At 41.0% G+C, this 72089-nt stretch overlaps 1 long non-coding RNA gene and 1 other non-coding gene across 2 annotated transcripts; one reads left to right on the forward strand and one right to left on the reverse strand.

Annotated features, from left to right (window-relative positions):
• Window positions 1-15725: 15725 nt before the first annotated feature.
• On the forward strand, window positions 15726-15798 carry TRNAM-CAU (transfer RNA methionine (anticodon CAU)). The gene has a single exon. It is a non-coding gene; the product is annotated as a tRNA-Met (tRNA).
• A 20900-nt stretch (window positions 15799-36698) lies between these two features.
• Window positions 36699-44707, reverse strand: LOC148776346 (uncharacterized). Its single transcript, XR_016038500.1, has 3 exons — window positions 44548-44707; window positions 38105-38259; window positions 36699-36822 (listed from the first exon to the last, which is right to left on the reverse strand). It is a non-coding gene; the product is annotated as an uncharacterized LOC148776346 (long non-coding RNA).
• Window positions 44708-72089: the final 27382 nt, after the last annotated feature.

The raw sequence follows: 72089 nt of genomic DNA on the forward strand, positions 1-72089 counted from the left end.
CTCCAGGTAAGGTAAGGATACTCCTTTACATTAACGTAAAAGAGAATGAATAGGCTACCAGAGCAAGGTCACTGTCACACCAACACTTGAGAACATCAGGCTGGGACAGGTCGTCACACTCTGCTCAGATTGGCCTCCGTCCCTTACTCCTTTCCTTTTTCTCCATGGCTCCTAGCCTCTTCCTTTGTGGTGATGTGAGTGGTGGCAAAAGCTCTTATTTGACACATTCCTCGTTTAGATGTGTTCATATTTTCAGTCAAGTTTTCTTCTTTCTGTTATAGTTCATTTTGGGTTATTAATAGCTTCCTAGTTTAAAAGGAGGGTGAGGGTCCTATCTTATTTCTGAATTATTGGGGATGGCACCTCACAGTTTGTCCTTGATGGGGGTTCAGGACATGTTGCCCCCAAGGATGGCACCTTGGCATGTTGAGCATCTTAAACGAGAGGAGTTAGAGAAAGCAGCAGATTGTTACTCTGACCTCTTCCCACTCACTTTTTATTTCCTGAATGAAGGGGCTAAAGCTCCCAGGTAAGGCACCCTTTCTGTACCTGGAGAAAAGGGACATTCTCATCACCAGAGAAGAGTGTAGGACTGAGAAAGGTGTATAAACAAAGCTAGTTACTTCTCCATTCACTCACTCCAGAGCAAACTCGTCTGTCTTCTCAGTTCACCAATGTATTGTTTCTTTGTCTGAAAGGTATAAAAGCTTCATCTGATCACTTCTTTGAGTCTTCATTCTTTTGTGAAAGCTCCCAGTTTTACATGTAAAAATTTCATCAAATGTGTATTTTTTTTTCTCCTGTTAATCTGTCTTTGTCAGTTTAACTTTCACACCCAGCCAGGAACTCTAAGAGGGTTGAGGAAAACTTTTTTTCTCTCCCACGCCCTAAAATGCAGCTAAAACTGTCTTTGCTTAATGTGAGTAAAAATGGATCAAATAATCCTAGTCAAAGAAATATAATGTTTGTTAAAGTTATAATTTGGCCTCACTGAGCCAACATAAAATACTGAAAATAACTTCTAAAAAAACTATCTTATATTTACTTAGTTATACGGTAGTTTGCTTATTGTGACTTGACTCTTTGCCAAACTGAGAGAAAAAAAAGTTATTTTCAGCCCTGTAGCTTTCTTTTTAAAAAATAGATGCTCAGACACACAGTCTTTTTAAAAAATGTTCAGAGAAGTTAATAAATGACTTTTGATTAACTTTCAAATCAAAGGTTTTCTTGACATGACATTGACATAATTTTCTGAATTTTCCAAATGAGGCATATCTGAAATCCCCAGGGTCATTTCTGCCCATGGAAAAGCTGGATAAGCCTGGACTTCCCGAGTGATGTCACAGCAAGACTTGAGCTTTGATAATCAGGAATTTCAAGACTAAGCCAACATTTCAAGAGATGGGCTAAGAAAACAAATGTGAGAAAATCTCTGTGAGAGATTCAGTTGAAATGATAGAGTCTTGTTTTCATTAAGTACCTATAACATCATATTCAAAATAAACTCGTCAAATATCCGGCTATACAATGCCCAAATATCTTGAAGGGTACATGTCAAAAACTATCTAGCAAGATATTCACACTACAATTTTTTTTTAACTTTAAATTTTTTATTTTGTATTCAGTTCAGTTCAGTTCATTTCAGTCGCTCAGTTGTGTCTGACTCTTTGCGACCCCATGAATCACGGCACGCCAGGCCTCCCTATCCATCACCAACTCCAGGAGTTCACTCAAACTCATGTCCATCAAGTCGGTGATGCCATCCAGCCATCTCATTCTCTGTCGTCCCCGTCTCCTCCCACCCCCAATCCCTCCTAGCATCAGAGTCTTTTCCAGTGAGTCAACTCTTTGCATGAGGTGGTGAAAGTATTGGAGTTTTAGGATATAGCAAACTAATAATGTGATAGTTTCAGGTGAACAGTGAAGGGACTCAGCCATACATATGCATATATCCCTTCTCCCCCAAACTCCCCTCCCATCCAGGGTGGCACATAACACTGAGTAAAATTCCCTGTACTATGCAATAGGTCCTTGTTGGTTATCCATTTTGAATATAGCAGTGTGCACATGACCTTCCCAACCTCCCTAACTATTCCTCCTCCCTGACAACTGCAAGTTCATTTTCTAAGTCTGTGAGTCTTTTTCTGTTTTGTAAGTTCACTTGTATCATTTCTTTTTAGCTTCCACATATACACACTACAATATTTTTAAGTGATGAAAACAAGTTACAAAACAATGTAGACACTATACTCTTATTTGTTGAAAAAAAATTAAAGGAAAAAAAAGAAAAAATATTACCTGGGAATGGTTGTGTGTGTGTGAAAAAAAGGAATTAAAAATATCTGGTTATCTGGAAGGAAATCTATCAAACTGCTAAATGTAGTTACCTCCTGAAATAGAGAGAGAGAAGAAAACTATGACCTTTGGTATCCTTTGGATTTGTTATGATTTGCATTACTATATTTGTAATTTAAGTTAGAAAAGGCTATCCAATTCTGAAATATCATGTCTCTCTTGACTCATAACTTCTTCAGGGTTTGCATATGGTTGACATTTAGCAGGAACATGGAGGTAAATTGCGCTTCCCTGGTGGCTCAGCTGGTAAAGAATCCACCTGCAATGTGGGAGACCTGGGTTCAATCCCTGGGTTGGGAAGATCCCCTGGAGAAGGGAATAGCTACCCACTCTAGTATTCTACCCTGGAGAATTCCGTGGACTGTATAGTCCATGGGGTCACAAAGAGTCAACATGACTGAACAAACAACTTTCACTGTCACAATGGTGGTAAATAGCTTTTCATTTCAATATCAGCAGGCTAGTAAAGCTCTTTCTTATACAGTAATATATAAAGGAATTGTACTGAATGTTACAACATTAGCATTAAATAATATATGATATGTGATAGGCAGTATATAATAATGAATACTGGAGTCTCTGAAATTGTTAAAGTATAATCAATTCACGAATGTATTCATTTATTCATTAAATGTTTAAGTACTGCCCACCCATGAGACTCTGAGCTAAATTTCAGGGCAGCAAACATGAAAAAGTCATGGTCCTTATTCCTGAAGAGCTTGTGCTCCCTTGGCATGGACCAGCACACAGAAAATAATTGATAAACCATGCAAAGCAGTTTGTACAATAGAAATAATTGCATCAAAGGGATGTAGGACGTTGTGAATGAAGTACAAGAGGGCCTTTGAGGAGCTCACTCCAGTCTGCACTTGAAGGATAGAAACTTTTCCAGGCAGAGAACATGGGTAAACACACTCCAGGTAGATTAAATAGTCTGAGTGAAAGAATAGAGACACCAAAATTTTTAGCCCAGAATGAGATTGATAAGCCTCTTGAGGGTATCGGATTAGCTTACATTGATTTCACTTCCTCTGGAAGATACTTCCAGATGGACTAACTTGGTCCCCTGGTAACCATGCTTATATTATATGATACCTCCCCATCCAGCCACATTAAATTAAAATGGGTGTATTCTCTTATAACAATAACCTTTTAAATATATACAGGTATGATCTTTATAGACTTGAGTGTAGGCAAAAATTAAAAACAACCAAAGTATTGTTGTATAAGTCAATGCATCTAGTTGATGGGCCAGCAATGCTTGTTGAATAATAAAATAACACATACATTTATAAGTTAATATGCATTTATTTCATAAAATATATATTTTTTCTTCTATTTTGTTCAAATGAATGATTATGTTGCTATGATTCACAGATTTTCACAAAATCTGCATTCTCTCAATGGTAGTGTGGGATGTTTCTTAAGTCATTAACATTCTCAGTTTTTATTAGTTTCAGTTTGGATCATCTTGGATCAGTTTGGATCATCACCTGAAACAGTAGCGACAGGAATGGTCAATAAAATTCTAAAAGCAATACTCAGAATGAAAAATGAAATTTACATATGATTCTTTAAACTTTTAAAAAATTGAGCTATAATTATCATGATGTTTACTCTTTTTAATGGAGCTTTCTGTAATAAATCACAGAATCTATTATAAACTCCTGTGATTTCATGTCACTGTCACTTAGACAACTTTTATGGTCTCTTGTGGCGATATCCATATAGTACTCAAGTTTTTCTTCTTTTGAAGTTTCAATGTTGCAACATTATTAAAAATGAAGGTAGCAATAATATATTGCTTAATTTATTCAAACCTCTCTTGATTCAAGAAAATATCTGAAGCTAAAATATGTTTAGAAAATAATCTCTGTAGAAAATGGTACAGAGATTATGGGTACATGAGTCTTCTTTATAGATAAACATTCTCTTTTCCTCTTTGTTTTGTGGTTTATTTTATATAGTTTCAATCAAAAAAGAACTTTTTCTCCAAATTAAAAAAATACATACTATTAATTTTTTAAAAGTCAGCCAAAAACACCTGTTTGAGTTCCCTTTAAGCTTTTGCCAACATAATTAGTAGCAAATAACAGTTCACATCAAATAACCAATAACAAGAGTAACTCATTATTTGTCAAAGAGTGATTTCCCTTTGAAATCTTCAGTTATTTTGCTTTCTTTTTCTAGGGTCCTTCAGTTATTTTACTTAAATGAAATAGAATTGCTGTAGCAACATTTAACATTCTCATTGTGTGTCTACATGAAGTTCAGTTCAGTTCAGTCGCTCAGTCGTGTCTGACTCTTTGCGACCCCATGAATCACAGCACGCCAGGCCTCCCTGTTCTTCTGGGCAGACCCAGAAAATACCTAATACAATCATTCATTTGTTCCATAGGATGTCTTCAGTACTGAGCTATTGACACAGTGGAGAACCTGTTTCAAGTGCACTGTGTGGTACAAAGAATGAGCATGACTTTGGGCTAAAATTTCAGTTTATGCACTTGTTCAAATCAACTATATTGATTCTGTTATCATAGATCTGCCTAGATAGTCTTTCAGATCAATGCCTAACACTGTGAGTTTTGTTTTTTTAAACAACAACAACAACAAAAAAATGTTATTTATTTAACTTTGGATCTGGAGTCCAAAACCAGTACTGCCTACTCAGAGAGCAAGGAAGTGCTATGGAACACAGTGTAGACAGAGGCAAAAAATTGTGTTTTTAAGTATTTTCACTTAAATCAAACCCACATAATTTCTGACGTATATAAAACAAATTAAATATTCTTTAATTTCAATTTTGCTGGGGGAGTAGTTCAAAAATTTGTATAATAAAAAGCAGTTTCGGCACAACTTTTATTTCTGATACAATGTAGCTGAAACTAGTATTATTAGGTTTTAATTTGGGAGATGATTAGTTTTTCTTCTTTTATCATACACATAAAATTTAAAAACCTTATTGTGAATTTTTCATTTTTCATTCAGCTTACATGTTCAACCACCATAGTACGAAATTTCTAAATAATTTCTAATAAACCTAGAAATTTGCCATTCAGTTCAGTTCAGTTCAGTCACTCATTCGTCCAACTCTTTGCAACCCCATGGATTGCAACACGCCAGGCTTCCCTGTCCATCACCAAATTCCAGGGCTTTCTTTCTGTAAATGTTGCACTGTTGATGCTTTGAAAATCTTGGGATAAATAGAGAATACATGATATTATTCTTTTAAACATATCATGTTAACATACTATGTCAGTGTTACTGTCTTTGCTAAATATTTTTTGCTGTTTAAACTTTCAAAAAGTCTTGTCCCTCACTTTAGGGGAAATGCTTTCAATTTTTCACCATTGAGGATAATGTTTGCTGTGGGTTTATCATATACGGCTTTTATTATGTTGAGGTATGTTCCTTCTATTCCTGCTTTCTGGATGGTTTTTATCATAAATGGAGATTGAATTTTGTCAAAGGCTTTCTCTGCATCTATTGAGATAATCATATGGTTTTTATCTTTCAATTTGTTAATGTGGTGTATCACATTGATTGATTTGTGAATATTAAAGAATCCTTGCTTCCCTGGGATAAAGCCCACTTGGTCATGATATATGATCTTTATAATATGTTGTTGGATTCTATTTGCTAGAGTTTTGTTAAGGATTTTTGTATCTATGTTCATCAGTGATATTGGCCTGTAGTTTTCTTTTTTGTGTGTGGCATCTTTGTCTGGTTTTGGTATTAGGGTGATGGTGATCTCATAAAATGAGTTTGGCAGTTTACCTTCCTCTGCAATTTTCTGGAAGAATTTGAGTAGGATAGGTGTTGGCTCTTCTCTAAATTTTTTGTAGAATTCAGCTGTGAAGCCGTCTGGTCCTGGGCTTTTTGTTTGCTGGAAGATTTCTGACTACAGTTTTGATTTCCGTGCTTGTCATGGGTCTGTTAAGATTTTCTATTTCTTCCTGATTCAGTTTTGGAAAGTTATACTTTTCTAAGAATTCTTCCATTTCTTCCAAGTTGTCCATTTTATCGGCATATAGTTGCTTATAGTAGTCTCTTAGAATCCTTTGTATTTCTGTATTGTCTGTTGTGATTTCTCCATTTTCATTTCTAATTTTATTGATTTGATTTTTCTCCCTTTTTTTCTTGATGAGTCTGGCTAATGGCTTGTCTATTTTTTTTTTTTTTTGGAGGTTAATCACTTTACAATATTGTGTTGGTTTTGCATACATTGACATGAATCCGCCACAGGTGTACACATATTCCCCATCCTGAACCCCCCTCCCACATCCCTCCCCATACCATCCCTCTGGGTCAGCCCAGTGCACCAGCCCTGAGCATCTTGTATCATGTATCAAACCTGGACTGGAGATTCGTTTCACATATGATAATATACATGTTTCAATGCCATTCTCCCAAATCATCCCACCCTTGCCCTCTCCCACAGAATCCAAAAGACTGTTCTATACATCTGTGTCTCTTTTGCTGTCTCCCATACAGGGTTATTGTTACCATCTTTCTAAATTCCATATATATGCGTTAGTATACTGTATTGGTGTTTTTCTTTCTGGCTTACTTCATTCTGTATAACAGGCTCCAGTTTCATCCACCTCATTAGAACTGATTCAAATGTATATTTTATTTATCTTCTCAAAGAATCAGCTTTTAGCTTTGTTGATTTTTTCTCCTTTGTTTCTTTTTCATTTATTTCTGCCTTAATTTTTATGATTTCTTTCCTTCTACTACCCCTGGGGTTCTTTATTTCTTCCTTTTCTAGTTTCTTTAGGTGTAGTAAACTTGTATTGCTATGAACCTTCCCCATACCATAGCACTGCTTTTACTGAGTCCCATAGGTTTTGGGTCGTTGTGTTTTCATTTTCATTCTTTTCTATGCATATTTTGATTTCTTTTTTGATTTATTCTGTGATTTGTTGGTTATTCAGAAGCATGTTGTTTAGCCTCCACATGTTTGTATTTTTAATAGTTTTTTTCCCTGTTCAGTTCAGTTGACTCACTGGAAAAGACTCTGATGCTGGGAACGATTGGGGGTAGGAGGAGACGGGGACGACAGAGAATGAGATGGCTGGATGGCATCACCGACTCAATGGACATGAGTTTGAGTGAACTCCGGGAGTTGGTGATGGACAGGGAGGCCTGGCGTGCTGTGGTTCATGGGGTCGCTAAGAGTCGGACACGACTGAGCATCCTTCCAATGAACACCCAGGATTGATCTCTAGAATGGACTGCTTGGATCTCCTTGCAGTCCAAGGGACTCTCAAGAGTCTTCTCCAGCACTACAGTTCAAAAGCATCAATTCTTAGGCAATCAGCCTTCTTCACAGTCCAACTCTCACATCCATACATGACCACGGGAAAAACCATAGCCTTGACTAGACGGACCTTGGTTGGCAAAGTAATGTCTCTGCTTTTTAATATGCTATCTAGGCTGGTCATAACTTTCCTTCCAAGGAGTAAGCATCTTTTAATTTCATGGCTGCAATCAGCATCCGCAGTGATTTTGGAGCCCCAAAAAATAAAGTCTGACACGGTTTCCCGCATTGTGATCATAAAAGATGCTTGGAATGATTTCAATTTTTTGAATTTACCAAAGCTAGGTTTATGGCCCAGGATGTGATCTATCCTGGAGAAGGTTCCATGTGCATTTGAGAAGAAGGTGAAATTCATTGTTTTGGGCTTATAGTAATTGCACATCTTGTTTTGTGTGTGTTTGTACACGTACGTACAATTGCTGTTTTGTGTTCTTTTGAGACACCAATTATTTTCAGCAACAAATACCTTCATTTTGCCTTCCCTCGTGGCTCAGGTGGTAAAGAATACACCTGGAGCATGGGAGACCCAGGTTCAATCCCTGGATTGGGAAGAACTCCTTGAGAAGAGAATGGCAATTCATCCAGTATTCTTGCCTGGGAAATTCCATGGACAGAGGAGCCTGGTGGGCTACAGTCCATGGGGTTGCAAAGAATTGGACACGACTGAGCAACTAACACTTTGATTTTGGTCTTTGTTTTGAAGCTAATCTTCAAGACTTGTTGTGAGGCATTTGACAGCAAAAACAGAATGTTTTACCTTTGAAATGAGAATATAAAAACCAGCTGTCACAATTTCTTTTTCCAATTGAATAAATCTTGATATGAAATAAAGTATTAGATTTTCTGTGATATAAGTTCAGTTCAGTTCAGTCGCTCAGTCATGTCCAACTCTTTGCGACCCCATGAATCACAGCACGCCAGGCCTCCCTGTCCATCACCAACCCCCAGAGTTCACTCAAACTCATGTCCATCAAGTCGGTGTGCCATCCAGCCATCTCATTCTCTGTCATCCCCTTCTCCTCCTGCCCCCAATCCCTCCCAGCATCAGAGTCTTTTCCAGTGAGTCAACTCTTCACACGAGGTGCCCAAAGTACCGGAGTTTCATCTTTAGCATCAGTCCTTCCAATGAACATCCAGGACTGTGATATAAAGGCAATGGAAAAGTTGCTTCTGAGTATGTTCTGCAAGAACATTCCCACGCTGTCAGAAAGCCACATGGGCCATTTTCCAAGATCATGATCTAATAAATGGTGAAGTCCCAGAGATTTCATCTTTTTCATCCAATTGGCAGATTCATGAATGCAATTTTTTCATCTTTTAAAGGGAAATACAGTTGCATTTGATGTTTCTGGATTGTGATGTTGATATGAAGGATTATCTTTGTAAATCTTCATTTAATATGGAATATTCATATTCTGCAATATGGCTTCTTGGATATTCTTCAGTTACAGGAGTTTCATATTGTGATGTATTTAAATTCAAGTTCTGAATTTGGAACAAAATACTTATTCAATTTTTTGATCAGTAATTAAAACTTCAATAAGTACCGAAATTGTAATATCCAATTTATAAGTTTTATGTGGATTATGTTCAAAATATATGTGCTCAATTTAAATGTGAGCTTTAAAATTTTAAGAAAACAGTTTCTTCTTAGAAGACTTTTATTTCTATTTTGAGATTACTGTTCCTATTTTCTATTTTGAGTGTATATTTTCGACATCTTTTATGATTTTGACTTGTAGTCATCCTTAGGAACATAAAGAATTAAATGTTTAAACATAATTTTAACATATTTTCATCCAGAATTGCAACAAAATATATTTAAAAATTAATTAAATGTAGAATACTTTAGAAGTATTCTTATAAAACCTATATAGCATGTTTTCCCCCAAAAGTTCTTTTTCTTCTAAAGTATCCTAAATCATCTATGAAACATAAAAAGCAAAATACAAACTGTACTTAATCTGGTGTCATAATTTTAATCAAAAATAAATCAAAATAAATTCAGCTATCTGTAACTTTAACGAAATTTTATTGTTTTATAAAAATAAAACTATTTGCAATTCAACCATTCAATGTCCCAACTAGTTGATAATAAAGAGTCCGTACTATGCTTAACCCATATCAGAAATCTACATATATACAAATTGAAAAGTAATCTGAATTGCTCAAACATTGTAAAATGTTTCTCACTTGCCATGTGCAACTACTGTGAATACTTCTCTAAAATCAAGAGTGCCTCTGGGACCACAAATGGTAACATGAAGCGAAGAAAATAAATCAGACAATAAACATTCAACACTACTGTGAAGCAATATTTCATTGTGGAGAAATCTATTTTATTTATGGTACCGAGGAAGGATTTTACTAGTCCTTTTTCTTTTCTGTGTTCAAGAGCTCCTCAAATCTTTCCTGCAGTCGAAAGCAGTGTTAACCTCAAAGGTCAACACCAGCACAATCCATACACACAGCCTCACATCTTTCAGATGTGGGTACCTTGTATGCAAGATCCTATAAGACACATATGAAAGTGTTTCTCTGAGGTTTTAGGGTTACAGCTTGTGTCACATCAAGAACTGCAAGTAGACCCCAATGATAAAAACACCTATATGTTCTCTGGTGGCTCAGTTGGTAAAGAGTCTGCCTGCGATGAGGGAGACCTGGGTTCGATCCTTGGGTTGGGAAGAGCCTGTGGAGAAGGGAATGGCAACCTACTCCAGTATTCTTGCCTGGAGAATTCCATGGACAGAGGAGCCTGGAGAATTCCATGTCACAAAGAGTTGGACACGACCGAGTGACTAACTTTAACTTTTATATGTTCTCTAGAAAAAAATTTTTTCCCAAGGTTTTGTGATCTGCAGGGTCCTCTGAACCTTGGAACCCAGATCAGAGGTCAATTTTGCCTGAGCCTAAGGGAAATACTGGCTGTGTCAGTTGAATTCTCCTCAAGATTTTGGAATTTAGAACTAAGGTTTGTTGGGAGCTAAGCCATAGTAATAAGCAGAGGGATGGAACTTCCCTTCATGGAAGTTCCTGGATCTTCCAGAGACTGGGGAATTTCCTTCTTCCTTGGATTCCATGTGATTCATTACTATCTTTTTAACAAATGCTGTCTTTGTGTAGACTAGCTTGTTTATTTTATGTAACGGAAGGAATATAATAATGCATTGGTCTACTTTGGGGAAGGAAGAGATGAAGCTGGAGTGTTGGTTACCATTTACCAGATGGTAAAATGACTCCAACATTGCCGTACAAGAGAAAAGGAAACAGCACAGAAAACATGCTGGGTTTTTTCTTCCATTGGTGGCTTTGAGGATGGGCTGTAATCATTAGGAACTATAAACTGTCTCCTTTCATTATACTATCTGGCTCTGTCAGCTTCTGGCTCTCTGAAATTAGAGGATGTCAGATGAGGAGGAAGGGGAGTCCAGATATCCATCTATACCTCACTTGTTCAAGTTTTTCTTGTTTCAGAGAGGTGGAGGCTGTCATGAATGATCTTTTTCACCTGTATCATTGCATCTACAAGGGTATTGATAAATTAACACAGGAAACACTGTTCAGTGTGCTTGATATTCATACCTGAGGCTGGAGAAGTTTCCCTGTCTTCTGTAGGTCCATACATTCCTACATATACATTACAAGCCATTTTTGTTTGTTTATAAAGGCTAACCCCTCTTGTCTTTTGTTCAATTTGTTGATGTAGATAATTTTAAAGTACTTAAAAAGCAAACTATGTTTTGATTATGAGTATAACGGTAAGTATTATGAGTATAATTTCTTCCCTCATGGCTCAGATGGTAAAGAATCCGCCTGCAATGCAGGAGACCTGGGTTCGATCCCTTGGTTAGGAAGATCCCCTGGAGGAGGGCATGGCCACCCACTCCAGTGTTCTTGCATGGAGAATTCCCATGGACAGAGGAGCCTGGAGGGCTACAGTCCATGGGGTCACAAAGAGTCGGACATAACTGAGCAACTAAGCACAGCATAACATAATGATTATATTTATTAGAAATAATGTGCAATGAGCACTAACTATAGGTCATTTCATTGAAGCCATATATTCCATTAGGAAGTATTTTATTTTACTACATTTAGTTATTACATGCATTTTTGAAATGTATATTGCAAAAAACTTTGTGAACTCTGAAGCATTAACAATATTAAAATTACATTCTTTTAAGCCATAAAGCTAGTTATGTTTTAAAATGGTTTATCAATTAAAAAGATCAATAGCCTTCATATACACAAAAAATAACTAGTTAGAATATGTTAGTTGATCAATTGTGTCTTTGTGACCTCATGGATTGTAGCCTGCCAGGCTCCTGTGTCCAGGAAATTCTCCAGGTAAGAATATTGGAGTCAGTTGTCATTCCCTTCTCTGGGAGATCTTCCTGACCCGGTGATCAAGCCCAGGTCTCCTGCATTGCAGGCAGATTCTTTACTGTCTGAGCCACCAGGGAAGCCTAGTTAGAAAGTATCATGAAAGAAAAAAAAATTTACTATAGCAATAAAAATGTCTAGGAATTAATAAGAAATGTTCTAAACCTACATAAAGAAAATTATAAACATTCCCAGAAGGTGCAAAAGTGGAGATGAATAAACAGAAAAACATTTTGGGTTCTTGGTTAGGATATTTCTGTTGTATTTAGACATTAGTTCTCCCTAAGACAATTTAAGACTTTAATGCAATTCCAATGAACAACAAGATTCCCACCTCCCCCCTACCCTGGAGCTAGGCAGGTTAATACTAAACTTCACAAGGAAAAATAAACATAATAGAAAAACACTGAAAAAATTAAGGCATAGGAGTGAGGGGAGCAGAGGAACTGACAGACTTGCCCTGCCAGATACTAAAACTTATGATAAGGTTTCTAGTTTGCAGACAGCATAGTACTGGGACAGGAACAGGTGGAATAAAACAGAAGGTCCGGAAGCAAATACAACATATATGGCAATTTAGAATATGATAAAGGTGGTATCTCAAATCTCTGGGGACACAGAGGAACTGTTTAGTAAAGTTACTGTGGTAACTGGATAGACAAACAGAGAAAAGGTAAGATTACATCCATTTCTCACAGAAGAATAAGTTCCAAATGGATTAAAGATCTAAATGTAAAAAATAAAAAAGGAAATATAGAAATACTAGAGGAAAACAAGAATGAATTGCTCTAAAATTTGAGTGTGGGTGATACTCAAAATCCAAAGGCAAGGGAAAGATTGTTTGATAAATTGACTACCAAAAATTTTCTTAAAAGCAAAAACTCTAAGCAGAGTTAAAAGAGAAATAACAAATTGCAAGAAAATTCTTGAGATATTTATCACAAATATAGAGTTCATATCCTGGATATAGTATAAAGAATTTTTAAATGAGCAAAAGATATTAAGAAAAGGTAGCAAGAATACACAGAAGAACAATAAAAAAAGATCTTCATGACCCAGATAATGATGATTGTAGATCACTTACCTAGAGCCAGACATCCTCAAATGCAAAGTCAAGTGGGCCTTAGGAAGCATCACTACGAACAAAGCTAATGGAGGTGATGGAATTCCAGTTAAGCTATTTCAAATCCTAAAAGATGATGCTGTGAAAGTGCTGCACTCAATAGGTCAGCAAATTTGGAAAACTCAACAGTGGCCACAGGACTGGAAAAAGTCAGTTTTCATTCCAATCCCAAAGGAAATGCCGAAGAATGCTCACACAATTGCACACATCTCACATGCTAGTAAAGTAATGCTAAAAATTCGGCAAGCCAGGCTTCAACAGTACGTGAACCATGAATTTCCAGATGTTCAAGCTGGATTTAGAAAAGGCAGAGGAACCAGAGATCAAATTGCCATCATCATTTGGATCATCAGAAAAGCAAGTGAGTTCCAGAAAAACATCTATTTCTGCTTTATTGACTATGTCAAAGCCTTGACTGTGTGGATCACAACAAACTGTGGGAAATTCTGAAAGAGATGGGAATACCAGATCACCTGACCTGCCCACTGAGAAATCTGTATGCAGATCAGGAAGCAACAGTTAGAACTGGACATGGAACAACAGACTGGTTCCAAATCGAGAAAGGAATATGTCAAGACTGTATATTGTCACCTTACTTATTCAGCTTATATAAGGAGTACATCATGAGAAACATTGGGCTAGATGAAGCACAAACTGGAATCAAGATTGCTGGGAGAAATAACAATAACCTCAGATATGCAGATGACACCACCCTTATGGCAGAAAGTGAAGAAGAACTAAAGAGCTTCTTGATGAAAGTGAAAGAGGAGAGTGAAAAAGTTGGCTTAAGACTCAATATTCATAAAACTAAGATCATGGCATCCGGTCCCTTCACTTCAAGGCAAATAGATGGGGAAACAGTGGATACAGTGACAGACTTTATTTTCTTAGGCTCCAAAATTGCTGCAGATGGTGACTTCAGCCATGAAATTAAAAGAAGCTTATTCCTTGGAAGAAAATTTATGACAACCTAGACAACACATTAAAAAGCAGAGACATCATTTTGCCAACAAAGGTCCGTCTAGTCAAAACTGTAGTTTTTCCAGTAATCATGTATGGATGTGAGAGTTGGACTATAAAGAAAGCTGAGCACTGAAAAATTGATACTTTTGAACTGTGGCATTGGATAAGACTCTTGAGAGTTTCTTGGACAGCAAGGAGATCTAACCAGTCCATCCTAAAGGAAATCAGTCCTGAATATTCACTGGAAGGACTGACACTGAAGCTGAAACTCCAATACTTTGGCCACCTGATGCGAAGAACTGACTCATTTGAAAAGACCCTGATGCTGGGAAAGATTGAAGATGGGAGGAGAAGGGGACGACAGAGGATGAGATGATTAGATGGTATCACTGGTTCAATGGATATGAGTTTGAGTAAGCTCCGGGAGTTGGTGATGGACAGGGAAGCCTGGTGTGTTGCAGTCCATGGGGTTGCAAAGAGTTGGACACGACTGAGCGACTGAACTGAACTGAAATGGGCAAAAAATATGAACCATTTCCAGAAAATACATAACCATGCTCCATAAACATATGAAAAGATGCACAGTTGTACTCATGAGAAATTAAAATTGAAACCATACAGAGATACCATTTTTCACCACCAGACTGGCATTCTAAAGCTTGACAATGCACTCTATTGACAAAACTATACCAAAATATCTACTCTCATATGTTGATGGAAGAGATGCAAAGTTGTCCACTCCTATTAAGGGAAATTTCAGTTAAAAAAACCACCGTAATCCTACTTCTAGGGAGTTTTCCTGAACACAAATCTTTAAAGTATGAAAATAAACAGGTACACGTTTCTTAACTGCAGCATTATTTGTACTAGCAAAATTCTGGGAAATACCCAAATGCCTAGGAGTACTTCATACAATGGAATATTATAGCATTGTAGAAAAAAAAATGTTTTTTCTTACTCCAGAAAATGCAGAGTTTAAAAAAAATCTAATTGCAAGAGTATCTCTAATATCCTATCTTTTGTGTAAGCATGAAGAAATAGAAGTGAAAGTGTTGGTCACTCAGTCGTGTCTGACTCTGCGATCCCATGAACTGTAGCCTCTGTCCACACAATTCTCAAAGGCAAGAATACTGGAGTGGGTTGCCATTCCCTTCTCTAGGGAATCTTCCCGACCCAGGGATCAAACCTGGGTCTCCTGTATTGCAGGCAGACTCTTTACCAACTGAGCCACCAGGGAAGCCCGTATAGAAGAAATAAGGACACATATAAATCTGTTTATTTGGGGGAGAAGAAACACAGGCAGGCAAACCTAGAAAACAATGAAATATTGGCTACCTAGAATGGATGAAGGGAAACCAAGAGGAAGTATCAGGAAAGGAAGTGAGACTTCTCTGAGTATGTACCTTTTGGAAATGCAACATGATTGCATTGCTGTGGGGCAGTTGTTTCAGATTACTTTAAAACATAATAACTTATTATTTACTCTAGGGGAAAAATAAAGAACAGCACATATATCATGCATTTTTAGTCTATTTGATATACATAGTGATTTGAACATCAGTTCAGTTCAGTTTGTCTGCCCTCTTAGCACAGTAGGTAGTGTGTCAGTCTCATAATCTGAAGGTCCTGAGTTTGAACCTCAGAGAGGGCAGATCCTCCACTTTGGGCTTCCTGATGACTCACCTGGTAAAGAATCCTCCTGCAATGTGGGAGACCTGGGTTCAATCCCTGGGTTGAGAGGATCCACTGGAGAAGGAAATGTCTACCCACTCCAGTATTCTGGCCTGGAGAATTCCATGGACTGTATAGTACATGGGGTCACAAGGAGTCGGGCATGACTGAGCGAATTTCACTTTCACTTCATTTTTTCAGTTCAGTTCAGTTGCTCAGTCATGTAGACTCTTTGCAACCCTATGGACTGCAGCACACCAGGCTTCCCTGTCCATCACCAACTCCCAGTGCTTGCTCAAACTCATGGCCATTGATTTAGTGATGCCATCCACCCATCTCATCTTCTGTCATCCCCTTATCCTCCTGCCTTCAGTCTTTCCCAGCATCAGGGTCTTTTCCAATGAGTCAGTTCTTCACCTCAGGTGGCCAAAGTATTGGAGTTTCAGCTTCAGCATCAGTCCTTCCAATGAATATTCAGGACTGATTTTCTTTAGGATTGACTGGTTTGATCTCCTTGCAGTCCATAAAGAAAGTTGAGGGCCTAAAAATTGATGTTTTTGAACTGGAAAAGACTCTGATGCTGGGAAAGGTTGGGGGCGGGAGGAGAAGGGGACGACCGAGAATGAGATGGCTGGATGGGATCACCGACTCTGTGGACATGAGTTTGAGTGTACTCCGGGAGTTGGTGATGGACAGGGAGGCCTGGCGTGCTGTGATTCATGGGGTCGCGGAGAGTCGGACACGACTGAGCGACTGAACTGAACTGAACTGAATTGCAGAAGATTATTGAGAGTCCCTTGTACTACAAGATTTGGGCATAACAATTCTGAAACTATTTCATGTATAGTGTAAGACTGGGAAGATAAGTCAGTGCCTTGATGTTATTGGAAGTCAATATTTTCTTTTTGAAAGAAATGAGGAAAAAAAGTTAAGGTGGGGGAAGGCAATGAAGAACCTGTGGAGTGGGACTGAGTTTGAAAGTACCAGTACAACATCAGAATTACTATTGTGTGTTTGAACACTTGTGCATGTCTATTTCCCTACCTCTGTTCTCTAGAAGGGCCTAGATATAAAGACACTTCAGTAGCAATGAGCATATTTAATTCTTTGATTTCGGTTTCTAAATACCGTTCCCCACTATAGGAAAACAGAGGTCGTTAGAGAATTGGCATATTCCACTATTGGGGAAGAGAAGGTACAGGATGAGTCTGGAAACTAGAAAACAAGAGAATGTTTCAAAAATAATTACAGGAACATATAAAAAAAATAGAAGAGCCAGCTTAAATGGGCACCAAATTGCCTAATCTGGGACAATTTTAACATTAGCATTAATAATGGCAGGAATGGGTTATAATGTATGGAGTTGGAATCTATAGATCCATAATATTAATAGCCAGATAGGTAAGAAGGAAGATGAAAGGGGGTAGTGAGAAACATTTCTTATAGAAGAAAAGAGCACCTAAATGAGGGGAGAATGGGTGGACGTGGAAAATTATAATTTTGCAACCATCACAGCAAAGACAATTAGGGCAAGAATCATAGAGTTTAAGAAGAAAAGTACAATGAAGAGCAAGATATTTGGAGGAGCTTAAGACTCTCCCCACAGATTGCTCACTAGCTGCAAGAGAGAAAATAGAAAATACAGTGATGTTGTTTAATTAGATGATCAAAATTAATACTATGAATGAGGAGCAGAAGAACATATTATACCTGGGTTATCTGAGAAAGACATATCATCATATATGTGATTTTCTAGCTAGGGATGCATTGGAGAAGGCAATGGCAACCCACTCCAGTACTCTTGCTTGGAGGATCCCATGGACAGAGGAGCCTGGTGGGCTGCAGTCCATGGGATTGCGAAGAGTCAGACATGGCTGAAGCGACTTAGCAGCAGCAGTAGCAGCTAGGGATGCATAACCTGAATCAAATCATGAGGAAATATCAGCAAACCCGAAGGGAGAAGCATTCTATAAAATTATTAATTAGCCTTTGTGGTGGAAAGTGGTGTTTCCCTGGTGGCTCAGACAGTAAAGAATTCACTTGTGAAGCAGGAGGCCCGGGTTCAATTCCTGGGTTGGGAAGATCCCCTGGAGGAGGGCATGGCAACCCACTCCAGTATTCTTGCCTGGAGAATCCCCATGGACAAAGGAGCCTGGTGGGGTTGCAAAGATTTGGACGTGACTGAGCAACTAAGCACAGTGGAAGATGAAAATGTGAGTTACTCAGTTCGTGTCTGACTCTTTGCAACCTAATGGACTGTAGCCCGCCAGACTCCTCTGTCCATGAAATTTTCCAGGCAAGAATAGTGGAGTGGGTAGCCATTCCCTTCTCCAGGGGATCTTCCCAACCTAGGGATCGAACCTGGGTCTTCTGCATTGCAGGCAGATTCTTTATTGTTTGAGCCACCAGGGAAGGCACAGATTAGATAAAACTACTACATCAATGTTAAGTGTTTTTAATTCAATGACTGTATTATGATTATGTAAGAAAAAGTCCCCCTTTTAAGGAAATATTTAGGAAAAAAAGGTAAAAGGAAGTATATAAGTATAACCTCTTAAATGGTTTAGGCAAGATAAAGAATACAGACACATACAAATAGAATGATAAAACAAATATAATGAAAGTGTTAAGAAATTGGAAATCTGGGTGAAACACATGTGGACACTTCATATATTAAAAAAATTTTTTTTTAACCATACCACATGGCATATGGGATCTTGGTTCTCCAATCAAGGATCAAACTCAAACTTGCATTGGAAGTGTCTTACCCTTTGGACCTCCAGGGAAGTTTCCTCATGTATCAGTCTTTACGTTTTTCTTTATGTTTGAAATTATCACAATTAAAATGTTTTCTTAAGTATATAATTAAAGATTTTATTAACTCAGACTGCTATTTGTTCAATTAGTTTGAATTAGCAAGAAATGGCTCTAATTTGTTAAGCAACACCCCAGGGGCCTGTGAAAAATTCCTATACTGGTGCCCACATAGTCCCTGTGGGTGAATCACAAGCCAGAAATATCTGTTGTGTGATCCTACTGGGCCTTCTAGATTCTGTAAATTTGAAGGAGCATGTTTGGGAAGAAAAACAGAAGTTTCCTGCCACTTAGGTCTAGAATAAAACAGAGCTCATACACTTTATATTTCAGAGCTAATCAAGTGGAAGTGTCAATGGGGAAATCCAGGTCAACTATAATTCCCATCATGACTAAGTGGGATAAAGTGGCATAAAGATTCAGAAAACAGTGACCCAAAACTGACCTCAGGAAGAAATCACACTCAGATCAGATCCCTCATTTCCAGGATTCTTTGTAGTGTTGACCCAGCAGTTCATAAAGCTTACCATTTACTATAAACACAAGCAAAGATCACTACATATGTTTCATTCTCTCAGACAACTATGCAGTATAGTACCAAGCTAATTCTCAGGACTTCATAAGTTGTTTATATATTCTTAAGAAAGATAAGTTCAGATAGAGAAACAATTCATCAAATATAAAGGGAATATGGATAATCTCTTAAATGTGAGTGTCAGACACTGAAAATCTAATATCATCATTACTTTTCTTGGGTTTCTTTTAAGCTCTAGAAAAGATTCGTATATTCTTAGCTTAAGCTAAGCATATTCTGTTCTTACACTTAGCACGAGTGTGGTATATTCTTCAAAAATTATCGTTATTATTAACTGAGAAATACAAACAACACTGATTTCCTTCAAACTTATTCAATCCTTTTGGTCAAAGAGGCAAGCAAGCTTTCATTTGAAAGATACATAAATCTTAGAAGTTGGCTGGCATTCTTCTCAGAGCATCCCTGATGTTTTTCTGTTTTTAATTGGAGAATAATTGCTTTACAATACTGTGTTGGTTTCTACCATACATCAACATGAGTCAGCCACAGGTGTACGTATGTTCCCCCTTCTTGAATCTCCTTCCCATCTCCCACTCCATCCCATCCCACTAAGTTGTCACAGAGCACTAGTACATGATTATTCGAGGTAAGAAAAGAAGTAGCTACATGGGAAGTCCATTCATCGCAAATAATAATGAATACAAATTTCAGTTCTGATTTTGCTGACTGTATGATTCTGAGCAAATAATTTATCTCTTCCTCCACTTCTTCATAAAGTAGAGCTTCTGAGAAGAGTAAGCAGAACGGTGAGGAATCTGGAAACTGTATTATTTAGAAAATTATTAAAAGAACTGGGATACCACTGCACACATTAGGATGAACAAAATCCAGAACATTGACAGCACCAAGCACTGATAAAGATGTGGAACAACACAAATTCTCACCCACTGCTGATAGGAGTGCAAAATGGTGCTGATGCATTGGAGAAGCTCATCAGTTTTCTCACAGAACTAACACACTTTTACCATACAACCAGACATCATGCTCCTTGATATTTACCCTAAGGAGCTGAAAACTTAGGTCCACAAAAAGTCTTCCCATGGATAGCAGCTTTATTCACATTGCCAAAACTTGGAAGCAACCAAGATGTCCTTCTGAGGGTGAACGGATAAATAAACTATGGCACATCCAGACAATGGGGTATTATTCAGTGCTTAAAAAAAAAAAAAAAAGATGAGCTACTAAACCCTGAAAAGAGGAGGAACCTTAAATGCATATCACTAAGTTAAAAAAGGCTTCCCTTGTGGCTTAGCTGGTAAAGAATCCTCCTGCAATGTGGGAGACCTGGGTTCAATTCCTGGGTTGGGAAGATCTTCTGGAGAAGGGAAAGGTTACCCGCTCCAGTATTCTGACCTGGAGAATTCCATGGACTGAATAGTCCATGGGGTTGCAAAGAGTCAGACATGACTGAGCAACTTTCACTCACTCAAGTAAAAAAAGAGTCAATCTAAAAAAGCAACCATTGAGATCCTAATCTCCAGTGTGATGGTATTAGGAGATGGGGCCTTTGAGAGGTGATTGGGTCATAAAGGCAAAGCCCTCATGAATCGGATCAGGACTCATAAAAAGGACCATGAGAGCTCCCCTGTGCTTCTACCATGCGAGGACACAGACAGCAGTTGGCAGTCTGCAACCCAGAAGAGGGCCTTACCAGAACTCAACCATGCTGTCACCCCAATTTCAGACTTCTAACCTCTGGAACTGTGAGAAATAAAGTTCTGTGGTTTCTAAGCAAAAATAAATAAATAAATAAATAAAAAGGCTACATACTGCATGATTCCCAACTGTATGACATTTTGGAAAAGGCAAAATTATGGAGACAGTAAAAGAATCAGTGGTTGCCAGGGACTGGAAATGGAGGTTTGTGGAAGAGGTGAATAGACAGAACAGAGAGACTTTTTAGAGTAGTGAAAAAAGTCAGTATGGTATTACAGTATTCATTGTCTGGATAGTAGCATTAGACATTTGGCCAAACCTATAAGGTAAACTAGGGACCTTGGGTGATTATGATGTATCAGTATAGGTTCATCAATTATGAGAAATGTTCCATCCTTATGAGAGATGTGAATAGTGGAGATAGGTTATGCATGTGGGGGCAGGGGATATATGGACCATCTTTATAGCTTCCTCTCTATCGAGTTGTAAACCTAAAATGGATCCAAAAAATAAAGTCTTAAAAAAAGGAGAGAGAATTGGGGAGATATTAAACCACAGCTAAGGGGTAGTAGTAATAGCTGCCTTCCATTGTGATGAAGGAAGAGAGTGAGATGTGGTTTATATGGCTTTCTGGGTAGAAGTCCATAGGTGGAAATGCCAGGGAAGCAGATAGTAGATAAAGTCTTAAAATACTAAGGAATTTCTTACCAACTTATCAGTGCAACATGGAAGGAACTTTTTAAGGGATCACTAACGAGGTCAAAGGAGACCCTGGATGCAAACAGCAAAGAAACAGCAAAGTCCAATACCATGCAAGAGACTGGACCTCTTGGCAGCCAGACACCTGACTCTAGCTAATGTAAATTTTCATTTAGTTTCATCTAAGATTGCGTTAGCCTTTTTAGGAAATTAACGCAAGTCCTTGACTCATCTTAAGCTTGAGAACAATGAAAATCCACAGATCTTTTTCACCAGAATGCCTGCCACGCCAGACTTCCTCAAAACTGTACATGCATAGCAAGTTCTTTATTTTTCTGGGTGATGTAAATAGGGAAAGATTTAGTATAGGTAACTGTCAACACATGAAAATTAGGCAGCTGAACAGGCAAATTACATAGCATGTACCAGTGAGGAACCAACTAAATTACGTTTGTTAAGCTGGTCAAACATTTCAATTTCTCAGAGGGGCTCACCTGACTTTCACACTCTTTGGGGGAGTCTTTTAAAAGTGTTTCTCTACTGGTTCATAATCTAGGATTCCCCCAGAGCTATTTTATTGATAGCCCCATATTTATTTTTGGCTGTGCTTGGTCTTTGTTGCTGCCCACAGACTTTCCCTAACTGCAACGAGTGGGGGCTAATTTCTAGTTACAGTGGCCAGGCCTCTCACTGTGTTGGCCTCTCTGTTGCAGAGCACAGGCTCTAGAGTGCCATGGGCTTCAGTAGCTGTCACACATGGGCTCAGTGGCCGAGGCTCTTAGACTCTAGAGCACAGACTCAAATTGTCGTGGTGCGTGGTGTTAGTTGTTCCACGTCATATGGGGTCTTCCCGAATCAGAGACTGAACCTATGTCTCCTGCATTGACAGGTAGATTCTTTATCACTGAGCCACCAGGGAAGCCTGTCTCTATTGCCTTATCCCAAGTTAAGGAAACTTCCGTTACTTGACAACTAAGTGAGTTTGAACTGCTGAGCATAGGTCAGTCTCATCAGATTAGCAAATATTTATTTAGGGTCTGTCTACCTTATGCTTTGGTTGGTACAGTGGGGAATAGCAAAGGAGGAAAAGACATTACTTTTTGCTCTCAAATAACATGTAGTCTACTTGGGAATACATACATACATACTTGGAAGCAGTCTATGGTATGAGTCAAATGAGTGGAGGCGATAATATTTATCAGAATTGAGAACATATCATTGCTTGAGCTGATTAGGGAAGTTTTTATAGACATAAGAGCTTAAAGGATGTTCAGATAATGATCTGGTCTCATTTTGGTCTCTCTTTTCCTTTCTCTTTCTGTTTCGAACTCCAAGAAGAGAAAGACAGCCAGGCTTCCAGAGGCAGCCTTGAAAGGTTTTGGAAACCCCCAAGTCTTCCGCTATCTCTGTTTTTCTGGTTACCTGTTTTACATTCTCTCCTGTTACTTTGGTCCATAAAGAGGCAATCCCACAGCTCCAGAATTTACAGGTCATATTTTCAGCCACCTGCAGAGAGAGAATCCCAACTTAAAATGTCTTAGGAGGTGGTGGTGGTGAAGCTTGTTAGGTCAGCATAAATAATTTAAAAGATGCCATTTAGAAACAATTGTCAAAAGGCAAAGAATTTAAGGTTCTCAGCTCACCACTAAATCTTTTCCCAAACATTTCTGAAAGGTTCCTTCCTATCTCCCTGATTTCTTAGTCTTTTTTGTAACCAGGTTTTGAGACAATTTTATGTGGAACACATGAGGTAAAATATCCATCAGTTAATTACATTTGCATCTGCCCCCATCTATTAGTAGATAATCAATAATTGATTATATTACTTCTTTGCTAAAGGGCTGTGTCTTAAATCAGGATAGAGTGTGATAGGGTAAGATGCTAGCATCTTCCACATCCTCTCAAGTGAGCAGATGGATGAGTTAGTGTATTTAGTCTGCATTTCTGCTTATTAAAAAATGGAGAACATTTCCTACAGATTGTTTTTGGGAAAAGGACAGTTTCTTGGGAAAAGCCTAAGAAATGAACCAAAATATTTCTGTTGTGATGTATAAAAGCATTTGGAATTGGTTTGTACAAATCAGTGTCTAATCAAGGTCCAAACTGTGTTTCATGGTTGAGACTTGATCATAAGGCAGCCGGTCACCTTCCTTCCATCCTACTCTGCCTTATTATGTCATGGGTTTACTGAGTCACTAAAGGTCTTTTAGATGGTATTGACTTGATAAAATGTGTTTCAGAAGGAATGCTGTAGCCAGAATGATGACTTTATTGAAAGAAATATAATACTAAAGTCTGGCAGAGTATATAAAGAAAGATTGTTGTATTCTGGGCAAAAGATGATTGTGGTCTGAATTAGATAGTCAGAACAGGGAATGGAGGGAGGAATTCATCTTAGATCCAATACAAAGGATACTTCCAAATTTTGAAGAATATTTCAGCAATTACCAAAGATCTGTTGTAAATTTAAAAGTGAGAGTAATATTTAATAAGCTTTTGTTCAAATGTTTAGGCAGTATCATTAAGTGGTGATCCCTCTCTGAAGAAGTGTTCAAGAAAGAGCTAGATGATCAGTCACTGGGGATGATGTAGTCTTAAGGCAAGAATCCCTTAGTTCCTCCTTCTTATCCTCAGCAGATAATTGTTCTACCAGCATTTGAAGAGTAAGGGTGAGAGGAAACATACAGCTCTCTGAGACCCCATTTTGGGGCTCAATTCAGTTCGGTCACGCAGTCATGTCCGACTCTTTGCGACCCCATGGACTGCAACACCAGGCTTCCCTGTCCATCACCAACTCCCAGAGCTTACTCAAACTCATGTCCATTGAGTCAGTGATGCCATCCAACCATCTCATCCTCTGTTGTCCCCTTCTCCTCCTACCGTCAATCTTTCCTAGCATCAGGGTCTTTGAAAAGACTCATTTGAAAATGAGTCAGTTCTTCTCATCAGGTGGCCAAAGTATTGGAGTTTCAATTTCAGCATCAGTCCTTCCAGTGAATATTCAGGACTGATTTCCTTTAGGATGGACTGCTGGTTGCAGTCCAAGGGACTCTCAAGGGTCTTCTCCAACACCACAGTTCAAAAGCATCAATTCTTCCCCACTCAGCTTTCTTTGTAGCCCAACTCTCACATCCATACATGACCACTGGAAAAACCATAACTTTGACTAGATGGACCTTTCTTGACAAGGTAATGTTTCTGCTTTTTAGTGTGTTGTTTACGTTGGTCATAGCTTTTCTTCCAAAGAGCAAATGTCTTTTAATTTCATGGCTGCAGTCACCATCTGCAGTGATTTTGGAGCCCAAGAAAATAAACTCTGTCACTATATCCACTGTTTCCCCATCTATTTGCCATGAAGTGATGGGACTGGATGCCATGATCTTAGTTTTATGAATGTTGAGTTTTAAGCCAACTTTTTCACTCTCCTCTTTCACTTTCTTCAAGAGGCTCTTTAGTTCTTCTTCACTTTCTGCCATAAGGGTGGTGTCATCTGCATATCTGAGGTTATTGATATTTCTCCCAGCAGTCTTGATTCCAACTTGTGCTTCTTCCAGCCCAATGTTTCGCATGATATGTACTCTGCATATAAGTTAAATAAGCAGGGTGACAATATACAGCTTTGACACACTCCTTTCCTGATTTGGAACCAATCTGTTGTTCCACGTCCAGTCCTAACTGTTGCTTCTTGACTTGCATATAGATTTCTCAGGAGGCAGGTCAGCTGTTTCCATCTCTTGAAGAATTTTCCACAGTTTGTTGTAATCCACACAGTCAGACTTTGACTTAGTCATTAAAGCAGAAGTAGATGTTTCTTTGGAACTCTTTTGCTTTTTTGGTGATCCAACAGATGTTGGCAATTTGATCTCTGGTTCCTCTGCCTTTTCTAAATCCAGCTTGAACATTTGGAAGTTCACAGTTCTCATACTGTTGAAGCCTGGCTTGAAGAATTTTGACCATTTCTTTGCTAGCGTGTGAGATGAGTGCAATTGTGTGGTGGTTTGAACATTCTTTGGCATTGCCTTTCTTTGGGATTGGAATGAAAACTGGAGCCACTGTCAGTACCTGCTCCTCAACAGGACTGAGAGAAGAGAAACACTCGCAGAAAATGACTCGGGAGTCACGGCACAGGTCTGACACAGCGCCGCTATAATGGATCCTCAACCTGTCCACTTTGGGGCTGAACATCTGTAATTATTAGAATGTGTCTCCTGGCAATTAGCTCCAAGTCAACACAGTTGCCCTTGGTTCTACCATCTAGGACTGTGTAGATGAAAGTTCATTCCTCAGCATCTTCTCTTCTCGGGGTCAAAACTTCCTTAAACTGCTTCTCATTTCCCATCTTCATTCGTCTTTTCCAGCCATGCTTCCAATTGTCACTGCCCTTTTTGGAGCTTGTACCCAGAACTGCACACCCTTTATGAGGGGTTGTCTAACCTGAGCAGGACAGAGAGGCTGTGGTCTCTATTGTTCCAGGTGCTGTATTTCATTAACACAGGATAAAATGACAGTTGAGGTCATAGCAGCTCCTTAAACTCTTTACTCACTTTGAATCAACAAACCCAAAGGTATTCTTTGCATACATATGCTACTGTTTGAATATTGTACAAGGGCTTCCCAGGTGGCTCAGTGGTAAAGAATCTGCCTACAATGCAGGAGACCAGAGTTCAGTCCCTGGGTTGGGAAGATTCCCTGGAGAAGGAAATGGCAACGCACTTTCTTGCCTGGAGAATCCCATGGACAGAGGAGCCTGGCAGGCTATAGTCCACAGGGTTGCAAAGAGTTGAACACAACTAAGCGACTAAGCCACAATTATTTAAATGTATATACGAATCTCACTTTGGAATCTAAGTATAAAACTTGATATTGACCATGTTGCCTGTTTACTTGTTGGAGTTGAGCCACTGTTCTAATCCATCAAGTTCTTTTTGAACCTGAAATCTTACACCTGGGGTTTTAGTCATTCTTCTCAATCTTAAACCATGCAAAACTTTAATTAAAAAGCCAACTCAACCCATATTAATTGAAAAAGAAATATAGATACACTAGGGCTGTGGATGAAAACCCCTGAAGATCTCTGTCCAGGATGGCACGGTTTCATATGTTATTTCCTTGGATGTGGTCCCTTACTAGTTAAAATGCCTTTATTCTAGCCCCCAATTGCCCTTCTCATCTCCAGGGATGTTAGAGATCATTAATATTCTCAGCCAGCAGCCTTCCACTGGTTTATCCAAATAAGGACTCTACGGATAGATGAGGTGTGTCCAGCATGGCTTGTTTGTGGTGAGTTGATGCTGATTCCTCATCTGTTCAGAACAAGCTCCCCAGACTGTGGTCCAGAGGCTTCGCCTTCCTATCCATTGAAAATCAAGATCACATATGCCAAACTTCACTCTTTTGGAACCTGTGCCTTCACCATCACAGATTAGCACAGCAAAGCAACCTTTATTCTGACAACTTCTCTCAGACAGTTTATTTTTCCAGACCAAGAGAAAAACTCACTTAAGGCACTGGGTTTTCAGAGTCTTTCACCAGAGTTTGACCCAATATTGCAGGTCTGAAGATTATTCTCATCGATGAAGACAATAGGACATCAAGTAGGAGTAGAACAATGTGTTTTTTTTTCTCCCTGCCTCCTACTGACATTACACCATTTGTAAAGGCCCTGCAGCAAATCTTTGCCTTCCTTGTTCTGCTTCCTGCTTTGAGCAAAACTCAGATCTCCCCACTGTGCACTTGAGCACTTTTCACAAGTCTTATGTCCTGCTACACATTTAGCATTCTAGACACTAGATAGAAGCTTACGTGCACATTTCTTCTTAATTATGAGCTTTCCCACATTTTCCGTGTGTCTTTCTCAAATCTGAGTGATCTGAATTCTGAGTCAGGACTTTGCTTAAAGCCTGTACCTGCTCAGATTAGTTGGGTGACCTTAGGCCAGCTGCCTTAATCTCTCGAGGCTAAGTGGATACAATCACTCATTACTTCACAGAGGTAATCTCACATCTTAGGCAGTCATGAGTAAATGAGATGACGGATATGTTAACTGTCTTGAGTGACATCTGATCCATGGCGGGTGCTCAGGAAATGTTCATTCTTTTCCTCTTTGCCTTTCCCTCCTCAGTCCACCAACAAGTTCTCACTTGCTTTTAATGATTCATTCAGGATAGAAGTTCCTCTTATAGTTTCTTCTCGTTGTTGTTGTCGTTGCTTTGGGGATACTCCGTATCCAGCGAGGTAAGACTTGACCGAGCTTCTGCCTTTAGTGTGGATAAATCCAGCTGTCAGTGAAGTAGAAATCCCCCAACATTGCCACATCTTGCCTCTCTGTTGCTCATGCAATCTGGGTCATTTCCTCCATCTGGTCAGGTGTTAACTCTAAAAAATGCTTAGAAAACACTGAAAACATTTTCAGCTCTTTGCACTTCGTTCTTCTTGTGTTTAGCTTTCTGTCCCTTTTACGTCACGGGGATACTTTTTCTCATTCCACCTAACTCAATTCTGAGGAGCTTGGATGGAAAACTTTAATGGAAAAGCCAAAACAGAGCTCCTTGAACAATGCCTGGAGTGTTGAGGGATGAATTTAAGCTTGGTTTTCTTGAGTTGGAACCCTGGTCATCACTAGCCTTCCTCCGTTTTCAGGCTCGGGGCAAAGCTGAAGTTTTGTGCTTCCTCAAGTGCTTCTTTGACTTCCCATATTTCCTCCAGTTAAAAATACCCACCCTTTGGGGGTTTGAATGAGGATAACCATTTACATTAAACATTCATCCCTCATTTTTTACTTTCTCTTCACTTGTTTCTGGTTCACTTTCTCCCTGCTGCTATGTCTTGTTCAAGGTGGACCTGATCTAGACCACACAGCCCACCTCTCCAGTGATGCCTGGAACTAAACCTCTCTGTTGGGCAAAAATATACTTCTCAGCCTCTGGACCAAGTGTTCATCAGCCAGGTGACAGGGAAGGAAGCAAGAAATGGAGGAAGGGGGTACATATTCCATTGCTGGGGGATTTCTTCAGTCTAAACGGACAGCTTTTGAAATCAGGCCACTCTAAACCTCACCTACTGACCCGAGTTCGCGTCTCTGGACTTTTCTTTTATGTCAGGCCTAACCCACAGTTGACTTTTTAATATCCATCATATATACATACATATATATATATATGCTGTGTTGTGTTAGTCGCACAGTTGTGTCTGACTCATGATCCTACGGACTGTAGACCACCAGGATCCTCTGTCTGTGGAATTCTTCAGGCAAGAATACTGGAGTGGATTGACATTCTCTTTTCCATGGGATCTTCTTAATCCAAGGATAGAACCTCAGTCTCCTGCATTGTGTGTGGCTTCTTTACAGCCTGAGCATATATATACATATATATGTATGCGTGTGTATGTGTATATATATGTACATCCTTCTTGATTATTCCAGGAGGACTTATGCTCATGTTGCAAGTTTAAGTAACAATCAAAAGTGGCTCTTAAAAGAGATGAAATTTTTAATGAGCTTCTGTTGTTTTTAAATTCTCTATCAAACATCTTAAAGACAAAAGCTCACACCCACCCCTACTTTGATTATGCCAAAGACTTTGACTGTGTGGATCACAATAAACTGTGGAAAATTCTTAAAGAGATGGGAATACAAGATCACCTGACTTGTCTCCTGAGAAATCTGTATGAAGGTCAAGAAGCAACAGTTAGAACTGGACATGGAACAACAGACTGATTCCAAATCAGGAAAAGCGTGTGTCAAAGATGTATACTGTCACCCTGCTCATTTAACTTATATGCAGAGTACATATCATGCGAAACATTGGGCTGGAAGAAGCACAAGCTAGAATCAAGATTGCTGGGAGAAATATCAATAACCTCAGATATGCAGATGACACCACCCTTATGGCAGAAAGTGAAGAGGAATTAAGAGCCCCTTGATGAAAGTGAAAGAGGAGAGTGAAAAAGTTGGCTTAAAACTCAACATTCATAAAACTAAGATCATGGCATCCGGTCCCATCACTTCATGGGAAATAGATGGGGGAACAGTGGAAACAGTGACAGACTTTATTTTCTTGGGCTCCAAAACTGCTGCAGATGGTGACTTCAGCCATGAAATTAAAAGACGCTTACTCCTTGGAAGAAAAGCTATGACCAACCTAGACAGCATATTAAAAAGCAGAAACATTACTTTGCCAAGAAAGGTCCAACTAGTCAAAGCTATGGTTTTTCCAGTAGTCATGTATGAATGTGAGAGTTGGACCATTTATGGTTGAAAGCTGAGTGAGGAAGAATTGATGCTTTTGAACTGTGGTGTTGGAGAAGACTCTTGAGAGTCCCTTGGACTGCAAGGAGATCCAACCAGTCAATCCTAAAGGAAATCAGTCCTGGGTATTCATTGGAAGGACTGATGCTGAAGCTGAAACTCCAATACTTTGGCACCTGATGCGAAAAACTGACTCATTTGAAAAGACCCTGATGCTAGGAAAGATTGACGGTAGGAGGAGAAGGGGACAACAGAGGATGAGATGATTGGATGACATTACCGACTGGATGGACATGAGATTGAGTAAGCTCTGGGAGTTGGTGATGGACAGGGAAGCCAGGTGTGCTGCTGTCCATGAGGTCGCAAAGAGTCAGACACGACTGAGGGACTGAACTGAACTGAACCCCTGCTCAATTTACAGCTTTAAGCAAACTTTTAAAAATTTATTTTGGTTACTGGCTTGTATTTCTTGGATGATATTGCCATTCCAAGAAAACACAAGGTGGACTCCAATTTGATGAAGGATTCAGGTGTAAGTTCTCGAATTTATCAGTGTAAATGTGATGGTTTATACTTCTTTTGTTCCCTAAATACCAGGATCTGTTCTATTTTAAAAATCTTAATTCCATTCCCATTCAAGTACCCATTTCAAAGATCAGAATGTCACCCCATTGTCACTTCACTCACCCTTCAATCTCTCCTCTTGAGTCAATTTAAGGTTGTTTTCCCATAACAATCAGGTGCCAAAGCTCATGAGCTATCTAGAAGCATCAGCAGCAGTATAACAGAAAGGGTGCCTGGTTTTATTTGGCAGACCAAGCCTTGAGACAGGTCTTTTCTTTCTGGTGACCAGAATGTCTACAAAACAAGGAAATATTTATATACTCAGACTTTGAAAAGTAGAGGGAGATGAGTTGCAACAGTGAATGGTCAAAGGTCAAAGCTGGGTGGGATGTTTTGTTCCAAGGCTACATCAGTTGAACTTAGGTGGAAGCACATGGAGGTTTGGAGGAAATGGGCATGGAACTCCCCACTGTCCCATGCCAAGTGGTGACCAGAACAGATGCGAGCAGCATGATAAGCTCAGCATCTCACGGCAGTGGAAACGTGGAAACTCCAGCATCTCACTGGAATGGAAAGGTCAGGAGAGAACACGTCAACATCTCTGTGTGGGTGAATATGCATCTGAGAAATTCCGCTCCAAAAAATATGAAGGCAAAGGGGAATGCCTTGGAATCCAACAGGAGTTGTTGGATTGGAGCCTTGACCCTGATGGGGTTTGGGCTCTGAGACTCCCTGAGCCCAAGTAAAGTTGTCTCTTGTTGTTAGTTTCTGCTTTCTGGTTTATTCTTTCTGTTTGGTCTCAGGAAGTTTGAAAACAGTACTGCTAGTGAACTGCTTATGAGAAAACACCTTTGGCAATGAGAAGCACATGAAACAGTTTTCCCTTCTGGTCATCTTAGGATACTTAGAGAAACTTTGGGAAGGTCATTTTGAGCTGATTGGTTATTGGTCATTATTTTTTCCTCATTTAGTTTGGATGTTGCTCATGAATCACTAATATTTATTGAATATTCACTTTGGACCAGACTCATGGGAAGTTGATGATTCAGCAATGGGTACCCAAGGGCCAATCAACTAGGGATTTATGGGATCAAGGACTCAGGGAAGAAAAGATTAAGAGAAGTATTGATAGTATCAACATGAATCTTAATATCAGCACAGGATATTAAAGAGGAGTGGGCAGGGGAGGGGAGGAATATAAAGTTTCATAACTTAGCAGCTTTCCTGTACTCTATTTTCAAGATGGCTTTTCGTTTTTAAGTGCTGCATTGTCCCTTTTGAAAGAAAACTTCTGCCACCCACAATCATGATGTAATACATCCCGATTTTCCAGTATTAACCATGGAGCAAGAATCCTTACTCCATGTAAGGCAAGAGAAGAGGACGACAGAGGACAAGGTGGTTGGATGGCATCATCGACACAATGGACATGAGTTTCAGCAAGCTCCAGGAGATGGTGAAGGCTAGGGAAGCCTGATGTGCTACAGTTCATGGGGTCACAAAGAGTCGGACATGACTGAGCAACTGAACAACAGCAAAGAATCTTATGTCAAAAGAGGCAACCGGACCTTGTAGCTCTAACTTGTTCCTTCTTCTTCTTGACAAATTTCTTTTAATCCTTACTAGCTGCTACCATGATAGCCTCTGGCAGCCCTTCTCCCTCCTTTACATCCTTGGCCAGGGCCTCATGCCTTCATTCTCCCAGAAGAGCATTCAACAAAAGAAGCTGAAATATTCTGAATGTAGGTAACGTGGTTGACAAGATGCACCTATCATCTAGGCCCCCTGGACCTCTTCCTGTTCTACCTTTGGGTTGTTCCCATGAGCTAGTCCTAATCTCAGCACCCAGATCCCATGTGCCCTACTCTTCTCCCCAAGGGAGCAGGTCCCATAAAGAGATACAAGTTCAACACTTTTGTACAAGATCATCAAAGATTAGTGACTAAAGTCAAGTTTGGGAGCCCAAGAGTCTGAATTTGTGCCCTTGCTATTACCATCACTTACTAGCCGAGTTCCACATGTTTTCAGATAGCAAGAAATGATAAAAATTGGGTAGTTATGAGGATTAATACAGTTAGGGTCCTTGAAGTAGACCTGGCATGGATTTAAAGCTTAATAATTTTTAGTTTTAAACTACACATTAATCATCATGTTCATTAATCCACAAAACTCTGTTCAGCAACATCAAAGTCATTTCCACATAATTTGTTTCATAAGAAATTTCCTGACCTGTTAAATCTTTTATAGGTAGGTTGTGCTTAAGTCAGAACTTTTCTTTAGCATTGAGTGGTCATTGGCCCCGTTACAACAAATGTGGTATGAACTTAAAACTGCTTAGAAAATAAAATGTATTTTAAAAAAGGAAGAAAAAAAAAAACACCACAGACGAATGATTGAAGCAGAAATCTCTTCCTGTTTTCAAATTCACTCAGATAATTGTCTCAACTTTTATTTCATATTGATGGTTGCATCCTGTCTAACTAATACAAGTTTAAAGAGAGAAAGTCCTATGATGGGAAGGAGCATCATTTTTTTGTTGATGTTTTAATTGCTCAGTTGCGTCTGACTCTTTTGCGATACCATGGACTATAGGCCACCACCCCCCACCCCCAGGCTTCTCTGTCCATGGATTTTCCAGGCAAGAATATTGGAGTGGGTTGCCATTTCCTTCTTCAGAGGATCTTCCTGACTCTAGGATCAGACTGGGTCTCCTGCATTGGCAGGCAGATTCTTGTCCCACTGAGTCATCAGGGAAGCCCAAGGAGTATCATTAACCTTAGTGTAATCCCAGCCTTCTCCCCTTTTCTAACTTCCAAAGAGGGTCACTCACCCTAGCTCCATTTCCCCTCTGGTGGAGATGGGGTCTTTCTGACTGGAAGACGTGATACATGGAGATAGAGGGAGAGTGTGGGGTGGGCAGGGGAGGCTGGTCACCTGGGGCTGAGGATGGATAGAAGGTTTAACACATCATGGAAAGAGGCAGTGTAAGTGGGAGGAGTGTTCAGAGGAAATACTTTTCCTTGGTTGTAAAAATAGTTGTGGTTGTGTGTTTGGATCCCTTTCACAGTTGTGTGTTTTTTTTAAGCACCCAAGTCAGGGATTAAGGTAGTCCTTCAAAAATTTCTTTTGGCCATCAGACTAAATTTCAGCAAGACATCAGCAGTCTAAGAAAGCATGAAGTGAACTTTAACCCAATGAAGGATTGGGAATTTTTTTTAAATTAATTTTTATTGGAGTGTAGTTGCTTTACAACGTTGTGTTAGTTTCTGCTATACAGCAATGTGAATCAACTAGACCTGACTTACAAATCCAATTGTGATGGTCTATAGATCTCTGTTCCCCAAATACCAAGGCTTCTTCTACTGTACAATTTGAATTCTGTGCCTGTTAGAATGTTTCTCCAAACAAGCAAAAATGCCTCTTCATTTCCATTCCTTCTTTGGCCTTCCTCTTCCAACTCAGCTTCTGCATTCTCACTGGCTGTTTTACTGAGAACTAAATATGATGGTATTATCTGCCTTCCTCAGCGCCTCAATGATTTCCTCTCTTCAGTTCAGTCACTCAGTCATGTCTGACGCTTTGCGACCCCATGAATTGCAGCACACCAGGCCTCCCTGTTCATCACCAACTCCCAGAGTTCACTCAAACTCATGTCCATTGAGTCAGTGATGCCACCCAACCATCTCATCCTCTGTCGTCCCCTTCTCCTCCAGCCCTCAATCTTTCCCAGCATTAGGGTCTTTTCAAATGAGTCAGCTCTTTGCATCAGGTGGCCAAAGTATTGGGGTTTTAGCTTCAACATCAGTCCTTCCAATGAACACCCAGGACTGATCTCCTGTAGGATGGACTGGTTCGATCTCTTTGCAGTCCAAGGGACTCTCAACAGTCTTCTCCAACACATTTCAAAAGCATTAATTCTTCGGCACTCAGCTTTCTTTATAGTCCAACTCTCACATCCATACATGACCACTGGAAAAACCATAGCCTTGACTAAATGGACCTTTGTTGGCAAAGTAATGTCTCTGCTCTTGAATATGCTATCTAAGTTGGTCATAACTTTCCTTCCAAGGAGTAAGCATCTTTTAATTTCATGGCTGCAATCACCATTTGTAGTGATTTTGGAGCCCCCCAAAATAAAGTCTGACACTGTTTCCCCATCTATTTGCCATGAAGTGATGGGACCAGATGCCATGATCTTAGTTTTCTGAATGTTGAGCTTTAAGCCAACTTTTTCACTCTCCTCTTTCACTTTCATCAAGAGGCTCTTTAGTTCTTCTTCACTTTCACCCTTTCATAAGGGTGGTGTCATCTGCATATCTGAGGTTATTGATATTTCTCCCAGCAATCTTGATTCCAGCTTGTGCTTCTTCCAGCCCAGCGTTCTTCATGATGTATTCTGCATATAAGTTAAATAAGCAGGGTGACAATATACAGCCTTGACGTACTCCTTTTCCTATTTGGAACCAGTCTGTTGTTCCATGTCCAGTTCTAACTGTTGTTTCCTGACCTGCACACAGGTTTCTCAAGAGGCAGATCAGGTGTTCTGGTATTCCCATCTCTTTCAGAATTTTCCACATTTGATTGTGAGCCACACAGTCAAGGCTTTGGCATAGTCAATGAAGCAGAAATAGATGTTTTTCTGGAACTCTCTTGCTTTTCCCATGATCCAGCGGATGTTGGCCATTTGACCACTGGTTCCTCTGCTTTTCTAAAACCTGCTTGAACATCTGGAAGTTCACGGTTCACGTATTGCTGAAGCCTGGCTTGGAGAATTTTGAGCATTACTTTACTAGCGTGTGAGATGAGTGCAATTGTGCAGTAATTTGAGCATTCTTTGGCATTGCCTTTCTTTGGGATTGGAATGAAGACTGACCTTTTCCAGTCCTGTGGCCACTACTGGGTTTTCCAAATTTGCTGGCATATTGATTGCAGCACTTTCACAGCATCATCTTTTAGGATTTGAAATAGCTCAACTGGAATTCCATCACCTCCACTAGCTTTGTTCTCAGTGCTGCTTCCTAACGCCCACTTGACTTCGCATTCAAGGATGTCTGGCTCTAGGTGAGTGATCACACCATCGTGATTAACTGGGTCATGAAGATCTTTTTTTGTATAGTTCTTCTGTGTATTCTTGCCACCTCTACGTAATATCTTCTGCTTCTGTCAGGTCCATACCATTTCTGTCTTTTATTGAGCCCATCTTTGCATGAAATGTTCTGCAGTGTTAAATTCAAACTTCTCCAGTAGTCCTGATCTCCTACACCAACCATCCTGAACTCCCAACACTACCTGAGCCCTAGGAGCTCCCCCCAGCAGTGCCCCAAACAGGCCAGGCAGCCCCAGGCCCCAAGTCTTTTCCAGGAGGCTTCTGCTACTGCTTGAAACCTGCTGCTCATCCCTCCCAGAGAATTTCTACAAGGAAACCTCCCTAGCTGACCACCCACTGTCCATCTCTAGTCTAAAGAGGAAACAATACTTCCCCTTGTGGTTTCCTTTTCTCTCTGCAAATTCTGGATTTTGCTGTAAACATTAGCTTTTATCCGATGTCTCCACTCTGTTTCCAGAGAACACGTCTGCATTTCACAGTATGTGAACTCATCTCACGGGGGACTCAGTGATGAAGTACGGAATAAACAAATGAATCCAAGTATCAACATTGTGCTGTATGGTGCTTTTAAAGTAAACCTGGAGCATTTGATCACCGTTTTTCATTGCTTTGGACCAAGACAAAAGGAGTCCACAGAGACTTACTTTCTTTTTCACATGAATTATTTTGTCCACTTTTTTTTTTTTTTGCTTAAACAACAGAAATTGATTTTCTAACCATTCTGAAGGCTAGAAATAAAAAAAAATCAAGTTTTTTCATGGTTGGTTTCTTCTGAGGCCTCTCTCTTTGACTGGTAGATGTTCATCTTCCAGTGTCTTTACGTGATCTTACTTCTGTTCATGTCTGTGTCCTTATCTCTTCTTAAAAGAATGCCAGTCATATTGGATTAAGGCCCAGGTGAATGGCTTCATTTTAACTTAATCACTTTTAAAACACCTAATTTCCAAATATAGCCACATTCAAAAGTGCTGGAGATTAGAACTTCAACATATTAATTTGGTGGAAGGGAACACAATTCTGTTCCAAAAAAATCATTAATGAAAATTAAAATAAGACCATATAAAGCTATTAACTGATGTAAAAATCAACATCTGGGAGAAATATGCCCTTCACAAAACAAAAAATAATTACAAATGACTGGTAACACAATGATAATTTTAAGTTAAAATTTTGAAAGAAAGCATACTTTAATGTGATTATATTATTACTCTTTATTTGATTATATTTTGTCTACTTTGATAATATATAATCTTACATTTGATGATCATTGAATGTCATGAAGCCATGGACCCATCAGGAGAGCCTCCGAATTGATCTTGGCCTGGAAATTGGAAGGAATGATGTTTAAGATGAAACTCCAATACTTTGGCCACCTGATGCAAAGAGCTGACTCATTGGAAAAGACCCAGATGCTGGGAAAGATTGAGGGCAGAAGGAGAAGGGGATGACAGAGGATAAGATGGTTGAATGGCATCACCGACTCAACGGACATGGGTTTGGGTGGACTCCTGGAGTTGGTGATGGCCAGGGAGGCCTGGCGTGTTGCGGTTCATGGGGTTGCAAAAAGTCAGACACAACTGAGCGACTGAACTGAACTGAACCTGGAAATAACAAGAATATTTTCTATTTTTACAAGAACTTAGGAGTGCCTCCACATGGTAGACATTCTCAATACTGAGCTGAACTGATGCCTGGAAGACAATATGATGTGTCAGAGAAAGGAAAGGAGATGTGTCCACCTGGAAGAACCTCAACTCTTGCTGAATGTAATTATTTGTCTTCCCCATCACTCTCATGGGGCTGCTGAGTACAGCTGGAGAAAAGTCACTAAGGCAACAGACTGGTTCTGTTATATCTCAGGCCCTCAGTTCAGTTCAGTTCAGTCGCTCAGTCATGTCCGACTCTTTGCGACCCCATGAATCACAGCACGCCAGGCCTCCCTGTCCATCACCAATGCCCAGAGTTCACCCAAACTCAAGTCCATCGAGTCGGTGACGCCATCCAGCCATCTCATTCTCTGTTGTCCCCGTCTCCTCCCACCCCCAATCCTTCCTAGCATCAGACTCTTTTCCAGTGAGTCAGCTCTTCGCCTGAGATAGCCAAAGTATTGCAGTTTCAGCTTTAGCATCAGTCCCTCCAATGAACACCCAGGATTGATCTCCTTTAGAATGGACTGGTTGGATCTCCTTGCAGTCCAAGGGACTCTCAAGAGTCTTCTCCAGCACCACAGTTCAAAAGCATCGATTCTTCGGCAATCAGCTTTCTTCACAGTCCAACTCTCACATCCATACATGACCACAGGAAAAACCATAGCCTTGACTAGATGGACCTTTGTTCGCAAAGTAATGTCTCTGCTTTTTAATATGCTATCTAGGTCAGGCCCTCAGCACTCCTGAATTTCCCTAAAGAGATGCTTTCCAATTCTTCACTTTCTTTAAATCTCCTATTCCTCTCCTTCCCTAAGAGGAAAACAGAAGTTGTTAGATGCAAACCCTAGTAATGAACTACCACTCCACCTTTGAATTTTTTGGAAGGATGCTTTCAGTGCAAGGATTAGAAAATTCAACTAGTTTCATCAATAAGGTAATTTTATCAACTCGCACATTAACAAGGGCTTATTGCCGGGCTTTTGACTTTGGTTTGTCAAGTTCAATGATGTCATCAGGTCTCAGCCTTCCTCCCACTTCACTTCTCGGCCAGCCTCAGCATATCAACAGGTTAGGTCCCAGTTCCAGGCATTGTATCCAGAGACAACAACCTTTGGGGAAGAAAAATTGTTACCAGAAATATTTCCAAGCCCCACAGCAAATTTCCCTTCATATCTGCTTGACCAGAACTAGGTCACAAGTTCATCCCTAAATCAACTCCAGGCAACAGGAATGATATTTCCGTGTTTGGCTTCTTATAATTATACTTAACGTTAAACTGAGAATTAGATTCCCTTTCTCCCCCCCCCCAATATTTATTTATTTATTTTGGCTGCATCAGGTCTTAGTTATGGCATACAGGGTCTTCAATCTTTATTGTGAAATGCAGTATCTAGCTCCCTGCCCAGGGATCAAACCCAGGCCCCCTGAATTGAGAATGCAGAGTCTTAGCTCCAAGACCACCAGGGAAGTCCCTTAGGTTCCCTTTCTTAGGTTGATAGCTGAACAAAATTGAAGGATAAGCCAAGCCCCATCTCGCCTTCAACATCAGAAACTGCTCATTTAGATACTGCTCCTTCTCTACACATAATATAAACCTTGATAACATGTGTTGAATAAACCAATGAATCTTCCTTGCCTTGGCCCTGCCACTAACCAACTGTGTAGTTTTCAAATACTGATTGGACTTCTCAGAGCCTCAGTTTCCTCTTCTGCTAAAGGAGGGATTTAGTACAGCTTACGAAGAAATATTGCTGGTTCTATCCCCATGACTTCTTAGTGAATGAAAAAGGTAGCCACACCTGATGAGTCCCTAGCCTGTCCAGGGAATGGCTGTGACTCTGGAACATTGTAGAAATTGTCAGCAATGATTGCTACTGATGATGAGAGAGCCCAAGCCCAGCTGCGGCTCAATAGGCAGGAGTCTGCCTGCCTGTGAGCAAGTTCTGGTTTCAGCTCATCTTACATTTGAGGATCATTGAATGCCATGAAGCTAAGGATGCACCAGGACAGCCTCTGAACTGATTTTGGCCAACCTGGAAATCAAATTGCCAACATCCATTGGATTGTCGAAAAAGCAAGAGAATTCCAGAAAAACATCTGATTCTGCTTTATTGACTATGCCAAAGCCCTGGACTGTGTGGATCACAACAAACTCTGGAAAATTCTTAAAGAGATGGGAATACCAGAACACCTGACCTGCCTCCTGAGAAATCTGTATGCAGGTCAAGAAGCAACAGTTAGAACTGAACATGGAACAATAGACTGGTTCCAAATTGGGAAAGGAGTATGTCAAGGGTGTATATTGTCACCCTGCTTATTTAAATTATATGCAGAATACATCATGAAAATGCTGGGCTGGAAGAAGCACAAGCTGGAATCAAGATTGCGGGGAAAAATATCAATAACCTCAGATATGCAGATGACACCACCCTTATGGCAGAAAGTGAAGAAGAACTAAAAAGTCCTTTGATGAAAATGAGAGAGGAGAGTGAAAACATTGGCTTTAAACTCAACAGTCAGAAAACTAAGATCATGGCATCCAGTCCCATCAGTTCATGGCACATAGATGGGGAAACAATGGAAACAGTGAAAGACTTTATTTTCTTGGACTCTAAAATCACTGCAGATGGTCACTGCAGCCATAAAATTAAAAGATGCTTGCTCCTTGGAAGAAAAGCTATGACCAACCTAGACAGCATACTAAAAAGCAGAGACATTACTTTGCCAACAAAGGTCTATCTAGTCAAAGCTATGGTTTTTCCAGTAGTCATGTATGGATGTGAGAGTTGAACTAAAAAGAAAGCTGAGCACTGAAAAATTGATGCTTTTGAACTGTGGTGTTGGAGAAGACTCGTGAGAGTCTCTTGGACTGCAAGGAGATCCAACCAGTCCATCCTAAAGGGGATCAGTCCTGGGTGTTCATTGGAAGGACTGATGCTGAAGCTGAAACTCCAATACTTAGGCCACCTGATGCTAAAAACTGACTCATTTGAAAAGACTCTGATGCTGGGAAAGATTAAAGGTGGAAGGAGAATAGGACAACGGGATGAGATGGGTGGATGGCATCACCGACTCGAAGGACATGAGTTTGAATAAGCTCTGGGAGTTGGTGATGGACAGGGCAGCCTGGTGTGCTGCAGTCCATGGGGTCGCAAGGAGTCTGACACGACTGAGTGACTGAACTGAACTGAACCTGGAAATCACAAGTATATTTTTCTGTTTTTACAAGGACTTAGGAGTGGTTCCTAAGCTGGCAGGGCTCTTGAAGAATGTTGCTCTGGTCCCATCACACCCCCCAAAAAACCCTCTCAGGCTTTCCCTCCAGTTAGTTCGCTGGAGTTGGGAAGTTGATCTCCATAAGCCATTGTTTTCAAAGCACTGAGAGCTCTGGACTTTCCCAGGAATTCCACTGGAATGTAAACGATCTTCAGATCTGATGCAGAAGCCAGCGGATTTCCTGAGCTGTCACAAAATCACACATGTTAGATCCTAAGGATTTGACATTTTCTAAAAAGTTTTTTGTTGAGATTTTTTTTTCCCCTCCTTAAGTATAATAATTTTTAGCTCTAAACCTAGAACATATCTGACATCAGTTAACCTTAATTATCTAAGATGAAAGGGCGAGTCAACTGAACAATAGTTCTGTAATAAAGATGTTACACAATTTTACTAGTTCCTTGACTCCAGAAACTGTTAGAAATACAAGCTCATCAAACATCCACCTTCATATTGGCTCAGATGGAGAACTGCAATCCTGAGTATATTTTTTGTTGTTCCTGTCCTTCCTTTGCCGAAGTGCCTCTGAAGGTGGGCATGACTCTCTATAGAGTCCTTCGGACACAGAGGACTATAGGAAGCCTGGTACAAACAGATGAATGCTGTGCTGTGTGTTGATGCTGACTGTATCTATAAGTTTTCTGGGTTATTTTTTGCCTCTGTCCCTTAGATTTTTCTGTGTCATATCATATCACAGTTCACCAAACACACTGTCCTTCCCCATTTCCCAAACGCACTGGATGGCCGGTTGCCCAACAGCCCTGCAGTCTTGTGAAAAGCTTTCTTTAGAGACAGGAAGATCTGAATCTGAATCTGAGTTCTGTCCCCTTTTAGCCCTGTGACCTGGGGTACGTTACCTAACTCCTCTGACAAGCTGTTTCCTTCTCTGTGAAGTGGGGATAGGTGGGCTGGCTGTGCAGATTAAATGAGGAAGCACATGCTGAACTTCTGAGCATAGTCTCTCACAAAGTCCTTGACATGACTGGTTCCCTTCTCTCTCTTCAGCTGCTGCTTCCTGGAACCCCCAATGTGTCACGTGAGACCACCGAAAACAGTCCAAGAAATAGTCAAAATGTAAAGGCACCTTTGTCCTTGGCCAGATATAAACTTACTAGAATAGTCCAGTCCAGTGAAGCCTTGTCTGGCTCCTGACACAGGATGGCAACTGGAACAAAAGCAATTCAATGAGAAGATGAGGGTGTCCAGATAAACGCTGACCATATTTCTTTCCTTTCTTGGTTTCCTTTTCCTTTGAAAACTCTTGCAGCACTCTGAGCCATCCCAGTGTCATCTTCCTCTTTGAAAACCCTTCATATCCTTCTTTCTGTGTTAGTTGGCAGCTGGGATCTGCATGATTTGTGGGGCGCTCACAGGCATAAGGTGTGCCAACCCCCAACTGTGAGGGCCCTGGATTTCACACACTCCCTCTGATTAATTTTTTGGTGTCTTTTGAAGTCTCTGTTGAGATGTAAATGAGGAATCCGAATAGTCTGGTCAAACTGGTAGACCAGGACGTTTTGGTGGAAACTCAAACCTGATGAAACTTTTCTAGTAACTTGGGCCTCCTGTTTCCTAGGGGCAGGAATGAACCAGGGGCTAATGGTATGATGAGGAGCAGTGTCAGTCTTGTTCCTATAATGATCGAAAATCCTTTCTTTGGATCTTGGTATTCTTTTCTCAAACACAGGGCTTAAGGAAATTGGGAAACTATTGATAATATTCTAGTGCTTTTGCCTCTTAGAGTGAGCCCTATCCAGCAAGAACAAAGAGAAGCTCAGAGTCCAACCCCCACCGGCTCCAACCAGAAACACCTAGGAGTCTTGTTCAGGGCAGATATGGCCACCTCGGTGATCCAGAGGGGCCCCATGGCCAGAGTCATGCCCAAGGACTCCAAACAGTTCTCATTCACTGAGAGGGAGTGAATGGAAGAAAGAAGAGTGATTCCAGAGAAGCCAAAGTCTGGGTCATTAGATGATCATAGAAATTGCTCATCTGGGGTCTCCATCTTCTGTCACCCAATGGGCCTGTGCCTCCTGCCTTGATCTCTAGAGAAAAGAAAATCCCTATCATTCTTTGGACCAAAGGAGTCTACATCAATGGTTCCCAGATTTTTGTTTTGTTTTTAAGTGTGGTGGTGGTAAATTGCTTTGGCATTGCCAAAATACAAGCACTAAGAAAACCCCCAAAACTCCAAATACATCTAGAGTCATTATTTATTAATAGAGACAATAATTTTTCTTAAAAAAAAAAAGATGTAAGGGCCAGAAGGGCATAAATCTCAGGATAAACGACAGTTTTTAAAAAGTAACATTCTTATTTAGGACAGCCTTTCTAAAATATCCTTACTTTTTAAATATTTCTATGGATTGAGCAAGGGGCTTCCCTGGTGACTCAGTTGGTAAGGATTTTCCCAGCAATGCAGAAGACCTGGGTTCGATCCTTGGGTTGGGAAGATCCCCTGGAGAAAGAAACGGCAACCCACTCCAGTATTCTTGCCTGAAGAATCCCATGGATACAGAGAGTTGGACATGACTGATCAACTAACACACACACACACATACGGATTGAGGAAGCTTCATCACAAATCAGAACAGCGAATCAGGAGCTCTGAGTTCAAATCCAGACTCTGATGTTCTTTAGGTCCTCTGTTTTGCTGTTTCCTAAATGAAGGGATTGTCTTAGCTGATTTCTCATGGGTCTCTCAGGCTCTCGCTTTCCCTGAGCTGAGCTCTCTCGATTACAGTGTGGAAGGCTGAGACCAGTTTCTGTCACTTCTCAACCACTCGTTTTATATAACATCTCATGGTAAATGTTTCATCAGTTTTTCCACCTGCAACTCAGCTAACAGCTCCCTCCCTAGGATCCGTGAAGGCTTGTCATATCATACAAAACCCAGTAATTTTCCCACTAGTCCGGGAGTTTCCCAGGATTTTCCGCCAAAGATTATTTTGGCGTCTAACAATGCTTTGGAGCTTTCTGTCATCAGTATTATTGTCAACAAAAAACAAGGAAAATTACCGAATAAAGACAATAAAGACATGATTATTTACTGGGTAAAAGTTCAGACCATATATGAAAGAACCACACTATCCAAAAAACATCAACACATCAGGGAGTTGGGATGCAGATGAGGTGATTAAAACAGCAGCTTTGAGGGTGACCTATTGCACTAGTAACTAGCGGAACGAAGGGCCAGCACCTCCCTTCTAATTGGTCCAGAAATCATCATTGACAGAATAAGATTACATAAGAAGGTGGAAAGGAAAGGGAAAGCATTAGTCGCTCAGTTGCATCTGACTCTTTGTGACCCCATGGACTATAGCCCGCCAGGCTTTTCTGTCCATGGAATTCTCCAGGCAAGAATACTGGAGTGGGTTGCTATTTCTGCCTCCAGGGGATCTTCCCAACCCAGGGACTGAACCTGGGTCTCCTGCATTGCCGGCAGATTCTTTACTGATTGAGCCACCAGGAAACCCATCTAAGAAGATGGAGTATGGGAAGAAAGGGGAAGGGAGGCTTCATAGGACAGGATGTTAAAAATTGTGCCGTATAATACAGTCTGGTTCTCTCTACTGGGGATGATGTTGCATCCCAGGAGACATCTAGCGATATCTGGAGACATTTTGGGTCATCACAATCGACGGTGCTATTGACATCTAGAGCGTAAAGGCCAGAAATACAGCTCCCTACTATAAAACAAGCTTCCCAGGTGGCTCAGTGATAAGAATCTGCCTGCCAGTGCATAAGACATAGGTTTGATCCCTGGGTCAGGCAGATTCCCTGGAGGAGGAAACAGCAACCCACTCCAGTATTCCTACTTGGGAAATTCCATGGACAAAGGAGCCTAGGGGGCTACAGTCCAATTGGGTGGGTCATGATATAGTGACTAAACAAAAACAGCAACAATCCTCCAATATACGACTGCATCATAATACACAAGGTGGCCCCCACAATAAAAAATTATCCAGCCCAAAAGGTCCTTAGGGTTGAAGCTGAAAAACCTCGAATTAGAGAAAATTTGAGAGTAAGAATGAGAGGACATTTAGCTCAGATGTTAAACACAAAGATGATGTTAACTTTGAGGCCCAGAAGGACAGAGAGGAGGTTCACTGCTTACTGACATCTGGCAACGCCATCCTTTCTGAGGCTTCAAAATCAGCATCAGGAAGCACGAATGACACAGAGCCCAGCTGGGTCTGTTGCTGCCCTGGGAGCAGAAGTGTGGCATGAAGGTGGGGCTCAGAGTCAGCTACTGCCCTTCCTCCTCTGCCAGCTGCCCATGCCAAGCTGAAGGCTGCTCTGAAGGAGGAAGAATGAGAGTCAGTCTGAGGGGTGAAGGCACCAGGCACAGAGGCAAGGTGGGCAAAGCATATTTGCTTCAGGATGTACCGACTGAGGCCCTGTGCTTTCCTGGCATTGAGAAGCTGCGGATGTTTGAACAGGGCCACGTAGCTGCTATCTGGGTTTAGCACATGGAATCGCTAACCTAAAGCACTCTAGGTAGTTAAATAAACCCAGCATAGTTAGGTAGGCCCAACAGGTTTTTCTCCCAATCTCATCTCCTAGTCCCCACTGCCCTCCTCTTCACTCCAGCCAAGCCAGCCTCCTCCATTAATCAGGAACATGCCTGCCTCAGGGCCTTTGCATGAGCTGCTTGCTCCCCTTGCCTGGAGTTCTCCTCTCTACACCCACATAGCTAATACCGTCACACACTCCACGTCTCTGCTCAGATGCCAGCTTCTCCATAGGCTAACCACCCAACTCAAAATACAGCCCATCCTTCCAAACACATTCCTCAAGCCCAGTCCCAGCAATACTCATCACTATTTCCAGTGCTATATATAATTGTCTGCTTAGTTTATTCAATGTGTATCTCTCCCCATCTGAATGTATGCTTGAGAGTCAGAAATTTTAGTATGCCTTGTTCACTGACGAATCCCAGAATTCAGTAGAGTGCTTGGCATATGCATACCTTTACATACACACTGTATTTTAAACCTGTGTGCCATGGCTATTCATTCCACTGCTAGTGTGCCTGATGAATTAATATTTTAAATAAACCTTATTGTTATATAATGAATAATACAAATTGAATTGAATTTTTCCATTACAAATGATAATTTTCTTCAGTGTAAACATTTTAGATACACAAGTTTATTAACTCTACTTAGGCAAGCCATTTTTAATTCTTTTTTTTATTATTTTTAATGAACAGGGACCCTTTAAGAACGGAAGCAGGTGTCCGGTTTCCCTCACTAATAAATAAACTCATAGGGCTATTCACAGTGGTGCAGCATTCACAGAATAAACAAAGTTCCAAACAGGGTGGGACTATTTTGTTTTCAAGTAGCGCTCTGCACATAGCATAGGGTAATCAGGAGACCGATGAAGCAATCAGAGATATCTAATGGCTGGGAACAGAACGTTCTTTGAAATCAACTCTGACATGAGCAGACAGTCCCGCCTTCCCTCAAACCATCCTGAAGGGGAAGTATGTCGGCTTGGACAGTAATGAGTCGGGGCGGGAATTCCCCCTTCCCTTTAGTCTACTTTACAGACAAACTTCGTGAGGGTGAAAGATGGGTCATTCCCATCCACAGATGCTTTAACGTGAAGCCAAGACTGCCTGAGAAGTAAATATTGGAGAATAAGTGAAACTAACTTTAGTTCCCTGCAAAACAGAATTTTTAGAAAAACAAGCGGCATTAAAAATTGCCAGCCTTTAGACACTGCTGTTTCATAGCGTCACCGATAGATGGCAGCACGTGATCCAGCTTTCTTCATCAATGCTGCTGCTGCTGCTGCGGCTGCTAAGTCGCGTTAGTCCTGTCCGACTCTGTGCGACCCCATAGATGGCAGCCCAACAGGCTCCTCTCTCCCTGGGATTCTCCAGGCAAGAATACTGGAGTGGGTTGCCATTTCCTTCTCCAATAAGTGGATTCAAAGGTATTTTTCTCAGTAAAGGTCCACTGCTTCATCCTTCAGCTCCTCTGAAACTGTCCCTGTCATCAAGCAGCAATTTCAGTTCAGTTCAGCAAGTTAGGTGTGCAATAAAATCTTGGGTTTTTTTTTCCCCTCTCTTTATCTAGATAGAGCTTCTTGGTGACCTCAGACCACAATCATCAAGTCAATTGTGGTACTGTGACCTGGAAAAAAGCGAGGAAATGAAAAAAGGGAACAAAAACCATACTGTGAGCTTTTCAAGGGAAAATGAGATCATGGCAAGCAGGGATTTAGCAAAATAAGTTGGTAACTAGTTATCTTGGGAAGAGTCAAAAGGCACAGGGAGCAATTTTTGTGATTTGCCTTTTTAGGAGAGCTTTAATGTGAATGAATACTAATATTTGAATGATGTATGCTGAGTTGACCTCTGCAATTCCTTCCAGCTCCAAACATTTCTTATCTGTGACGCAAAAACTTTCAAAGGGTGTTTCCAACAGAAAAAAAATATTTTCCCTAGAAAATACTAGCCTTGGCTTGTATTTTAAAAACAAGCAAACAAACAAAAAATACCCAAATCAAACAATCCTTTGGGTAGATAAAAATATTTAACAAAGAAAATCAAAACCTGGTAGACAGCCCACTAGAGTAGTACTTATAGAAAAAGAAAAACAGTGTTTTTTAAACTACAAGTCACAATTAATCCATGCTTTGGAAATCACCTATGTAGGCCATAACAAGTATTGTAGAATACTTTATATTATTATTCAGTATTTTATTTCAATACAATATAACATTCTACAATATAATACAATACAGGCTTCCCAGATGGCTTAAGCGGTAAAGAATCCTCCTGAGACTCAGGAGATACAGGTTTGATTCCTGGGTCAGGAAGATCCCCTGGAGAAGGAAATGGCAGCCCACTGCATTATTCTTGCCTGGAAAATTCCATGAACAGAAGACCTTGGCAAGATATAGTCCATGGGGTTGCAAAGAGTTGGACGTGACTGAGAGACTGGCACACACATGCACAATACATCAGAGTGCATCCCTGTGTATAGGGTTCTAAGGTAAAATTTCTCTGTTGGTTCATGGCCAAAGAAAAGTTACAAAACTTTGCCATGGAGGATTGTGTTTGCTTTAAACACGTGCATTTTCTATTGAAAAAATTTTGCAAATAGAATTTTGGGTCAGTGTTACTGGCATAAAACAGCAAGCTAAATTGAGGGTTTCCCCAACCACTGGTTTACAAATATGGAGAATTAGGCTATTTATCATTATTGTTATCCATGTATTCATGATTTTCCATAACAATCCTATTATCAGGCATTTTGTCTTACTCTGCCATAAACATATTCATACTCAAGAATTTACATGTCTGAAATTTCAGTTTAGAAAAAACTCATCACTGATTTACCAATGCGCCAGGGGTCAAAACTTAAATGTCTAAAGGAGTTGGTCAGGTAAAATAAATGAATGAAACAGGCCAACAGTGGCAAAGGACTAAATTTGGATTTTATAGAAAATGTGATTTTCTAAAGTTGAAAAGTAACATTTAAAAATGAAAGAAAAAAAAAAAAGCTGGGTCTGCTTTCAACTAAATTATGTCCCTCATGAATTTATATGATGAAACCCTAACTCTCAAAATGACTATATTTGGAGACAGGGTCTTTAGGAGGTAATTACGGTTAAGTGAAATCTAAGTCTAGGGCCCCAATCCAATAGGAACAGTGGCCTTATCAGAAGAGGAAGAGAGAAAAATCTCCTATGCACACATTAAGGAAAAGCCATGTAAGCCCGTGGCAAAATGGCGGCTGTCTACAAGCCATGAAGAAAGCCCTTACCTGGAACTGTAACTGCCAGCACCTGGTCTTGGACTTCCAGCCTCCAAAACTGTGAGAAATGTGTTTCTGTTGTTGAAGCCAACCAGTCTGTGGTATTTTGTGACAGCAGCTAGAACATTCTAAAACAAGGCCTAAGGCCTGGATGTGCCCAAGGTTCTTCAGGTTGCAATCTCTGCCCCAGTTATACTTCAGGTTGAATGATGTAAGCCTAACTGGGGTAAGTGTCTGAAGTCACTTTAAGGCATCAATTTCAAAATGGCTGTGAAATCTCAATACAACTGTGACAGGATATTTGTTCATGAAACAAATATTTCAAGAGTATGTGATTAAAACTTGTCTGACGGTGAGTAAAGTAAGGAAAAGAAAAGCTACCTTGAGAACTTAGAGAAGAAAGTTTCCAGAGAAGGTGATCTCCACAGTTTCAATGAGCGCTCTCCTCACCCCTATGCAGGCAGGCTGGAGAGGGATTGGCAGGCATCCAGCAGGACAGGGGCTGTAGGATCTGGCTTTCACTTTCTTCTTCCTTTCTTGTTCAAAGTCATCGCCCCCCCCGCCCCCGCCCCCGTCCTAGTGCAATTCATACATTATTTGGTTTAATCCCCATGGTTTTCAGGATTTCATTCATTTTTGGACAATTTTTAATACTTAGAAAGTGTTCACTTTGTGTTAAGCACACATCTAGGTTCTGAGATACAACTGTGAAGAAAACATGAAATTTCTTGTGTTCACAGCATTTCCATCCTAGTTGGGTGAGACAGGTGATCAACAAAATAAATAAAACATGTGATGTGATAGAAGGCAGTAAGGCACTTTCTAGCAGTATTGTTTGAGAGTACTTAATTCTGCTCTGTGTGTGTGCATGTTTAGTTGCTCAGTCGTGTCCAACTCTTTTGCCACCCCATGGACTGTAGCCTACCAGGCTCCTCTGTCCATGGGATTCTTCAGGCAAAAATACTGGAGTAGGTTGTCATTCCCTTCTCCAGGGGATCTTCCCGACCCAGGGATTAAATCCTGGTCTCCTGAATTGCAGGCAAATTCTTTACCATCTGAGCCACCAGGGAAGCCATTGTGAGTTTTAATTAATTTAATAAACTATGTGATACAATCATCTTAATTCAACTTGTGAGCTTTTCTGTGAGAGCTGGCCTAGTTGTGACCTTAGAGGTTGTCATAGCCATGAAATAATTTTCTATGTGACAAAAATGAAAAGTGCTTTAGCATCAAAAATAGAGCCCAGAAGGGAGATGAGTGGTAGTTTAAATAGAGTGGTCAAGAAAGATCTGATTGAGAAGGTGACATGTGAGCAAAGACTTGAAGCGGTTGAAGGAGCAAGACAGGCAGATAGCCATCCTCAGGAAGATCAGTCCAGACATGGGAACTGTATATACAAAGAGCCCCAGTTGTGAGCTTTTCTGGCAAGCTCCAGGGACAGCAAGGAGGCCTGCCAGAAGTCAAGTGAGAGATAGCACAGAGACTGTCCCAAGAGGCCCTGTAGAGCCCTGTGAGAATTTTGGCTTTTTACTCTAAAATGATTATCTTCCCTGGTGACTCAGTGGTAAACAATTGCCTGCCAATGCAGGAGATGAGGGTTTGATCCATGGGTCAGGAAGATTGCCTGGAGGAGGAAACGACAACTCCCTCCAGTAGTTTTGTCTGGGAAATCCTATGGACAGAGGAGCCTGGCATCCTACAATCCCTGGTATAGCAAAAGAGTGGGACACAACTTAGTGACTAAATAGCAACAACTAAAATGATTGCCATTGGGAGGTTTTGGACAGGAGAGTGGTTGGATTTACATTTTAACATGATCAGTCTGGTTGCTGTATACTAGAAAGGAGTAGGGTCGGGGCAGGGAAGTCATTGCAGGCAAGGAGATGATTGCAATGATCCAGGCAAAAGGTGATGCTGCCAAGATGATGCCAGTAGTGGTGGTTAAGACGTGATAAGCCTCTGAATATGTTCTGGAAGCAGAGCTAACTGAGTTGGCTATCAGATTAGATGTGAGAACTGAGACGGGAAGGAATCAGTGGTGAATCCAAGGATTTAAACGTTAACCACTGGAGGTAGAGATACCATTAACTAAAGGAGGAGAAAATTGGGAGAAGCTAATATCTTTTCACTGGGGAAGCAACTGAAACTTAAATAGGAAGTGAGTTGTTGGAGCCAAGAATCAACTCAAGTAAAGTCATTTTTCCAAGCTCCCCTCTCTGTCTCTCAGCCCTCTGAGAAGCATATTTAAGAAAGAAACAGAGAGGAGTATACAAGGAGAGGGGCTAGACAGGGCTCCCCACCATCCTAGGACTTCCCTGGTGGCTCAGACTGTAAAGCATCTGCCTACAATGCAGGAGACCTGGGTTCAATCCCTGGGCCTGGAAGATCTCCTGGAGAAGAAAACCCACTCCAGGATTCTTGCCTGGAAAATCCCATGGGCAGAGGAAGCTGGAAGACTACAAACCATGGGGTCGCAAAGAGTTGGACACGACTGAGCAACTTCACTATCACTTTCACTTTCCCCACCATCCAAAAGCAGAATGCTCCTATGAAAACTTTCATACGCCAAAATGGCATAAAGCAAAGATGCAATTACCTTAGGACACATCATGTCGATGGATGCACAAAATAAATTGAGATAAAGCACAGGTGCTCACTGACATAGTTCATAGCTTCGGCAGCTTGATGCTGAGATGCCAAGGGTAGTGTCCAGGGAAGGTGCTTGGAAGTGCCACTCTCATTGCTTACAATGCCCACTGCCTCTACAATGGCTCACTGCAAAACAAACACTGAAATGCTATCTTCACTTTTTGTCCTTTTTCTTAAAAGCAAAAATCCTCGTTGAATTTCTTTCAGTTAGCAAAGACGGGTACCACTGAGGTCTTTCACAAAAGCAAAGTGGCATAAAATGAACTTCTGAAAAGTGGAGCATACCTGTATACAGAGAGCAGCTTGTTCTGAGTTGCCATGGGGAATCAAAGATTTCATAGAGGAACGCTTACAGCATGGCCTCTAAGGGTGACCAGCTCTGGAGATGCGAGGAGATTCCAGAGAGAAAGTGGCATGCACAGAACTCAGACGGAGAGAAGGTAGGGAAAACTCCGAGTCACCAAGTCAGCACATCCGAGGGCTGGGTTACACCATTTCAACCATTTTACTTTAACTCAGCATTTGGCGTATGTTTTCGGACCTCAATTTCTCTTCCGTACAGACCCAGAGCATTATACAGGGATCAAGAAAGAGTGAGGTTATATTTTCCAGGTGAGAGGGAATCTTTCAAACAGATTTTGCTTCCTGTGCTTCCGGACGTTGCTAGTCTGAAACCATCAATTAGAGACAGATAACTCCTGCTTCCTCAGCGATGGCAAGCAGATATCTCAGGTCAGATGCTGAAATTATTTGTAAACATGAAGGTTATTTGATACCGTGAACTCAGCACTTCTTGGTTTTTATAGTGCACGAGAATCATGCAAAACCAATTCTGATTCCACGAGTCTGAAGTGGGGCCAGACTTGAGAGTCTGCACTTCTAATTCCCCAGTGATGCTGATGCTGCTGTTCTGTGGACCATTTCTGAGGAACCCGACTCCAGCGATTTGTAAAGTGCCCCGAAGCCAAGATTACACGGTAGAAAGGCCTAGAAATGAGGCTTTGAAGTCTAGGCCTGGATGATAAGTAAATATCATCTATCAGACATTTAACTTCTTATTTTGAAAAAGGGAAAGGTATCAAGTTCAGCTAGTGAAACTAGGAAATATTAAACTCAGGGAAACCGGAAAGGCATCTTCAACCGTTAAGAACTTGAGGAGAAAAAGACAAAATGAAGAGGAAGAAATTGCAGAATATTTGCGTTCCTCCCATCCCCAGAGCAAGAAAAGCCACAAATCCACAGGACGAGCAGGAAGAGCCTGTTGGGCTTTGATCACATGGAGCAGAGGGAAAGTTTGACACTGGCCTGGGCATGGGTGACCCCGTGACCTTTGTGATGGGCACCCCTCCCAGAGTAGGAATGCTGGAAAGGCAAGAACCACATGAAAATGAAATGAGTGGTAATTAGAGGTGGAAAAGCTTGTTATCTAGGCAGTTGTTCTTTAAGAAAGTTCCCATAGGTATTTGGGACATGTTTGTGTAGTGAGGGTGAGATCGTAAGAGAAGAATTTAATTACGTAAAATGATTTCAGGGTGGTTCAGAGCTTCTGCGCGGTGTGCCTGTGTGACTGTTGTCAGTGACAGCTTCAGGTACGCTGTCAGTTACACACTGAGTGATGGAGGAATCCGTGCTGCCTCTTTTGCTGTCTTGTCCTCTGCTCTCACCGCACGGCAGGAAATCTACAGCTCCATGGCTCCTGCCACCTACTACTATGCAACTGTGGGCCATTAACCAAATTTCAGAGCCATCGTCTCATCCACATGGTGAGTGATTCTCAACACAGATCAGCAGGTACAGGCCTGGACTTGGGAGCCAGACTTCCAAGGTTGCAAGCATCACTGTTTGTAGCTTGTGGACCTTGGAAAGTTATTTACCCTCACTGCGCCTCAGTTTCCTCATCTCTGCAAATGAAGATATGAGTGGTACTTACCTCGTGTCATTGTTTTGAGGATTAATTGAGTTAAGAGTTGCAAAGTGCTTAGACAGTGCTAACACAGAAAGTAGGATACAGGTATGAAGACTCACAGACCCTTAGAGGTCTGTGGACATTTTTTCCAAAGGACTGAAGTTTTTTCCACATCTTCACTTTAACCCCAGGTTGTTATTATTAGTTCATCTTGGGTCATCTGGATAACCACCTCATAACCGAGGACTGACTTGCTATTTCAATGCTCTCATGGGCACCTGAGTGCTGAATGGAGAAAACCTCTTAAGAGTTTTAGTAGAAAAGTGGTGGCAGATTCTAGGCACCTCTCAGCTCACAGCAGAAACAGCACACTGAGTTTCAAGACTTGGTTTGGGGGCAATGAGTTCCATTGTCCATGACAAGTTGATAGTGAGTCTAGATGACATCTTCACATGTACTTATTTACATAGTTGTGAACACAGAATGAACACATTTTCTTCCCATTTCTAGCAGTAATCAGTCTAAAGGCCTGCTTCTTATAGCCAAAAATTGCTGCAGTCCAATCCTATCTTCAAGTGAATCAGACAGCTTTCTAGAATTACAGGAGTCCCACTTTTCCATGGTCTCTCTTTCCTGGGTTTGTTACTCTTGGTCAACCATGGTAGAAAATCTTAAATGAAAACTTTCAAAAATAAACAATTCACAAGTTTTAAACTGTGCTCCATTCTGAGAAGTGTGCTGAAATCTCATGCCATTCCCCTCCCTTCTACCTGAGACGTGAATCATCACTTTGTCCACCGTACCCCTCTCAAACATATTAATATTTCCATTTCTATTGATGCATTTCAGAGAAATAAATCCTGTATTAACATGTAGGTTGGCACATAAGATCTTGCTGCTAAATTGTGTCATTTATTTTTGAGAACCCATGAGCGTTTTTCTTTTACTTCCCAAAGAGACATCCATTTTGTATTTCATGAAATGTGCACATGTTATAGATTATAATGACTTGCTCATTTAGCAAATAATAACTGAGGGCTTAGCATGGACTCAACCCAATGCTAAGTGACCAACCAAAAAAGCTATGACCCCTGACATCATGGAGGTTACAATCTCATGAGAAGCAGGAGATAAATATATAAACATATAAATACAAGGGTATTCTATGAGGAAGAATTCTATGAGAACAGGGGCAGGAGCATAGGAACTTAATTTAGCATGTAAATTTAGAAAGGGGCTTCCCTCATGGCTCAGATGATAAAGAATCTGCCTGCAATGCAGGAGACCTGGGTTTCATCCCTGGGTCAGGAAGATCCCCTGAAGAAGGGAATGGCTTACCTAACCCAGTATTCTTGCCTGGAGAATCCCGTAGACATAGGGGCCTGATGGGCTACAGTCTATGGGGTCCCAAAGAGTCAAACACAGTTCAGTTCAGTTCATTTCAGTCGCTCAGTCATGTCCGACTCTCTGCGACCCCATGAATCACAGCAGGCCAGGCCTCCCTGTCCATCACCAACTCCCGGAGTTCACTCAAACTCATGTCCACAGAGTCAGTGATGCCATCCAGCCATCTCATTCTCTGTCGTCCCCTTCTCCTCCCGCCCCCAACCTTTCCTAGCATCAGAGTCTTTTCCAGTGAGTCAACTCGTTGCCTGAGGTGGCCAAAGTATTGCAGTTTCATTGAGAGTCCCTTGTACTGCAAGGAGATCCAACCAGTCCATTCTAAAGGAGTCAAACACAACTGAGCAGCTAATACTTGAGGGAGTAATATTTGAAATAAGACCTAAAGAATGTTTTAAAAAGTCAAGTGATGGATGGGTGGAAGAATTTCTTGGCAGAATTGAAAGTAAAAGTCTGTTAGTTACTCAGTCATAGAAAAGGCTGCAAATTGGAAAAGAATGTGGTGCAGTAGAGAAGTAATTGGAGGCTCAGCAAGATTAGAGGACAGTGAGAGCATTCCTTGAGGCTGGAGAGAAGCCAGAACCAGCATAGATTTGGATTGTATTCTAAGGTCAACTGGAAGTTTTTGGAAGATTTAAACAATGGGGTGAAATACCACTTTGACTTTTGTATGAAGAATGTATGACCAGGCAGGAGGGGAAAGAAGAGCTTAAAAAGCCACCATAGTGGTCCAAGTAGTGTCATCAGGTTTCAACATTTGCTTAGAGAAATGATGATGACTTGGTCTTAGGGAGAGTGGTAAAGAAAAAGGAACTTGATTTGAGATCTATTTTGAAGGTATAATCTGCAAAACTTTGTTTCGTATTGCATTTTATAAAGGATAATTCTTAATTCTGGGTTTCTGACTTGAGCAACTGGGCGATGGAAGAAGAGGGGGTTCCTTCTAAAGGACTTGTGGCAAGAGAAAGATGGCAGAGGAGGCCAAAAAGGATGTCAAGACAACCTATAGGGGTGGAATGGAGTGGGAGGTGGGAGGTGTGGTTCAAGAGGGAGTGGACATATGTATACATGTGGCTGATTCATATTGATGTATGGAAGAAACCAACATAATATTATAAAGCAATTATCCTTCAATTAAAAATAAATAAATTTTCAAAAAAGAGTGAAAGGCATTGTACAACCAATCACTCTTTGGTACAACATTCCCACACAGAAGAACTCACACATCAAAAATTAGTGGTAAGTAACAGACCGACTCATGGAAGACAGGATAGCTTCACTAAAAATAGAAGCTTCTGCTGGCAAAAACAGGAAGTAAGGCCGTGAGATTTTCTGTAAAACTTACTAGTTTAATTTGGTGCCATTTAAAATAGTTAATGCCCCCTGGTTTTAGAAGTAGAAAAGAAAATTCTCTAGAAACAAATACAAAATCTTAAGGTCTACACAAGCCAGTCTTTTGGTGTCAACTTTCCCAGCATGAAGAGAGAGCTATAGTCTCTTGGAGAAGAAAGAACCTTCATTAGAGATGATCTGTGTCTTTTCAGAGGTCTCACTGATTCAGAAAATGACAGAGCCAGGATTGAAAACCTGGGGAACCTAAGATATGAATTCTTAAATGAATTAAAGTATTAATGATCAGAATAGTCCAAACTATAACTTTTCAGCTTCAATAATTCCACCTGGCTGTCTGTGCTCCCAGAATCACTGAAGAATTGTTCCATGCTTTACTTGAACTGTTTGGATGTGGTCAAGGGCTTTGAAACAAAGTCTTTACAATTTAGACAGATTAATAAGATTATAATTACAGGCATTTCTTCAACAGTCTTTCCTGCCTGAAGACCATGAAATGATTAAGAAAAACTTTCTATTATAACTGCTGTGTTGTGCTTAGTAGCTCAGTCATGTCCAGCTCTGTGGCACCATGGACGTAACCCACCAGGTTCAATGTCTACAGAATTCTCCAGACAAGAATACTGGAGTGGGTTGCCATTCCCTTCTCCAGGGGATCTTCCTGATCCAGGGATCAAAAACAGGTCTCTTGTGTTGCAGGCAGATTCTGTATCATCTAAGCCACCAGGGAAGACTTAGTATCAATTATATGTCACATGACTTTCTAGCTGAAGGTGCCTCCAGGTGAAAACAAAATAAGGCAGTAAGAAGTTGGCCTTGGACATATTGAAGCTCTGTTTAGGGAGATGTTGCTTAATGGTTCAGAGGATAGACTCAGAGCCAGATCATCTGGCTCAGAATTCAAGTTCCACTCCTATCAATACCAAATTTCTAGCTGTGAGGTCTTAAACTAGGTACCCAACACTCAAGCCTCAATTTCCTCATCAGTCATATGAAGATGATCTATAATTTGTCTGGGTTAAATGAGATACTATTTACAAAAGGCTTCCTCTGACATGCTACTTCAGTGTTAGCGCAAACACGCACACTAAGTAACTGAGCTAAAGGTGGTATTTGGGTTTTTAACTCTTCATAAATGAACTACTGGAGGATGTGGTGACTTGATAAATGCAGTTGTCCTAAGAACCAATGTCTGTACCTAATTATTCATTAAAAATTCCTGGGTTGTGTTAAAACCCAAACATAAGGAATATGAAAGACCTATCTTGCGAAGGAGCTGATGATACTTAGATCCTTTTGATTCTAATTTATAACTTAGCTGATGGGTGACATCCACATTCATGGTGCTTATCCAATTTAAAGATTATTTCAGAAACTTGCATGAGCAATAGGTGATGGCTCATATTTTAAAAATTAATTTAATAAATTAATCTACTATTTATCAGGTGCTTGTGCTTCCCACAAGCACCTGTGGGAAGAATTCAAAAAGCCAGAAATATGATTGCTTCTACCCAAGAAGTTTTTAGTACAGTAAAAGACAAATGTAATAGTCAGAAAATAAACCAAGCTGGGTGGTAGCTCCAAAGGTATGGCAACAGTCGATGGTCAGCTTGGCTGATCTTAGAGAGAAGGATGAATAGTAGGGGCATTTCTTTAGTGCACAGTCTGATTTTTAGGAACTTGTTTCATAAGAGATTAGACATATGGCAAACACTTATCATTTCACTCCCTGCTTAAATTATCTTAATGCTCTCCAGCACAAAACCAAAGTCCTTAGAAAGCATAAGGATTTTTCATAACTTAGCCCCTACCTTCAGAACCTTCAATCAACAGTGCCTTCAACCAGTGCTTCCCAAGTTGTTCTGTATTCAACACCTTTTGATCACTAGGGCTTCTTATTAAAGGTACATTGTGATTTAGGAAGTCTGGGGCAGGATCTGAGAAATTTTTTTTCTAACAAGCTCCTAGGTGATGCTGATGCTGTTGGTATAGAGCCGACAATATGAATAGCAGTATCTTCACAGGGTGGAATTTTCCCTCCTTCACAAAAAAGAGAAATTTGAAAGTATCAAAAGATTTGGTTCAGATCAACAAAGTCAGTGCTCTGGGAATGGCGTGTAAGGAATATGACCCAGACACAGGTCAAAATCTAGCCCACTGACTATTTTTGTGAATAAAGTTTTGTTGGAACACAGCTTTGCTTTTTCTCTCTCACTCTTTTTTTTTTTTTTTTTAAACATATTGCCTGTTGTTGCCCTTGCATCAGAATGGCAGAGTTGTGACGAAGACCATGTGGCCCTTACAACCTAAAACAATGACCCATCATCTGGCCTTTTATGAAATAAGTGTGTTCCCTCCTACCTTAGACGTTATACTCTCTCTGGACCTTGGTCCAGCACCTCTTCCAAACTCAGTGAGGACTCTGCTGACAAGGAAGAAAGGCGGGAAGTAACCATGTCTGTAACATGGCTTCTCTCCCTCACATCCTACTGTCCCGTCCTCTAATGTTCAACCCACCCTTCTGCCAGGGAACGATTGACAGTTCCCCAAAGGCATCAAGCTTCAGTGCGGCTTCAGAAAATGCCCAGGATGTTTTGAGGACAGTTAGGACACGACTGAGTGATTTCACTTTCACTTTTCACGTTCCTGCATTGGAGAAGGAAATGGCAACCCACTCCAGTGTTCTTGCCTGGAGAATCCTAGGGACGGGGGAGCCTGGTGGGCTTCCGTCTATGGGGTTGCACAGAGTCGGACATGACTGAAGTGACTTAGCAGCAGCAGCAGCAACAGAAGACCACTGGCATAGAATATTTGCCCAAAACAATGTAAAAAGGCTTACAGGCTGGATAGGTTGCTAAAGGATTGATGAGGAGGATGACTTCAGGTTCCCAACTAAAGAGTTTGGACTTAAAAGTCAGTGAGAGACCTTGAAGGATTTTAAAGCATGGAGTATTTTGTTTTTATATGCTGATGCTGTATATATATATATATAGGTTATTGTTTTATAAAAGCTTTATATGTTTTACATTGCTTTCTATCTTTATATGCTTTATATTGTTTATACAATTCTGATAACATATGTAAAATGGCCCATTGTATTCATCTGCTCAGGCTGACATAACAGAATACCATAGAGTGGGTGCCTTAAACAACAGAAATGTATTTTCTCTAGAACTGAGACCAGAAGTCCAAGACCCAAGTATTGGAAAATTCAGTTCCAGGGGAGGCCTTCGTCCTTGGTTTGTAAACAGAGCTACATTCTTACTGTGTCCTCACATGACCTCTTCTCTGTGCTTAGACAGAGTTGGGGGGGAATCTCTGATACTTCTTCCTCTTCTTTTTAGATTAGAGTTCTACATTTATGACCTTAGTTAACCTTAATTACCTTCCTTAAACCCCCATTTCCTAATGCAGTTACCTTGGGGGTTAGGGCTTCAGTACATGAATTTTGGGGAGATACAATTCAGGTGATGGGAAGGGAAATTTAGGCAAGGAGGTAGGTAGGACCACCAATGAAACATGAGCAACTGAAAATGCCGCAGCCTGACTCAGAGCCATGGAGGACAGGAATGGAAAGGAAGCAAGGAATGGCAAAAGCAAGACCATAAAAAATAGATATTTACATCAGTAGGTTTTGGTAAACTGTTGAATTCAAGGAAATACCCTGACAGCTCATTTAGAGTCTGAAGATTAGGTAACAGAGCCAGGGTTAACAGGAAAATGAAGATCTGGGAGCAGGAACTTCTTTGGGCAAATATGATGTTTTGGGATTTACTCAATCTGAGATACTATGGAGTTAGGGGTCGCACAGAGTTGGACACGACTGAAGCGACTTAGCAGCAGCAGCCACATATACAAAGAAGATTAATTCCTCTTCTCTTAAGGAAATGGTACCTACCTTTTATCAATAAGTTGTTGTTATTGAGATTTTTTTTTATCATCACACTTGCCCCTTGAGACTATTTACTCATTTGTGAGAATATCATCAGGTTCTTCATGATGTAAGCAACCACATAACTTATCTTATTCTGATCGGTGGGAACGATTCTATCACCACAACATGTTACGGTAACATCTAAGAAATATTTAGTAGATATTCATTTGTGCATGCGTTCAAGTGATAAATATGTAGTGAATATCAACTGATCGCAAGATAAGAGTTCTAGACAGTGGGGGTTTAAAGATACCTATCTAAAAAGGAGCTAACTCTAAGCTGAATTGAAAGTGAGCTTAATAGTTCTGTTCTAGGAGTGCTTACTCATTTTCTCATCTAAACTTTCTCTTTCATCAGTTTTCTTGAACTGTCAGAAAATGAGGTAGCATTCTGAGAAGGATCTAGGTACACCACACGAAAGTTCTAGAGAAGGCTGGTAGAGGAAACTAGCTTGAGATGGTATTTCTGGAGACAGCCCTGCCCAGTAGGAGTGAGCTCTTTAAGAAACAATCTGAAGATTGGGCTGCAGACACAGCACAAATCTATAATAACTGTGTCTCATGCGTGTTTTACCTGTGAGGACCATATCCTTGTGCAAAGGGTGTGGTTTTACTGTAGCCTGCCTTGTTTAATCATCGGAAAAACAACAAGTCAGAGCAAAAGACCTTCAGGATCCTTCCAACTGTTTCCTAGGATTCATTCTTGCTGATAATATAGCCTCTTCAAAATACTCTTTTAACTTGAAACTATGAATTCCAAACACTTTTAATGATACCTTCTGCCTTTTGTAGCCTACAGGATCACTTGTGGAAACTGTTTTCCCTCTGTTAGCTGTGGAATTTCCTCTCTTGTTTGTGCTCTGTTTTTGAGTAAAATAAACCTAACCCAGTGCCTTTTGACTATCTGTACTTTCAAATCAACAAATATTTAAGTCTCCCCATGGCATGCATGACCTTGGGCCAGGTGCTATGAGTTACACAAAGATGAATGAGACTTGGACCTTGTCCTTAAATATTCAAACCAGCAAATGACAAAGAACACAATTACAGGGCTGGTCGTTAAGCTCTGGACTTAGACAGACCTGGGGTGGAATTTCAGCTTCTCCACCTATGAGCTTAAGTAAGTTATTTCAATTCTTCTAAGATCCTGGCTTTTTTTTTTCCCTACAAATGGTCGTGATTATAATATCTGCCTCCTGAGACTGTTGCAAGATTTAATTAAATAATAAACCTAAAAGACAGTGCCTGACACACAGAAAGTGCTTGATGCAATTTCGTCTTATTGTTTTTGCTATTATCAAGAGGATATTTAGACTTTTCCTTCTGAACTCCCCTCCCCTTATCCTGCTCTTTCCCCACCCCCCCCACTATACTTTTCAAACTGCACAGGATTCTCCAGTTTTCTTTTAAGAGCAGAGAGAAAAATGCTGTGCAAAGGACCTGGGATTTGAGCAGAAGCCTGACTGCAGATATCCAGGTACCGTGAGAGATGATGTTGTGCCTCAGTTTATCTGATTCGGTCATGTTGTTCCCCTCTCCTTCCTGACTGTTAAGAATCTTGTAGTAAAGAACCAAAAACAGCATCATGCAGCTGATGATGGATCCTAGGCCATCCCCTCCATAAATGTTTATTTGCTACATCTCTGTATGCCCGGCCCTGAGTCAGTGCTGGGGACAGAGTGGTGGACATGGCAGCCTAGGGCTCTGGCCTCATGAAATATGCAGTCTGAAAGTCAGCAAACACCTCGGGACAAGCAGAGCTCCGGAAGCCAAGAGAGCCAGGCTCAGCCTAGGCTACGAGGCATCATGGTGACCTTCCACCAGGGACCACATCACAAGTCTCATGCGCAGGCTGGTAACTCTCCGTTGCCAAACTGGAAACACAGAGTGAAATGAATAATTGAAAGCTTCAGATCTAAGCAAGGGATTAAGCAGTAGGAAATTAAAGTCTAATTATATCATTCTTTTTAAACTGCAAGAGAATGCTGGCTAAGGGGCAGTTTTAAACTCCCTAAACTATTTTCTGACTAGAAATGTTAGTTCACCAAAAGTCATCTGGCGACTAAGGGGTGACTGCTGATATTTCCTGTACCCTGCACCAATTCTCAGGATGACAATTCTAGGAAACCACCAATGGAAAGTAAAGCATGAATTTGATCTCAAAATAATGTAGCACAGTTGGAGAGCACCAACTTCGACTGAATGAAGGCTCTGAGGTGCTCCAAATTTGCTTAGTTAGCGAGACTGAGCTGGTCTCCATGAAAATGATAGTTCTAATGGTCACACGGGTTTGCAGCTGCTGTGCTGTGTTTAGTCACTCAGTCGTGTCCAACTCTTTGTGACCCCATGGACTGTAGCCCGCCAGGCTCCTCTGTCCATGGGGATTCTCCAGGCAAGAATAATGGAGTGGGTTGCCATGCCTTCCTCTTCAGGGGATCTTCCCAACCCAGGGATCAAACACTTGTCTCCCGCAGTGCAGGCAGATTCTTTGCTGAACCACCAGGAAAGCCACAAGATTTGCAGCAATTTTGTGTAAAAATAGCATCCATCTGGCAAGGATCTGATTGTCATCCCTTGAGATTCAGGAAGTCGTGACTATCAAATCACACAACTTGGGTGGGGGTCAGGTGGGAGCTGAACCCTGGCGTGAGGCTCTCTCCCCTTCCAGGAATGAGTCGAGTGCTGGGTCAAGGCCCAGCTGACCTCAGATTCAGCGCCCCTCCCCCGATTCACTCTGTGAAGGTGGAGGCTGCCCTCAACCACGACTTGAAGATGTTCCAAATGGTGGGTGAAGCAAACCTCCAGGCAATTCAGGATGGGCAAGGCTGGAGTCCAGGCAGAATTGAAAAGCCCTGCCATTTCTTGAGCCATTACTCTGGGTCTAGCAGAGTTCTATCAGTAAATTCCACTAGAACTCCCTGGTAACCATGATGCTAAAAGGTTAATGTGTGGGCAATCCTGCAGGGCAGGGAGAAAAGAGCTAGAAAAATAAATGTAGTTGGAGGGCTTAGGTAAGAATTCAGACACTGAGACCAAGGGAAAGGTATATGAATGAACCGGCGCTCTCAAAGACAGATGAGCAGTCTGGGGGAGTCACCCCAATTCAGGGGCTGTGTTAAGTGAATCAAGACAAAAAAGAGCAGAGGGGAGGACAAAGAGGGCTTTGGAAAATGAAGGGGGAGCCAGAGGTTGGTTTGGGTTCTGGGTTCCAGCTTCCAGGTCTGTCTCAGAGAGAGAGAGACAAACTCTCGCCCTACAAGTTGCTGCATGCCTGCCAGGCTGGAAAGCGGGCTCAGGCTGCTTGAGTATATCTTGATCCATGACTCAGGGTCAGCAACTATGGACAGCAGAGAGGACAGGAAGGAGGTGAGACAGGTAGGTTGTAAAAGACAGCACAGTCAGTTCAGCTCAGTCGCTCAGTCGTGTCCGACTCTTTGCGACCCCATGGACTGCAGAATGCCAGACCTCCCTGTCCATCACCAACTCCTAGAGCTTGCTTAAACTCATGTCCATGGAGTCAGGGATGTCATCCAACCATCTCATCCTCTGTCGTCCCCTTCTCCTCCCACCTTCAATCTTTCCCAGCATCAGGGTCTTCTCCAATGAGTCAGCTCTTCGCATCAGGTGGCCAAAGGATTAGAGCTTCAGCTTGAGCATCAGTCTTTCCAATGAATATTCAGGACTGATTTCCTTTAGGATTGACACGACTGTTGTTTACTGGAAAGGCAACCCTGATTCCCATGCAAGACTCAGACATTTCTGAGGAAAACTTAAGATTACCTCACGCTTTTGTAGAAAGTGTACTTTCATTTTCACCAACAAACATTCTCTTTCCCCAACTACAAATATGTCCAGTGAATTCATTCCTCTACCTATTTATTACTTATTTCTCAGACATTCTAGGGGGAGCCTATTCCATATTATTGTCCCTTTTGGGACAGGCAACTGGCAGCAGAGCAAATCTGCTAGACTCTGTGGTTAGCGGGAAAAGAAGAGAAGCACCACGGGCTTGTTTATGAGGTTCATTCAGAGAGCATGGTGGGCAACACAAACAAATGACAGGGCTGCTCCGAGGCCCCCTCCTCACTCCTCATTGCAAAAAAAGTTTGGTAAGTGGCAGACGAGGAGCTAGAGAGGGGACTTGGCAGCCAAAACTGCCTGGGCTTTAGGTTTTAAGACCAGCCCTGCCAGCTCCTGATTTATGAGGTTTGGAGCAACAGATCTGCTCTCAGCTTCCGTGTTTGCATCCCTAAAATGACGGCATTGTGTTTTATGATGCTGAGGATCAGATAAGACCGTGAAAAATCCTGGTCCTCCCCCAATTCCCACACACCTCAGCCAGGAACCAGGGAGTCAAGGAGACGCCCTGCTCCCTTGTTTCTCACCTCCTACCATTTCTGTCCCCCAAATCTCTCTTGAATTCATCTCTTCCTGTTCCTCCCTATTGCCCCTGTCTAAAGTCAGGCTCTCATGCTCTCTCACCTGGACACACTGGCTCCTGATGGACATGGAAGGCGCCTCCTTCCATGTAGGCATCAGCCTCATCCACTCACATCAACCTTTAAATAGTTTCTAAGGGGGAGGCATTCTGACTTTCTCTCTGCCTCATCTTGGTCAAGCACATTAATATGGAATAGGCTCCTCCTAGAATGTCTGAGAAATAAGTAATAAATAGGTAGAGGAATGAATTCCCTGGACATATGTTCAAACACTTTTCTTACAAGATAGTATAAGAATGCAAGATATTCCTTTCTTTTTCATTTCAATTAGCATGGGTATTTACAATGAACCTGGCACTGTGCTACTGGGCTGAGTACGGAGGATATAAATAATTAGATATAACCCCTGGACATTCAATTACCACCTAGTGAGCAAAGCAGGCTGTAGTAGTCAAAGTCCTCGAAAGAAGCAGAACCCATAGGAGGCATAAGGACCTTTAGCTCTTTCTCAAGGGTTATAGATACTATTCTAAGCCATATCCTGTGAGCAGTCTTATAGATACTAAAACACCAGCTGGAGAAGTTAACTACATGATGACCAGACTGTACCCAGGACATAAGCTGCCACAATTCCAAGAAGTGGCCTCAAAGAAATGGGAACAAACAGACCTTGATTAACTCCACCTAAAACAATCAAGATGGCGCTTGTCAGACCACCCATGACCAATTTGAATATGACTGTCACAGCTGACTGCTGTTTCTGCATATAATCCCCCCTCCACTTCTGTCTATAAAAGCTCTTGCCCCATTGGTTGCCAGTGGGGGAAGTCAGGCTTTGGATCGATGTCTGCTCCCCCAACCCCCAGTTGCCAGCATCTGAAACAAAGCAAGCTTTCCTTTTCACCAACCTGGCCTGTTTATTGGCTTTTGAGTGGTGAGCAGCCGGACCCCACATACATCCTTTTGGTAACAGATCTGTTGCCCCAGTGTGGGGCTAACTACTGCTGGCCCCTGTGCTTTCATGGTTCTCCTGAGTTTTCCAGGGGAGAGCTGTGGCCATGACAGCATATGTGCTTGCGGCTTGTGGCTACTTAGCCACAAGTAGAGGATTTGGATGACACTCCTAGAATCGGCCAAAATTATTTGTTTCAAGGATTCCCCCCTGTTTCTCCCCTGCTCAGCACTGGCTGCAAACTTAACACTTTTTCTTGATGGAATGGAAACTTGCATTTGGGATAAGCTGATGAGCTCTGAGACCGGGTAAGTCCACAGGTGTGTGCATGGGCAACCTTCCCATTTGTGAATCCTAATGCTATTTGGGCATTCTTGCCAGTTGGTGCTGATACGTGCTTGATGTTGAGAACTCTTCGTGGACTTGAAGTGCCATTTGGGCATTTTGCCAGTTGGTTCTGATGTTTGAGTACCATTGAGGCCCATTTGTTTTGGGTAAGTGTTTGGGATTCCGTACCAGTCACCCTCAGAGAGGATTTATGACAGATCTGTCATTTGGTGTGTGAGTGTTCATTTCATTTGTATGACTGGTACTCTTGTTGCCTTATGTAAAATGGGAAATTTAGGTTCAATTCATTAAGAAAAATTTTAGCTGTAATATTATGACTAAAGAAAAAGAAAGGTAGTTTTATTTTTTGGACAATGTATGGGGCTTCCCTGGTGGCTCAGATGGTAAAGTGTCTGCCTGCAATGCGGGAGACCTGGGTTTGATCCGTGGGTTTGGAAGATCCGCTGGAGAAGGGAATGGCAACCCACTCCAGTACTCTTGCCTGGAAAATCTCATGGACAGAAGAGCCTGGTAGGCTACAGTCCATGGGGTTGTAAAGAGTCAGACATGACTGAGCCACTTCACTTCACATGGCAACAGTATTCTTTAGACTCTGGAGAGACAATTGGTTAAGATGAAACTCTTGAAAATCCAAAATCCAGTTTGTTTCACATATGCAGTTAGAAAAAACTAGCTTGATAAAACAGTTTTTTCAGATCCTGAAAAAACAAAAATATGCCTAGGAGAAAAATCGAAGTTAACACTTATCATGTCATTGAAATGCAAATACAATCAATCCACTTTGCCTGGAACTCCAGCCTTGGGTTAATCGTAAAATTTCAAACTAAGGAAAAATTAAAAGGAGGGAAGCCTTTTAAAACTGAGTGTGTAAATTCAGCTATTCTATTATCCATAAACTGATAAGTTTAATTGCAATTTCTGATCCATGAAATGTATAAAGGTGAAACAATGAGATCTCTGACAGAATGCTTGTGTGTCTCAATATACGCTTTTGTCTTTGGATCATATTGCTGAGGTTAATTTGTAAAAGAGCTCTATTTAATTGACCTTACACAGAAATAAGCACTTACAAATCAAGCAAATCTGAATTTGCCTACTTTTGTCTTCTTTTAAGACCAAGAGCTTACTCCTTGGAAGGACAGTTATGACCAACCTGGAGAGCATATTAAAAAGCAGAGACATTACTCTGCCAACAAAGGTCTGTCTAGTCAAGGCTATGGTTTTTCCAGTAGGTATGTATAGATGTGAGAGTTGGACTGTGAAGAAAGCTGATCATCGAAGAATTGATGCTTTTGAACTGTAGTGCTGGAGAAGACTCTTGAGAGTCCCTTGGACTGGAGGGAGATCCAACCAGTCCATCCTACAGGAGATCAGTCCTGGGTGTTCATTGGAAGGACTGATGCTAAAGCTGAAACTCCAATACTTTGGCCACCTCACGCGAAGAGGTGATTCATTGGAAAAGACCCTGATGCTGGGAGGGATTGGGGGTAGGAGGAGAAGGGGACAACAGAGGATGAGATGGTTGGATGGCATCACCGACTCAATGGACATGAGTTTGGGTGGACTCCGGGAGTTGGTGATGGACAGGGAGGCCTGGCGTGCTGCGGTTCATGGGATCGCAAAGAGTCAGACACGACTGAGCGACTGAACTGAACTGAAGACCAAGAGGGAAACTAAAGATGTTTAGCTTTATTAAACATACATGTTGTACCACTGAAGAAAAATTATGCTATGAAAAAAATGCAATTTTTTTGAGGTTATGGAATATGTTCTTAAGTTTGCCAATCAGAAAATACTGATGTAACAATTCAATCACTTGTTTCTTGGTTTTGTTAAGGTTTTAAGGGTAAAAAATTGTGACATGTGAAAATAATAAGGGAAACATTTCTGTGTGCAAAGCAAGTAGGATATGTATTGTTGGCAAAGAACGGGTATAAAGAACAGAGGTATTTTTGTTGAAGAAAAATAATGGTAATAACTTTTTCCTACAGTTGTTTGTTTCTGGATGAGGAAATACAGGACAAATTTGTTTGGATATAGAAAATGACAAAAGATTTGTTAAAAAGGAATTTTGAAAAAAAATTTTTTTTTACATTGCCAGGATTAAGATTAGATTGAATTTAATTAGGTAAATGAATTTTGTTACTAACAGTAAACTGATGCAAGACTGAATTTGGTTTTCTCTCTAAGAAAACAAAGTTCTCCTGAAATACTGATCCGATTTTGGTGACAGATTTCTAATGGAAAAGAATTGTTTTGTTTCTAATCATACTTTTGACCCCAGTGTTCAAGATGAAGAAATTGTCCAGGAACACTGTCATAATTTGCACTGCTGGCTCTAAGTTTACTATTTAAAGCACATGCACAACGTTTGAATGACTGCTGGATATAAATAATGAAATGTATGGTCTATAAAGCATTTCCCTAATAACATATCTCTGAGCCTGATCATGTTATTTGATTAGGTTTCACTCAACATGGACAACAAGCAAATATATAAATAAAAAGAGGCCTAGCACTAAGGGATGTGGATGGACCCAGAGCAGGCAAAAGAGCCACTCTGGCAGTGCTGGAAAGATATTTTTGACTATCAATGCTTTCTATGAAAGGAGTTACAATTAAAAGGGGAAAATGATGGAAGAAATTTTCACATATTTAGTATGAGGAAATCTTTCTGGTCTATGCGTGATTTAATTTGAACTTTTAGGTTAACCAAAGCAGCCTGTTTGTGGTCTTTTAAGTGTATTAATTAATGTACAGTGTACATCTGCTTTAATCATTAACAGAAAATATATTCAGAGAAAAATACAAGATGCATTTTGATTATTATCCGCATTGAAACGTCCAATAATTTTCAAATGTTCGTCTTGGTACTATGAAAATGTATTCTCTTTCTCGTTCCATACCTCTCCCTCCTGAAGATTGAGGAGCATCAAAGAAAAGGGGAGACTGAAATGGAGCAGGACCCTATGGTCCTTGCCACACCATGTCCTCTGCCTGCCTGTTGTCTGTGGAAAACTTTAGTCAAAGAATAAGCGTTATCAGAGACACATGAAATGTGGAAACAAAGGAACCCGTCAAAGGAGACTAAATAATAATAATGTAGTCACTGAGCATAGTCAAGGACTTTCAGTTCTTTCTCAAGGGTTATAGATGATATTCTGAGCCATATCCTGTGAGCTGTCTTATAGACACTAAAACACCAGGTGGAGAAATTAACTACATGATGACCAGACTATTCACGACATAAGCTGCCACAATTTCCAGACTTGGCCTCAAAGAAATGGCATCACATGGGCCCTGGAACTAAAGATTAACTATACCTAAAACAATCAAAATGGCACAGGTCAGACCACCGATGACCAATTTGAAGATGACTGTCAGAACTGACTGTGCTATTTCTAAATATAGCCGCCTCCCCACCACCCACTTTTGTCTATAAAATCTCTTGCCCCACTGGTTCCCAGTGAGGGGGAGTCAGCCTTTGAACAGATGTCCTCCATTCCCCCCTCCCCCCACCCCGCATTTGCCAGCACCCTGAAATAAAGCAAACTTTCCTTTCCACCAACCTGGTCTATTTATTGGCAGCAAGCAGTCAGACCCCATACACACCCTTTTGGTAACAGCTCTGCATTCAAGGAAATGAATCTGCTTTCCCAGCTCATTTCATGTTAGCTCTGCATCTAAGAGAGGGGCCCAATGCTATTGGATCATGCTCAGTCAGTAACCAGAAGGGGAATCTTCTCAGATGTCGTTATTAGGACTGAGGTTTATTTCACACGTAAAAAGATTGTCTCAACTCCAGGCAAGGACCCAGAACACACAGCCACAGGTCCTTCTCAATGGAGAAGATGGAATTGTTGGTTCTAGGCTAACCTATTGTTTTCTCAGTATATGTTTTAAACTTATTAAAATTAAGCAGAAAAATGGACTGCAAATTTTACAAACCACTGTCTCTGGAGTTTCAACTTTCAACATGAAAAAAGACAAGATACAGGCATGCGAATTCAGTAAATATTTATTGAAGGTCCATAAGGATCAAACAGGGCTTCCCTGGTGGCTCAGTGGTAAAGAATCTGCCTGCCAATGCAGGAGACTTGGGTTCGATTCCTGGGTCAGGAAGATCCCCTGGAGAAGGAAACGGCAACCCACTCCAGTATTCTTGCCTGGGAAATTCCTTGGACAGAAGAGCCTGGCAGGCTACAGTCCTTGAGGTCGCAAAGAATTGGACATGACTGAACATAACACACACATTTGGAGGATGAGCTGCACAAGCTTTCATGGAGATTTAAAATCAGGATGATCATTTTAGAAACAGGAATGAATATGGGTTAGAGCAAAGCAGATTAGAAGAAAGGAAGAACAGATAGGACAGAAGAACCAGTAGGAATGAAAAGTGAGGACAGATTTAAGAGACATCTCGGAGGGGATCATAGGTGTTGGTGAATTGAAATGATCGATCGCTAAGTCCAGACTCCTGTGGACGCAATTAAACCAATTCAGGTAATGGAGTAGGTGACCTGGTCAGGATCATGGGCTAGAGGTCTTACTAAAGCTGAAAGAAAAAGCAGAGAGATCAGGTAGGGGAAGGACGGAGGCAGAAGGGAAAGAGAGAGAGAGAATAAATGAGGGAGAGAAAAGAAGAGAGATTTTAGAATGTGTTCTCCTGGAAGCAGAGCAGATCTGAGTTGTGACCAAGTGTAAGATGTGAACTTGCTGGGGGAGTGACTGAGACAGGATGAAAACAGAGCTCATCTGAGTGGACGAGATGGAAGGATTATGAATCTAGAAGTCATCATGGAAGTTAGCAATGAATCACATGGAAAGAAGTTAGTACTTTGGAGGCTGAGACAATTGAAGAAAATGAGAAACAGCCTCAGAATTAAAGGCAACTGGGATTCAGGAGCAGAAGAGCAGAGGGCAGAGAATTTGGAAATTTATTTTAAATCAGGAAAAAAAAATATGTCTGAAAATTGGAGAGTGTATTATCCAGAAATCATAAGAAGTATTTTCATGAGAAAAAGGCAGCTCACTCCTCACTTAAAATCAGGAAAGAAATAAAATATTAGACATTCATATAATTACATTTTCTCTGTTTGCTGGCAAGGAATGTCAAGAGAGTCAACAAATGCTGTCAGATCAAATTATACTGCCCTACCCTCCCTCACCTTTCCTCACTTGTCTTGCAACCAACCCTCCCAGTCTCTACGAACCTAGCAAGGAAGAGAAAGAGAGAAGCTGAGCAAATTCACTCCCGTTTTTGTCCAGTCAGTCACTTGCTATCACTGAAAAAAACTGGCATGTTCAAGGACACCCTGCCCATCTGGATCACCTATGATGTGAAGTTGAAAAGACCAAGTGTTAGTCCGTGTAATACGCAAGAAGACAGGCAGCCTGAGTGAATAACTTCTAATCAGCACAAGGTATAAAAGGCAAGTCTGTCCAGCATGGCACCATGAGCTAACTGCATTCCAGAACCATGACAAGGCGTCAAGTTCCACGACTCCGTCAGCAATTGTGCTCCAGTTGTTGCTTCTAGTAACTACCAGGTTTTGCAAGTCTGGAACTTCCACCCACCCGGAGCAGATTGCTGAAGCTTATCTGGCATCTGCTAGTGAAGAGCTCACTGTACCGTCATGCATTCTCTGGTTTAGACTTGATTCGATTGTCACATAATCCAGGGGGAAAATAAAGGGCTCTGCTCACTGATCCTCCTGTAATTTCAAATTTTCTATTGTCAGCTCTCTGTCTGCTAGGGAATTCCAGAAAGTGTTGCTTAATGGTTATATGGTAGGTCATGGCAAAGACGTGAGTGGTATAGCTGTTAGTCAGAAGGCTGAAGGAAACAGTCCTTGCTTGCTGGCAACTGACCAGATGCATTTGCCTTGTGTTGACATTAGGATCTCATTGGGAAGGAACCTTGGAGGTCAGTGAGTCCAACTACTCATTCAAAGCAGCGTTGTTGGAATATGGCCTTTAAGGATTAGGAAGCTGGCTGCCTTGTGGGACATGGCTATATTTGTTGTTGTTCAGTTACTCAGCTGTGTCCAACTCTTTGTGACTTCATGGACTGTAGCACACCAGGCCTCCTTGTCCTTCTCTACCTCCTAGAGTTTGCTCCTGTCCATTGAGTCAATGTTGTTATCCAACTGTCTCATCCTCTGTTGCCCGCTTCTCCTCCTGCCCTCAATCTTTCCCAAAGCTGACATCTATATAAGAAGCTAATATTTGTTGAGTTCCTGCTGTGTGTTAGGCACTGTGCTAGTTCTTTAAATGCATTATCTGAACAGCCCTCACACAAACTTGCAAGGTGGGGCCTCTCATTCTCTTTTTCTAAATGGGAAACTGATTCCAGTCCTATGGAGCCAGGATTTGAACACACACATGCAGCTTTGGAGGGCCACATAAGAACCCGTGTTCTTTCGACTCACATTCCATGCTGGTCCCTAACGCCTCTGCGTTGCACACTTCAGGGTTTAACATTTACTCTGAATTCTCTGAATTGTTTCCTAGGCTTTGTGTAATTCAAACATTCTGCCAACTCCTCGCTAGGGTGCCATACATCGATAATTTCTTTCAAAATAACATTAGTAATGATAATAATAGGCTTTTAAGTAATTGGCAAGTGTATTATTTTCTTTTCACACAAGTCATAAAATGGGTAGAACAGGTAGTTTATCGTTCAGTTTACAGATAAGGAACCAAGACTCCTTATATCACAGCTTCCTCATATCACCGCTAGTCAAGTGAGGAATCCAAGATCCAAGCCCAAGACTCCTAAGGTCGAGGCCAGTGGTTCTCCGAATGTGGCACCTAGGACCAGCGTCAGCAGCATCTGGGAATTTGTTTATACACAAGTTCTCAGGACCCACCACAGTCCTAATAAATCAGAAACTCGGAGTGGATCCAG

This window comes from Moschus berezovskii, chromosome 10 (assembly GCF_049115385.1).
Source record: "Moschus berezovskii isolate FMDL1 chromosome 10, NW_MosBer_1.0, whole genome shotgun sequence".
Classification (NCBI taxonomy): Eukaryota; Metazoa; Chordata; class Mammalia; order Artiodactyla; family Moschidae; genus Moschus; species Moschus berezovskii.